Source organism: Plecotus auritus, assembly GCF_963455305.1.
Source record: "Plecotus auritus genome assembly, chromosome: 1".
Classification (NCBI taxonomy): domain Eukaryota; kingdom Metazoa; phylum Chordata; class Mammalia; order Chiroptera; family Vespertilionidae; genus Plecotus; species Plecotus auritus.
In genome coordinates this window covers 83,454,641-83,526,729 of record NC_137770.1, presented here as the reverse complement: position 1 = coordinate 83,526,729, position 72,089 = coordinate 83,454,641, and the positions used below count along the sequence as shown (strand labels likewise).

Sequence of the window (72,089 nt, the reverse complement as noted above, 5' to 3'; positions counted from 1 at the left end):
TTTAATTTTTCTGCCAAATTTTCCTTCAGAGAGAACAAACATTTTCTTTCTCTCTGCAGGTGTTATCAGAATTCCCTCGGGTCTAAACACAGGTGTGAGTCTGGAATCCGCTGCCATTTTTCTCACCCTTTTATACCATCCCGCATTTCAGTTCTCTCTGAAGTGCTTTTTTGCCTTCTGGTCCATTTTCTCTCAGTTGTCCCTCCATTCTCTGCTCCCGTGGCCTGTGCCACAAAGAGCCAGATGTCTCTGGTGAGTGCAGGTGTGAGGGGTAAGCTAGGGGACAGCCATGACTGCAGACATTATTTATCCCCCTCCTCCCAGGGATTTTTAGGCAAGGAAATAAAGACCTGTCATGATGTCAATCATTCTAGTGGTGGATGGGAAGGGCTCTTTGCTATATTCCAGATAAATTTATACTGAGAAGCAGAGAAATAGAGTAGCAGACTTTTGATAATTCTTTCTGGTGTTTACAGGGTTTGCTCAATACAATGGTGATGGAAAATTTTCTTCGACTTACTTGGAATGACTGTCAAACTTGTTCCTCTCCCAAAATAGAGGTTCTGGGTACCAGTGTTACACTGTGATAGAAAGCTCAACAAAAACCAGGCAGAAGAGAGAGCCAGGTGTACACCTGGGGCCCCACCCAACCGACTGCCAGGCAGATGGACTGTCTCTCCCCCTGCAGGCGCAGGAGCAAGGGTGATAATAGAAAGGAACTTGAGGGCCTAGAGCAGCTGTGACCATGTGTGGCTGGAGGTACTGAGTCCCCCTGAGAGGGGATTCAAGGGAGGGCTAATGTGCATCTTGTGCAGCTTGCTGTCTAATGAAAAGTGTGGGCCCATTTGTTTTATTCCTGGGCATTTAAAAATTATTTTAAGACTTAATTTCTCTCCTGATGATCATATGATTCTGAAGTGCATTTTAATTAGATCTCTTTATCACCTCTTTTCACTCTGGGAAGGATTTTATTCATTTGTGAAATTTCTGGAATAATTCATTTTCTCCAGATGAATTGAGTATGAGGCTCTGATCACCTTGATCCTCTCCAACCTGCCTCATTTCCCTAAGACCCCCAGTGTGCAGTTGCCCATTGTCCACTCTGCCTCACACCTTGTGCCCCATGTGCAGTGAGAATTGGTGGGGAGAGCACAAGTTGGTGACTTTGTTTTTCAAATTGCCGCTTTCAAGTCCCAAGCTCTCTATGCTACCTTTTAAGGATTAAACCTACATTCTTTGACCTTCTTTTCTGATCAGAGTTAATATATCTTGATCCCTCAGCTTTATGTCCTCAACCACATGTCACCTACACAGCCACTGGAGCTCCATGCATATGACTATTAAGGCCCCCACATTTCACAGGCAAAATCACAGGGACACTTACTTGGAATGATTGATAAGCTTGTCCCTTGCCCAAATGTCAACTTGTTGGAGAAGGCTGTCACCCAGCCACCCAATCCTTTGCAATAATTGACAGATGACTCTTAGGGAGCTTAGACCCCAGTCTTTCTTGATGCCACTTCAAAAGCACCTCAGAGAGTTATGGGATGGGATCTGTGAGTATGGAGCCACAGCTAGGCCAGATTCTCTCAGGATGATACAAACCTTGCTGGGAGTGTGTACTTTTCTGCCTTGGTGTCATTACAATTTCTGACATGGACAGGTTTTAAAAGCCTCAGTGAGCTCGCTTGTCTCCTCCTCCCTTCTCTATTATCCCCCATCCACAGGACATCCCAATCTGCATCTCATTTCCATCTCCAAGCCTTTGCCTGGTTTCAGCAGGTCCTCAGGCACATTGATCCGCCTTCTCTGAGCCAGCGTCTGTTCACAGGCATGCTGTGATTACAGAACTGGGACTTCCAGGCTCTCAGAGCTGAGATCTGGGCTCCCCGCTCCTTATCACTGGGCAATATGTTGTTCTCATTTGTCTGGCTAATGAAGAGCTGGCCTTTCTTAGTGGATGCGTTTTGCTGAAATGACAACTGCCAGAGAGCACAAACAAAAGCAGAGTTCTCAAGGCAGTTTTGGCCTTTCTGACCCCTTTGGTGGATTTCAGTCAAAGGGATTCCAGGCTCAAAAGTCAACCTCTCAACTTTGGCTCCCACATTATGGGTTTGGAGAAACTCAATGAAATCTGGGCAATGTTGGTCCAACCTGCCCCCTGCTCATTAGAACCAGGCTTTCCTTGGCGACATCTCGCACATTAAAAATGACGGTAACAACCCAACATGCAGCCTTATAGCAGCACCGCACATTCCAGCTCCACACCCACCCGGGTGCTGCCTCTCAGTGGAGCAGGTAGACAGCGATGCCAGACCACCCCCTCCGCACACACAGGCTAGGACTACGCTGCCTGCCTGATCCACTGGGCCTGTACAACAGCCCAGGGGCTGGACTCTCCCCCTTTGGTATGGGGGAAAATACTGCCCTAGAAGGAGAGCCTAGGAAAACAGTGCCTAAGTCACAGTCCGAGCGGTGATGTTCTTCTCTGGACACCCCCTCCCCACCTCTGTCTAATCAAGCTGCAGTGAAAAATATATTACTGCTTTTTAACTTCCCACCTCCTTCCTGCCTCTCATCTCTTTCATTTATCATTTCTGAGCGCCCACGGGCCTCCAGACTCTCCTTGATCTATTTCCATCAGACTCCAATAGAATCCCTGCAAGAAAGAGCCCAAAGGCCTAAAATGCAAAAAGACGTGGGGGACACTGTGAGTTTGAGTCTTTCTGGCTTGCTGGGCTTCACGGTTAACCGCATCCCCTTTCCAAATACCAGCTTCTCAGAGCTGTCACGCTTCTCCCTGCAGCGGGGCATGTTACAGCGACTGACAGGAGGAACTTTATGCATCTTAAAAAAACAGCCAGCGTTTTTCTCTTCCTGGCGGGGTGCAATCACAAACACACCCCAAATCTTTCTATCTGCTCTAATTATTGGCAAGGATACAGCTTTGTGTCTGAAACTCTTTGGAATGAATTGTAACCTCTTGCCTGGTGGCTTCAGAGCTGGAAATGAACACAGTGGATGCATATTTTCCCCTCCCCTCTTTTGTAGTTTTGCATCTATAGACACAATAGGAGACAGGCAAGGAACATAGAGGGATTTGAAATAAGACCTCAGATTCCCATCCAGTTTTCTTGTTCTCCCTCTCCACTTTCATTTAAAACCCTGAATGGAATGCCCCCTACCTATTCCAACTCTGCTTCCAGTTCTCCCTCTCCAACGTGGATACCGGTGCACATGGCCTCAGCTGAGCCAAGAAGAAGTTAAGATTGGTGTAAGGGAAAACTTTCTGATAGAATGATACTAAATGTTAGGAGGGGTTACTCAGGGGAATTGGTTGGAAAGGGTGACCCTCCAACCCCAAAGTTGGGCATCATCTCCAGAGAAGGCTCAGAAAGCAGTAAAGACTCTTTTCTATCTTTCCAGGGTCAAGATCAGCTCTACTTAACAGCAGGAGGATAAACCTAATGGCTCAGGGTCCAAAAGGGAATTATTAATATTGAGACTAAAGGAAGGACAGGACCTTGGAGGCCACTAGTTAACCTCAAGCAAGATCTGGTTCCAAGGCAACATACATTTCTTTCGAATCAGGGGCAAATTTTCAGAATTTCCAGAATGCTGCTGTGTCCTTTTACACTTACTTGGATGGACAGTCAAGATGGTCCCCCGTCCAAACATCAGCTTGCCATAGCCACCACCACCAGAGTTAACACTGTAACAGAGGCCTTTACAAGAACCCCGGGGGACCACAGAGGCTCACAGCCACCTTCCTCTTTAATTCTGGGGAGAAGAAACTCATCCAAAGGGACCTAGATTTGTGAGGCCAGTTTCTTCCTACTGAAGGTCAGAGGACCATTTCCACACCTGGTCCTGGGCCACTGACTGGCTGTGTCCCCCTTGCTTACCATCTCCCTCCTTTTCCTCTGGTTTCCGTCCTGAGGCTTACTGATGTCTCATGTTTAGCATCTCTCTTTCTAAAGGTCTCATTTCCATTTTACAGCATCATTTTCAGGACAATTGCTCTGATCAGTTTTCAAGACATGTCCTCCCCTTCCTTCGAGGTATCACACATTTCTGATGACAACGAAACTGATTAGAAGAAGACAGGAGGAGAGTGTTCAGCTTTCTGGAGGCTGACTAGAATTAGATGAGGTTGAGGCTCCAGCCTCTTGAAACACTCTCTCCAGAGCCTCCCTTCATGCCCCAACATAAGAAACAAAAAGGATGGGCACATTTGACTCAGCCTATTTTCACAGAGTGGCTTTTCTGTCAGTTTTGAACTTGGTGAAATGTTAGTGGCATTTCACAGAAAGTTTATACCTGAGCTTTGTTATGGCGATTAGCTATTCTGGGTTTAGCAAAGAAATACCTTTATCTTGGGTAGCCTCTCAATCTCAGGCAAGCTGGGACATCTGGTCACTCTATGAGAAGTGTCCTGACCTCAGAGTGCAGCCATAGTGGTAGAGTTAAGTGAGGCCCCTGTTAAAGGCAGGCTTCTGCATCTTTACTTGAGGTTGCTGTAAATGTCATCCTTTGACCTAACACAGCTTCCATTGTTGACTGTCACAACCATAGGGAGCTTGGGGGTCTCCTAGGCTGTGTCTGGTGGATGCCCCAAAAGGCAGAAGAAGCAAAATTGAGGCAGTCTCATTATTGGCACAATGGTGATCAAACTGTATCCCCAAAGAATGTGAAAAACAAATACTTAGCTCTTTAATTGCATTCCACTTTTAAACTGAATTGTCTGGACTAAATTTGTGCTGGTCTCTCTAGTCACCTCTTTAAGCAACCACTTAATCAGTAAAGGGTCAAAGCTTTAGCTTGCTTATCAACATGAAAAGGGTGAGAGAAAAAGGCTATTATTTAGCAACGAAGACATGTCTCTCTGCTTTAAGCATAGCAGTCAGGGATTCAAGCGACTCTTCCCATCTCTTCCCTACTCTACACCCTACTCCAGCTGCCATAACATCAGGACATAAACAAACTCAGATGCCTGCCCTCAGCAGAAGCCCTCAAACAAACGACGCCAATGTATTGCCGTGGCAATAACCTCTGTGTTCTGTTGACTGTGGGAAAACAGAATTTAAGCGTGGGTGTCTTGGACTCCAGCCTTGCCTTGTAGTCCTGCATGTAGAGTCCATTGCATGGGAAACCTGGCGTACAATTACTGTTCAGCGCTCTGGAAGGATGCTTGCCCTGCATAGATATTTCCTTTGCGTGGTTAGGCCGTCAAACTCCCTGGCCTCTTGTCCACATTTTAAAGTGTGGAGGTCAACCAAGTGCTGAGAAGGCCTCCCAGCTTCTATATGCATTCTGGTGTGTTTCTACCAAGTCACCAACGATAAAACCTCCTGTATAAGTCCCCAGCATCAACTGCCCACCCTCTGAGAAGGGAGGTCCTTCAGTCTCCAGGATGTTCATAAGAATTCCCTTGAAGGGTTAATTAGATAGACCCTCAGAGATTGCTGAATGCATGGGATTTAACCCTGTCATGTATTATTCATTGTTTTTGTTGTGCTGGTTTTGTCCCCTGCTGAGCAAGGCACTTCTGCGCATGACAACTTCATGGCTAACCACACTATATGTTCTTCAGGGCCTATCCCAGAACATTCCAAGCCAGCTGCTACCAGGGTGCATTAACCCCTTCAGTGCCACCTGCACTGCATCACCCCCTGAGCCACTCTTCAAGAGCTCTGACTGGGCTGTGTTTTGCAACACGCTTTTCCCAGTGCTGCGTGCTCTCCTAATCACGGAAAGCAGATCTAAAAATGCTGCAGCCAGGGCACTCAGCTCATATCAAAGGAGACTGGGGTGCTTCAACAGGTTTTCCTCATCTCCACTTTACCCAAGCTGTATATCAAGCCCGTCTTCCCAGCATTTGTTCATAAGCACCACTCTCAGAAACCCATCAGAAACACAGATTTTCAAGAAGTGCCAATAGCAATTTTATAGCATTTTAAGCTTTTCCAAGTACTTACATACATTATTATTATTATGGAAAGGTGGGTGTATATTTGAGAGTGTATTGCTCTATTCTCACAACCCAGAGGACAAATGAATTTCTCCCCACTCTCTGCAGTTGAACTGAAGGCCCAGTCAATGATTTTGGTAACTGAGGGAAAGAGAGGTTTAATGCTCCACCTGAGTTAACCAGAGAGTTCCACCCATAGAGACCTCTATACTGGACTGGGGATTGAGAACAGTTCCTTTAAGAGAGAAAACATGAAGGGAAAAGAAGGAAAAAATCTGTCTGTAGAATTTCCAGCATTCATTAATAAAATTGCAGGGTCCCATTCTTTTGGAGATAAATTTAGGGGGAGTTTTAGTATCTGCCTCAGGAAGATTTATATTTGGTCTTCTGAATTTGCATAGTCACAATATGCCAATTTCCTCTCTCTCCTTTTGGCAAACATTCCGTGGCTTTAGCTGAATCTCTCAGGATCCTGTATTCAATTTTTCTCCCTGAACCTATAATCTTGTTTAAGATGGATGATAGGAATGTTTTTAGCTGAAGATAATTTAGTCTTTGTACAATGGAGTTCTAAGCTCTCTGATGGGGACCATGTCTTCCCATGTCTTAGATTTAGAAACTAAGCTGGGATGTTTGGGGGGATAATAATTTAAATGAGAAGAAAGAAGTGCTTTGAATTCCCTTTACCCCCACCCTGGTTAGTCCCTTCAAACTTACTTGGATTCACAGTTAAGAGAGTTCCTTTTCCAAATGTCAGTTTATAGCTGCCACTTCCACTATTCTCACAGTCAGGGGGCACTTTACAAAAACAAACAGGAGCTGCTCTTTGCAGAAGGGCCCTGGGGCGGGGGTGGGGGGGGATGGGGGGTGTCAATATGATCTTGACCTGCAACCCAGGACTAACCTGCAAGTCCACAAGGTGGCCGCTGCAGGCAGGAGCTGGGCTTCCAGAAGGCAATGGAGCCCTGATAAATATACACATTATTTATTTTTTAAATTTGTATTCTTTTTCTTCTCTTTATGTCTAAGCTGCCACCTTAGTTTCAGTAATCCACCTATTTTTCTTCCCTCATTGTCTACCCCTGGCTGGCACTCAGAGTTTCTACTTTATTGCACTTCAGGGCTATTTCTTGAAATTGCTCACATCAACTCACTAAATTCTGATTGACTGGAAACTGATTGCAGATGCAGACAGGGAGCAGAGTGAGTGAGCTTTTAAAGGGACAGGTTCAAAGGGAGAAGTTGGAGGGCTTTTTGGCTTTCCTGGTCTGCTTCCCTATGATGGACTAGGCAAAACGAGTCCCGCCTCTCCCGGGGAACTTGCAGGACTAGGCTTAGAAGGAAAGGGCTGGAGGGAGCCCTCGTAGCTTCCCCCTTTCATACTTACTGGGGTTGACGGTCAGCCTGGTTCCTTGCCCAAATACCAGCTTTTGGCTGGCACTCCCTGAGGTACACCACAGCAAACAGCTTTACACAAACCTCACACAAGGCCCCTTTCCCTCTCCCCCTTGAGGAGGAGACCTGATCTGCTCTCCTAGCGCCCCAGCTGCTGTGGACAATGGCCTGAATCTCACAAGCCAGATAGGTACAGGACAGTGTCCCTTTGGAGCTTCCTATTTTCTCCTTGACAAAGTCTCCTTTGTAGACATGTACCAGATATTGAATCTCTTTGCCAGCCAAATACTTAACATCTTTATTCCACTTCATACAATTCTAACCTTTTTAAAAAACCATTCTTTCAGTCTTTTCAGAGCTCCCCCTAAAAACAGCTGAATTAAAAGAACATTTAAAAGCAGAATATGCCAGGTCTCCTGAGTAAAGCTGAGTTGGCTTCATCCTTACAGTTTCTGGGTTGAATCCTAGGACCTGCTGGTCTGCAACCTAATCCACCAGGCTAAAACAGGAAAGGTTAGGTGTCAAGGCAGAAAATCCAGGGGAAATCCTGCCCTGTGAGACCTTCTTGTCCCTGCACACTTAATGGAACTCATTTTTGTGCTAATTCCTCCCCCCCCCCCCCCCGAACCCCGCCCCAGGACATTGACAGCACTTGTCACCAATAGGGAGCCCTCCTCAAGATCACTTCTAGGAGAAACCCATCCATGTGCCCTTTAGTCTGAAAACAGACGTCGTTTCTTTCCTCTGCTCAGGGAAATTTTATTAAAAAACAATTCCCAATTTTGCAAAGTGAAGAAGATTAAGAGAAACCCTGTTTGCCTCTGTTCTCCTCCTCCTTCCTCCCCCTTCTCTCCAATAGTTTTAAACTATTCATAGAAACATTCCCTCTAGGATTAGAAAAATGTGGTCTAATCTTTTCATCTTTTTCCCCCCTTGCTATTTACTGCAGTTGTATACTTACAATCTACATTTACATTTCATTTCCATTTGTAGGAGGTACTAATGCTCTTTTCTATTACTTCCAGAACACTGTGTGTAATGATAAACTCTATTGAAATAAACCAAATCACAAGGCATTTTTAGGGCTAGAGGTTGACATTTCTGTTTTCCCAAGACAGGTTCGGAGTGAACAAGTTATTATTACTCTTCCAGGCAAGTCCAAGATAGGGGCAGTCCAGCCAACCGAGCAACCAGGTTTACAGGATTGACGTGCTTAAGTCTAAATAACTATCTACTGAGCATTGCTCCTTGGGATTAATTTGGATTTCCTTTTTAACCTAGTTCCAAAATGTCAGCTTCCCATCTCTTTCAGTCTTAGACTTTTTATGACAGGCAAAGCTCAAAGTAAATCTCATGGATGTGTTTTGAATCTCTACCAATATTTCATCTCTACACATCACAAATAAAGAAACCAAAAGAAGGATGAATATAACACCTTTGGGAGAAAGTTTGTAACAGTTCTCTGGGAGAGATGAGATTTATAAATAAAAATGGAATGGCATGTGCTTTTCCTGATTATCATTTCTAATATCTGGAGGACTCTAAATATCCACCCCAACCTGGAAAGATAGCAGCTGACCCACCTGCTCTAGCAACTGGACACATAGGTCAGCATGAACATGCTTTTTAAAATCTTATGCTGTTTAGGCAAAAGGACTTCTGGGAGGTCACTTGGAGCTAATATAATACTCATCTGATCCTAGCCTTTTGAATATGAATAATAATTGGACCATGAAAGTAGGCTTACTTTGAGGTACCCATCGGGTAGTTGGTATCTCTTGGGAATTGTAAGCAAAAGGTACACCCCAAACAATTTTCTGGGATGAGCTTCCATTATAGTAAATAGACTCCATCATGGAGCAAAATTTCAGCTGCATTCAAGTTAATGGAAATTAGGTTTGTTTTGAGAATGGTGGGCAGTGCTCAAAATATCCCTCTTGGGTATTGCAAGGTAGAGAGAAGGATTGTCCTTGCAATTGGATTATGGAATCTTCTTACACTTCTAAGCTTAGTTACTACTTTTTCACTGAGGAGAACAGAAATGAGTGGGTATCAAAAGGGCTTCTCTGATGCAGAGCTTAGCTAGGGAAAAGATAAAAATGTCTCAGTTAGAAACACAGAATGTAACAGTGCCATGGGCCTGTTTTCAGAAGTTCACAATTATATATATATATATATATATATATATATATATATATATATATATATGTATATATATATGTTGTTGATTTCAGAGAGGAAGGGAGAGGGAGAGAGAGATGGAAACATCAATGATGAGAGAGAATCACTGATCGGCTGCCTCCTGCATGTCCCCTACTGGGGATCAAGCCCACAATCCAGGCATGTGCCTTGACTGGAATCAAACCTGGGACCCTTCAGTTCGCAGGCCGATGCTCTATCCACTGAGCCAAACTGGCTAGGGTAACGATCTTTCTATTTTGAATATTTGTTTTTAATCTTACTCTTTCCTTAAATATCAGCTTGTTATCAATGTCAGCGCCAGAAAATCTTACATGGCTTTACCCAGCTACCTTGGCTCCAAGATTTTGCGTATAACGGGATTAAACAATTCTTCTTCTCCCCACCCCCCAATTGAACCAACGTGGAGGCCTTGGGAAGACAAGGTAGATAACATGAGCGTGGTTCAGTTGTTTACATCTGGAAGCTAAGTCTCACTGTCTCCTTTTGGATCAGGTTGCATGGCACATCCCCTGCCATTGCTGTGTGCTTTATTCCCATCTGTCCCATGTCGCCCTCCCTTTTCTTTTTAATGCTTTCTTCCCCTAGGCACTGAAACTTCAATTCAGATTCCATTTGTCAGATGTGCATTTCCAACAATAAAAAAAACAAGCTTAACTTTTCCAAGTGCTTAAAGGTGTTGAAGAGATAGTTGTAAAGAGGCTCCAGTCAGAAGTTGTCCTCATAATCATTTTCACCAGAAAGACACATGGCACCAAGCCCCCAAAATGCTAATAACTGGGTGAGTAACCCAGTGATCTTACGCTGAATTTCTAAGAGCAGTGGCTTATGTTTAGAAACAAGTGATCTTTAAAACATACCTGGTCTAACACTCAAAGTCGTTCCTTTTCCGAATGTCAACTTATTATTGGTTCCTGCATCACACATTGATACGAGACTCTACAAAAACTCAGTTGCCTAAACCCTCCTTGCTATATAAATGTTTGTATAAAACCAGTTCTTTATAATGAGGGTCTGGTGGTAGAGTTTATGGACCATGTGGGCCCTCCTTTTCCCTTGCACTATTATCACTCCACTGGAAACGTGATGGCATACCCTCACCGCACACCTGTTTTGGTGAAGCAGGAGTTGGAATTGCCTCCCCTTTTTACAGAGGAAGAAAATAGAGGCTCAGAGAGATTTTCTCTTAGTCCCATGGAAAATCCCTTCAATTGTAATAAGATATTAAGCTTTCTAAGAGTCTGGCTCCTTAGTTCAGTGCTCCACTAGCACTGTCATTCTCATCCGTTATCAGTGGTCGGCAAACGGCGGCTCGCGAGCCACATGCGGCTCTTTGGCCCCTTGAGTGTTCTAACGCCACTTCTTCAAAATAGACTCGCCCAGGCCGAAAACCGACTTCTGCGCATGGGCCACGAAGTTTCAATCGCACTGTATGTGCGCGCCCACACGGGGTATTTTGTGGAAGAGCCACACTCAAGGGGCCAAAGAGCCGCATGTGGCTCGCGAGCCGCGGTTTGCCGACCGCTGCGTTAGATGAAAGAGCATTTGAGGGGAAACAGCAGTGTCCTGCAAGAGGTAGGTACACAATCAGGGGTTGTTTGAATTAGGGTCCATCAATGGGCTGCTGTGGTTTGGACTTGGGTTATAAGACAGAATGGAAAATTTAGGAATCAGGGTTCCAGAGAGAAATTTGGAAGCATTAGTTACCCAAACTTACGTGGTTTTACTGTCAGTTTCGTTCCCTTTCCAAAGGAGACTTTTTCAGATCCACTCTGAGTTACACTCCCACACGCTTCTTTACAAATACCACCCACCAGGTCCTGGGAGCCACAGCTCCTGCCCTTCCAGGGGGGAGCACAAAGCCAGAAACACAATGCTGTGTGGTGATGCAATTGCATTATTCTTGAAAAGTGAGAGGAACTATGGAAAAATGTAATCAATCTTTACCTAACATCCACTTAGGTTGTTGCCTTAAATTAATTAGTTAATTAATTAACCAACCTAGCTGTTTGGCAGTTGCAACTCATTTGAAATAGCTCAGATTTTGGGGTCAGGGCAAGTTCCTTAACTTTTTGGACCTCAGTTTCCCTATCTTCCAAGTGGTAAGAGTGATAACTGCTTGGTGATGCTGTTGTAAGGATTAGGATGACAGAACACTTCTGTAGGAATTATTTTAGCAACTTTAGAGACTAAACCACCAGTGACTCCCCCCATAACATAAACCCTCCACTAATAAACATTTAACTCTGGAATCTGAGTGCCAAGAACTAAATTCCAGGTCCTCTATTTTTTCTGCATCTACTTGAGAAAGCTATTCAACCTCCTTGTGCTTCTATACAAATATTAAAAAGTTCTCTTCTATAAAATGAGGATAACAACAACACCTAATTCACAAAGCTGGTATAAGGGTTGAATGTGATAATGGGTAGAAAACAGGCAGTGCATTGCCTAGCTTAGAGTAAGCAGTTTATAAGTCATTATTTTCCTCCCAAGAATCCAAACACATTGTCCACATTCCTCTTTTCATGATTACCTAAAAATCTCTAAGTCCCTGGGCACTTCTCTTCCTTTAACTGATAAACCAGGAGGGGTTTGAGGGTAAGAGAAGAGCCAGCAAGCAGTCTGATGAGGGGAGTAAGTGATTTTGTGAGCTTTTAGTGAAAACTGCATGCATGGGTGCACCGCCATAATTGGACCATTTTGGTGGAGAGGGCACCTTTCAGACAGACAGGACTTGAATATTAGCAGAGCTAGGCCAAGAAGCCACATTCCCATTAATGGGAGTAAAAAGGATCTCAAATCACATTCAAGAGACGGTTCAATGCTCTCTTCTACTTACCAAGACTCACTGTGAGCTGAGTTCCCTTCCCAAATGTGATCTTAGAACCACCAGTTTGCTGAACACTGTGCCGAGGGGCTTTGCAAAAACCTATGGTGTCAACTTAATGAACCCATCTTTCCAGAGCTTCCCAAGAACTAATGTTTTTCTTCAACCTCCAAGCCCCGAAGTCAAGATAAGTGATGGTGTCTTTCTTTCTTGTAGCCCAGACCTTCAGGGCTGAGATGCATGTCCAGAGATGTGATTGCCACTTTAAGACACCAGCAGGCTCAGCAAGCCAATTCTGTATACATATTCTGTGGTCCAAAGCAATTGCACAGCTGATACAATCTATCATAGAATATGAACTCCCGCTGGGAAAGAAATTAGCTCTGCAGAATTTATAGGTAGTGTTTGATGGTCATAGTCACTGTCTGAAGACAAAATCAGCATTTTCATTTTGCCTTTTTCACTCTCTGCCTCAGTCTGCAGATGGCTGCTCTTCTCTAACATCAAGTTCTGCTCTTGTCTCTATGTCAGCTAGATTGTTGTCCCCAACAGGCATCCAGTAATTTTTTTTTTAAATATATTTAATTGATATTTCACAGAGAGGAAGGGAGAGGGATAGAGAGCTAGAAACATCGATGAGAGAGAAACATCGATCAGCTGCCTCCTGCACGCCTCCTACTGGAGATGTGCCCGCAACCAAGGTACATGCCCTTGACCGGAATCGAACCCGGGACCTTTCAGTCCGCAGGCCGACGCTCTATCCACTGAGCCAAACCGGTTTCAGCCAGGCATCCAGTAATTTTTATCTCCCTTCAGAATCCTGGGGTTCTGTTTCGAGCTTACTAAATTTTGGATAGAGAATATTTGGGGTACAAATGAAGCTGCCATGGCCAAGGACCATGATCTTTTCTCTCCTTTGGGTCTGGCCTAGTCAGAGCCATGAGTGGTCTTGGCTTTGCCCAGGACCAAGCTCAGCTGTGTGATCTTGAGCAAGTTCACAAATCTCTCTGAATTTCACTGCCCTCATTTGCAAACTTAAAGAGGTGAGTTAGGTCATCTTTAAAGACTTTAGGAGCTGACAGTCTTTGATTTGATTCTCTGGATCTAATTTATCTAAAAATGCTGTTGGAATGTTTTCCCCTCCAGGGTGCCTAGTCTTCCTTCCCATTTCCTAAGTAGAATAAAACAAATAAGCACACAAAAGAAAAGCAGATCTCTACATATTACATAGGGAATTAGAGTTTTCCAAGCCAACCACCTGCCTTCATACTTGATCCTTTTAGAAATTTGAAGTCAGAATTTTGGAACCAAATCCTCAGAGAGAAGTGGCTTTTCTTTGGAGCTTCCAGAGAATTAATTAATTAATTAATTAATTAATTAAAAATACCATACCAAGTAAATCGACACCTTTGGTTTAAAGCTAGTACTTACTAAATTTCACTCTCACTTGAGTCCCGGTTCCAAATGTAAATTTCCAGTTTCCTTCCTTCTCACAGGAGCTGATGCCTTTACATAAACCAGACTCTTCCTCACCCACAGGAAAGGTGGTTTGATCTTTACAGCCTTGCCCCATTAAACAAGGGAATTCAACATCTGGCCAAGAATTTCAGCTCCCTGATGGTCAGGTATTAGATATGGAGGGGGTTCTGCTAACATGATGTCTGAATGGAGATACTCACCCAGGCTTACAACTAACTGAGTCCCCTTCCCAAAGATGGGTTTCTCAGTGTTCTTCACACAGTGCTAGGGCCCTTTACCAAAAGTCCCTCTTACGGCTGAGCTGTGACTTCCTCTTCTCAGATCACAGCCTATCTCTAGTGTGGTTAAGGGCACACAGGGGCCAGCTTTGTGAGCAAGGCCATTTAGGGTGGCTATGAGTAGAGAGGACTGACCATGTCAGGGTGGCCCAAAACTCTTCTCTGGCCTCACAGGCAGCTGAGACCCCCAGACCCTGAATACTTGTAGGCCGTTTCTTGCTGCTGACCCTGTAAGAGCCATAATGCCTGGTGGTTCACCACTGGCCTGGCCTATGGCAGGGAAGGAGACCCCTGTGGGCATCAAGTATGCAAAGGATGCCAGGCCCCTCTTTTTCATTTACTGGAAAGACAAAAAAGTGCCACTTCTCTTGTGTTGACAGCTGGGAGCCTAATTTCAGAAATGTATGATTCTTGAAAAGCTGTCCCCCAGCTTTACAGAGCAGCTCAAGAAAACTTAAAATTGGGAAGATAAGCCTGCACTACAAAATAATCAAATACATGTTAAAGCCAGTCACAAAATAACATTTTTGATTATTACCTGGTGTTTTAGATTATCCACGTGTTGTGCACACCTTTTCCCCCTGAAGCTGTGCTTCTTACTCAGGGCCACAATTAACTGTGTCTGAGTCTCAAAGATAAATCTCTTCTTGTGCATCCTGTCTCTGGCCGACTGGCAAACCCCCCTCCTCTCTTAGGACATTGACCATGTCTCATCAGAAACTGGCCAAATGATCCCTGGGGAAAACTGCAGGCACTTCATAAATATTTATTAAACTGAATGTATTAAACATTCACCTTTTGTTCCTATTCCTTAAAAAAACACTTGAATATCTCTGACAATTTTCAGATGAAAAAAATTAATTCTGCCAGATATTACTTGCTGAATTTCATGATTCTTCTAGTCTAGGCTCCGAATGCCAGTTTTGTATTAATTGCATCCCCACAGGAGTGAGTACCTTTACAAAAACCAGAAGCGTCAGCATGGTTGAAAGGGATGTGGCATCAACTCTGTTCTCTTTCCTCCCTAGGCTGAGACACCTCATTGTCCCCCACAGGAGCTCATCTTCCTTGGGAAAGATCTGTCTTTCTTCCCTCTTTCAGAGCAAAAATAGCACAGGGGCAAAGATCATTTCAGGATAAAGATGGTAAATAAAATATCAAATGTTATCACACCATGCAGAACCTTCTTTTTTGGGGAGAGGCGGGTGAGGGTGGTGCCAAATTGATGTTTTCACCAAAGGCTGTTTTCAGCACTTTCTCTCTCCCAGATGCAATAATAACAGATTCCAAGTTGGCATCTGGGCATGAACCTCCAAGCTCTGATGAGTCACACATATTGAATCAAGAAATTATGCTACCCCCAAATGAAGAAGCATGTTTCGCTCCCCCCCACCCCCTGCTAGGCAATGAGGAGTTCGAGCAACACTCACAGGGAGATATAAACTAATAATTCTCTTAGATCATATCTGTAGCTTTAAACTTTATCATCCTAGAATGCAGGACCTGGAAGGGAACTTTGCAACTGCCTGGGCCAACACCTTCATTTTGAAGATGAAAAAGCTGAAGTCGCTGAGGGAAAAATTTGCTCAAGGTCAGGTAGGTGGGTAGACCTGAGTCTCAGTACTGTTTTCTGCCGCTTCCTTCATGTGACTCAGGGAAATAAGGACCTTGCCTGAGTAGTCCCCATCCCTAGAGTGTCTCCTGACCAACCCAAGTATGATTATCCCTGTTAAACAGTGGGTATACCATTCAAGGGAGGTGATTGGTGTTGGTGCATAGTTTGATTTTAGAGAGAGATACAGAGCATCTTAATTAATTTTAAACATCTAATTTTTTAGGCTACAGGCAACAACAATAGATAGTGGGAGAAATGGCTCATTAGATCCCAGGAAAGACAAGGGAAAGATAGAGATTTAAAAATTTGTCCTTTACTAAAAGGATAATCCAACAGAGAGTTGGCTCTGATTATTCTTTCTCTGTGGGACTCATTACAGAAATGACATCCAGGGCAGGGATGGCAAATGCAAAACAGTGTGGTGCTACCTGCTGCTCCTGCTCTCATGGCAGATATTGCTAATAAACACATCATTCTTTTCCTCTGAGTCTAAATATGGCCTCACAATCCTTCTTAACAATGTGCTCTAGAGAGCCACAACCAATTGCTAACTCTTGGTAATTGAGATATAACCTGTTTGTCCTCCCTGCTCTGAGGGATAATTGGAGAGAAAACCCTATAGAAGGCCTGATAAATCTGGTTGGCAAAAGTCAGGCCATGTTCCTCACAACCCCATCGTGAAAAGTATCACTGACCTGGTTGGACCAAGACTTCTTTCCACAGGCTTTGCAGAGGTGGCAACAGCAACACCATGGAGTATCCTATCTTCTTCACAACTTTCCTTTAAACATCAGCTTTGTAGAGGGCATTGGGCAACAAACCATGGTAGGGTTCCTCATTCTTGTTCTTGCCCAAAGGGCCTTCAGCAAGACCTTTCCCCCAAACAGAGGTCCTGGGGATGGAATATGACTGCTGGATGTCAATCCCTCCCAGGCATGCTTTCTTTATCCATCAGCCCAGGCCTCCTGGGGTCTTGGAATGGAATGTAGTGCAGGAAGAAAGTGATGCAGAAACTTTTTCTAGACCACTCACTCCCATACATTCAGACGTATGAAGCTTTTCCATCTCAGTCACATTCCTATTCTCTCATGAAAAAGAGATGCACTTGTCCATATCCAGCCAAAGAGATTTCCCTGTGCCCTTTGCTATTGCATTAAGTATTTTGTTGCCAGACAAATGTCTATCTACCCTTTTAGGGTGCTGTCTCATGTTCTCAAAGACAGTCTTTTTTGAGTGACTGGAGAGAATGAGCCTTTTGGGCCAACCGAGAAGCAGCTGCCAATCTCAGGGTTGAAAGGGGAATGGTAACAGAAGCAGCAGCTTTGTTTGACTTAAGCTGTGAACAAAGAATATTTTCCTCTCCTGACCTATTTTCTGTTGACATCCAGTATGACTTACATAAGGAGATGGGCTAATTAGAGCAGTAGAGGGCGCTACAAGGTCAAAAACAAAGCTGCCCACCTCAGAGGAAATTGGGAGAAAAAGTCCCTTTTATCAGTGAGAATAGTAATCAAGATCCAAGCAGTGGGACCAAAGTAGCCTTGTTTACAAAATCCCTTGGACCCTGCCAGGTTCAAGGGCCCCCTCTTGAGTGGTGGTTTTTGGCTATGAGAGGCAGTCCAGGGCACTCATTGCTTTGGGGAGTTGCTCAGACTTCAGATCTAGTAGGTTTAAAGGAGATGTGGTAGAGAAATTCAAGGGCAGTAAGTCTGTAATAGATCATTCAATCTTGAGAGTCTTTTTTCTCTCTCCCCTTTTATTGAATTTATTGGGTGACACTGGTTAACAAAAGTATACAGATTTTAGGTACACAATTCTACAACACATCATCTGTACACTGTATTGTGTATTCATCACTCCAAGTCAAGTCTCCATCACCATTTATCCCCCCTTATATCCTTCTCCACCTCTCCACCCTCCCTCCCCTCAGTATTGAGAGTCCTTACCCTGAAACTTTGGGGGCCACTCTTTTATACATTGTGGTCTCTCATAAACAAGCCTGTGCAACTTTTGGAAGACATAGGACAGTGGCTACAAGGAGCGTTTCTCTTGCTCCCAATGCTCTTAAGGATTTGGGAAGAGCACAGATGTTTCAGGTCTTTGGGGTAGCACAGAGCGTTATGACATGCTTGCAGCACTGACAGAAAATTAAAGATGTGGTTCACCTTTTTTTTTTTTTTTGCCATTGATCAACATGTCTTTTGTCAGATCTCTCAACTTTACTTTTCAGATTCACTCAGCATCTTTTCTCTGAACATCTTTGATGAGAGTAAAGCTCTCAGGAACTATATTCATCAATCTATTTAATAAAAAACAATAGCAAGGGCAATGCCTAACATTTCTAGATTATTTGCTGTTGAATTGCATGTATTATTTCATTTAATTTTCCAACAGCCCTGTTAGAAAGCTATAATTATTATCTCCATTTTACAGATGGAGAAATTGACACTTGGAAGAATTAGGTCATGTATGTTGTTGCACAGAAAGTAAATGCTAAGGCTGATCTGAACACAGGCAGTCTAGCTTTAGAACTCAACTTTTTTTTCAATTAAAAATTACACTTTTAATTCTTCCAGCTTTATTGAGATGTAATTGACATATTGCAATGTGTAATTTTAATGTGCACCATGCGTTGATCTGATGCACTTATATGTTGAAAAGTGATTACCACCGTGGCATTAGCTGGCACCTCTATCATGTCAGATAATCACCATTTCTTTTTTGTGGTGTGAACATTTAAGATCTCCCCTCTTAGCAACTTTCCAGTATATATACAGTAATATTAACTATAATCATCAGACTATACATTAGATCCCCAGAACTTGTTAATCATGTAACTGGAACTTTGTACTCATTTGACTAAAATCTCCCCATCCTCCTCACATCCCCCAATCACAGTCCTGGCAAACACCAATCTACTCTCTGTTTCTATGACAGAGCCTCACTCTTAGCCATGATTCGGAGCTGCTGTTCTGAGAGGTGCCCTTCCTAAAGGGATGCCTTTCAAGGTGTGTTGGGAGGACACCGTGTGGGGAGAGTCATGCTTCTGCCACCTGAAGGAGGTCTCAGTGTCTGAACCTTCCATGCGGAGCATTAGGGGAGGGTGTGTCCCTCTTTGTAAGGGTATCTGGAGCCCTCTTCTCCGTTCTCAGATGTAGTCAGATGTAATTGAGGTGGGACAGTCAGAAGAGGAATGGAAGTTTAATTTGAAAACTGTTATCACCCAGATTAGGCGGGAACACTTGGTTTTCTTATAAATATCAAGGCTGGGCAACACCTTTAGAACAGGGACAGTCACCAGGAGCCTGGGTGGGGACTGGCAGAGCCCATGGATGTCAGAGACCTGGAAGTTCTAAATGGCCTTTGCCAGCAGAAGGCTGGGTCCCTGTGGAGGGGACCCCTGCCTGTAGGCGGCAGTGCAAGCCTGGGCAGCAGTTGCTCCAGTGGGACAGCCCCTGTGGGAGGCGTTCATGCTGGGACTTCGGACTGCCTGGTGTTCACTTTCGGTATTCTCCATGCCTGAGGCTGCTGGGTAAAATACAACATGCCCAGTGAAATGTGGATTTCAGATAAACAAGGACTACCTTTTGAAAGTACAAATATGTCCCAAATATGACTACTTTTTGTTGTTCATTTGAAATGCAAACTTAACTGGGTGTCTTGCATTTTTATTGCTAAATCTGAAACCTTCTCCATGCCAATGGTGAGTTTTTAAGTAAACAAAGTTGCATTCTGTTGTTCCACAAATATATATTTATTGATTGTCAGTTATGTGGTAGACACAATGCTAGGGACTGGGGATATATCAGTGAAAAGATAAACAAGGTCTTTGCCCTCATGGAGCTAACATTATGGTGTGTGCATGTTGGGGGCTGGTGTGAGATGGGCAAAACAAGTAACAAATGTGAGAGAAAATAAGAAGGAGGTGTAATTGAGGGTGACTCTGGGTCAGTGGGGGTGACTTATTTACTTGGGGTGGGAAGGCCTCTTTGAGCTGAGGTTTGTGAAGAATTCAGACCAGAGTGTCAGGCAGCTAGAAGAGCGAGGCAGATAGAGGACCAGAAGGAAGGCCACAGCAGCTGAGGGGAGTAAGAGAGGGAGGAGAGGACGAGCCGGGAGGCTGGGCAGGAGGCAGGGATCAGACCATTTGCAGGGAATTACAGGCCCAGGAAAGGAGGTCCAGCTGGCATCATGATTTATTCCATAAATCCCTGGAAAAGAGGTTGCCCAGAGACAGAAGCAGAAGCAAAGGGACCAGTCAGTGGTCCTGACAAGGAATGATGGTGTCCAGGAGATGAGAAAAATGGATTGACTGGAGATATATAAGGTATCCCTAAAAATGTATACACACTTTGAATAATTATAAAGGCAGTGTTTACTAAAGTACATTTCATTTTCAAAATTGAACTATCAGCTGTTAAAGTATGTTTACAATTTTTGAGGACACCTTGGCAAAGAGGACAGAACTTACAGAATTGGGGGAAAGGGAGTCAAAGGGATTCCTAGAACCACTCCCAGTACACTCCTAGGTTTGGAGGAATGAATTAGTCAGTCTTCTATCTTTCAGGGCAGTGTTTCCCAACTGTTGTTATGTCCTGGCTTTTGCAGAAAGCAGCATTCGTATGGGATGTGGCTAGGAGAGCTGGCCGCAGGGACTTCAGCCCCCTCACCCCATGGGTCACACAGAGCTCTGTCTCAGCAAGCTTGTACCCACTTACGGCAGTGTGGCCATTGGGAAGCTCTGCTTTGGGGGAGAATTTTTCAGCTGGAGCCAAATGGGTGCTGCAAAGGGCCCAAGGAGAGAACTGCAGCAAGCCCTCCCAGGGTCAGGGCAGTCCTTAAGAAACAGAAGTAAAAGATTTCTAGAATTCAGAGCTGAGACAGATTTACTAGTTGAATTGACTTTGTCCATCCCTTTCAACCCTGTCTTTACATAGAAGAGTAAGGGACTTGTTTAAGGTACTCGTTCATTTATTCCATTTACCAAGTACAAGTGCGCACAGCTGTGTGAGGTGCCCCTCTACAGTGCTGCCATGGCCAGAGTGTGACCACACCCTGGCACCCCAGTCTGTGATCCGAGCATATGGAAATGGAGGGTAGCCCTGGCGGGTTTTGTTCCGTGGTTAGAGTGTTGGTCTGAGGACTGAAGGGTCATGAGCTTAATTCCCAGTCACGGGCAAGGGCAAGTACCTTGGTTGCAAGTACCCTGGAGGGGCGCATGCTAGGGGTTTGTGTGGGAGGCAACCAATCCATGTGACTCTCCCATTGATGGTCGATATTTCTCTCTCTCTCTCTCCCTCCTCCCTTCCTTCCACTCTCTCTAAAATTCAATGGAAAAAAATACCCTCGGATGAAGATTAAAAAGAAAAGAAAAAAACGGAGTGTAGGCCACTTTTATAGTAATTTGATATCTAAGCATGTGATTATTGGGCTTGCAGTTTCTATTTCTGTCTTTTTGAAAAAAGAAATTTCTTCTCTTTTTTTCTTTTCTTTTTTTTTTTTTTAACCAAAGTACTAGCTCAAGATGGATTGAGGACCAAAATAACAACAGCAACGCTTCCTTGGCTGGAAGCATTTGCGTCAGGGAGTAATTCAGTCACGTGACAGCCAGGGCTGCCTGTCTCCTCTCATTTCCTTCTGATCTCCTTCCTGTCAGAAGCCCTAAGATGGTCTCAGAGGTTTCAGGACCCCGTTTCATTCTATACCCTCTGCTCTGACACGAAAAGAAGATGATCTGTATTGTGGCCTTCAGCCTTTTGCTTTTCTGTAAGTACATTCACTTGTTGATGTTCCTCTTGTTCTGCCATCCCATTTCCCTTTCTTTGACTTTCAAAGGCTTGGCGTCTTTCTCTCTTACACTAGTTTTCCAGTTATTCTCTGCCTTTGACCTTTATCTCTGTGTCCTTCTCCTGCCTCTGCCCATTGAGTTCTCTCTGGGTGGGCTTGTGCTGGACCCAGTGGCTGGGGGTGCAGGACTTCACTATTCCTCGGTTCTTCTCTTCACAGACAAGGGCGTGCTGTGTAACCAAGTGACCCAGAACTCCCTGGACCAGACAGTGGCAAGTGGCAGTGAGGTGACACTGCTCTGTACTTATGACACCCAGTTCTTAAATCCATATTTATACTGGTACCGAAGAAGGCCAGATCATTCCTTTCAGTTTATCCTTTACAGGGATAACAATGTGGCCTATGACGCGGATTTTACTCAGGGTCGGTTTTCCGTGCAGCACAGTCACCCCCACCGAACCTTCCACTTGGTGATCTCCTCAGTGAAGACTGAAGACAGAGCCACTTACTACTGTGCCATGGACCCACCACGGTGATGCAGGTGCCCAGGAAGTCTGTGCACAAACCCAGCACAGCCTGCCTTTCGGAGCAGCTCACATTCTTGGACATGGCACTTCTTCCTAGTCACATGTGTCCCAACCTGGCCTTATAGGTGCCCTACCCTGTCTGCTGAATAATAAGATGCCTGTCCCATTCAGGGGAGCACGCTGGCTTCAGATGGAGCAGAGAATCTCCCATTTCTGACTCGGTGTCCCCTTGCTACCTGACCGCCTTCTGTAGGGAAAGGTGAACTGAATGTCTGAGGGATTGTCATCTTTGTGTTCCCAGCACCCAGGTCATGCCTGATAAAGAGTGGGCATGACAAGTATGTGCTGCGTGTGCTGTGAGGGTATCAGCATGATGCAGACGAAGGGCCAGTCTAAGGAGGGCCCATCAGAAGTGTCCTTATTTTAGTCTCCATCACTTATCCATTCTTGTGAACTGCTCTATTTTCTTTTTAAGAATAAAATTGGACTCAAAGTTATCTACTTAAACACATTTCCCCCAATTTACCATTTGTTCTGTGTCTTCTAGTGCAGCCATTTTATTTCTCCTGGATGCCTGTTGACACCTCCAGTTCACTTACTTCATTTGGGGAACATTTTTTTCGTTCACTGAAGAGCATTAAGATATTCCCAGAAACATGTCTGTGAATCCCAGAACTCTAGCTTGAAAGTCCCCGAGTTTGGAGCTCAGTGGTGTCTCCAGGGAAGAGAATGACCTTCGGGGAAACCAACTATGTGATGTCAAAATAGATACACCTTCAGCCTGGGCGTTGGTGTCCCCTTCCTCTACCTCCACTGAATTCTCTGCCATGACAACTATTAGAGTTACTATGTGTACTCTTAGAAATAGTGGAAGTCTCAGACATTGTTTTATAGGAAATACACCGAAGCCAAGAGAGATGAAGGGTGTTCCCAAGGTTGGATCGCTGGTTAACGATAGAGCCAGGGTGCTGTGCTGCCTCTCTAGGGCTCTCTCTTGCAGCTGCAGCCTAGGAGGCTTTACAGCTGATGATTTGGGCAGCAGTTTAGCTGGGCTTTAAAACAGACAAGTGAAGAGCAGTCACTGTAGAGAGGAAGGAAAAGAACAGAGTGAGGGAGCCAAAGGCCTTGGGCAAATGACTCAGCCTCTAGGGCATCTGTTCTGCTGCCTACTGAGTGCATAACAGTCTCCCTCAGGGCTCTCGTGATGCTGCCTGTGAAACTATAATTCACAGTGTGATGGCCCCAGATCTGAAGGCAGCCACAGCCCCATCTGGCTCCTGCCTTCAATCTTTTCTGAAGGCTCCTGTTGGTGGAAGAAATTCATGGTCCTGTGATGTGCTAGGATGCCTTTTTCTGGTGATCAAAGTGGGCCAGAGGGTGGCTCATTCATATGCTAAATAAAGGATAACACTATATTTAGACAATCTGGTCTAGCTGAAACTTCAAATCAACACCTAGCTCTTGCTTGGGGGATGCAGTGTGCTATTGTAGAGGAACTTGGGTGGCACTCTTGATAACTTGGTTCTGCTCCCAGTAATATCCTGCCTCACTGGATGACTTTTTGGAGGGGCATATATATATTTTTTCATTTGAAAAATGAAATGTGATATTTTGTTCTTAGTAACTTCAGAGAAACATTTTAATGTGACTCAAGGTAACAGATGTGATTGTTTTCTAAACAAGCATTCTTTACATATACAAGATGAAGTTGTGTGGAATCTTTTCATGGTTTTTACCTGGATGGAACTGGTTTATCCATTTAGATTGTCCTCACCCCATTGACTCAGAGTGCTACTGCCTCCTTTCTTTGATTTGGGCTATGAGGACATGATGTGGGAGTTTGCTGATGGTGATGGCAAGGGAGTTGCTGGCGAGGGGTGCTTTTTCACTTGTAACCTCATAAGCCACCACTTGACACCCACGTGGATGCTGAGGAAACCACAATACTGGGTTGCTGGGCTCTGCTACTTAAGTGCATGCACCTGGAAACAGCTGTGGCCTTGCTGAGTCAGGAGTAGCAGAGCTCATGGGCTATCCTGGGGACACTGTTGTTGTGAATTGCTGTAGCAGAAGCAGCATCAACAGGAAACCCAGGGCTGGGCCCCTGAGGCAGAAAGCCTGAAGGTTGGGGGCTCAGGAAGCTGGGGTTTGACATATAAGCTTAGCCTGATCAATAGTGAATTCATAGCGCCCTGTGGTAAATTTCTGCCTGTGGTGTCACAATAGGGTAAAGCCAGAGTTGAGGCATACACAATGTGCTTTAATAAATACAAGAGACAGATAAGAGAAGAATGGCAGAAAGCCATCTATTCCAAAGGCCCAGGCCAGAGTCAGTGTCCAGTGACCTCCAACTCTCCATGCAGAGATTGGCAGGCAAGAGATAGTAGATACATGGTTTCTACAGGGAAAATCTAGGGCTCTCATTCCTATCCCTCCCTCCAAAAATACCTACATAGTGAGCTGCTTGAAGGCAAGCCCTGTCTTATTCATCTTTGCACCCTCAGCACAGTGCATGGAATTTTAGAGGGAGTCAATTCATGTTTATTAAATCAATGAATAGAAAGAAGTGCACTTCCTCTGTCTTATTTTGATCTCTGTGAATGGCTTAGAGAGAATTTAGATGATATTAAAATACCTCCATTGTTAGGGAGTCAAATGTAATTTTGTTTGTAAAGTAGTAGAAAGAGCAAAAAGTGCTTTTGTGGACCAGATGCCAGTTTGGGGCTGATCTAGTGCTGGGTTGAGCAGAACCTTTCATGTTAAGGTAAAGGACACCTGCCTCCTTCCCCCCAGAATCTGCTTTCCTCTTGGAGAACAGAGCTGGGGACCTGTTGGCTCCTACTTTCTAGTCCTGAAGGCAAAGAAAGTAAAAGGAACAAGACACCATTTTCAAAGTGTATCAATTGTAGAAATAAAAAATGAGCCCTCTGTCCCTTTTATCTCTATATCCATTTATAAAGCAGCATATAAAGCACTCGGGACCATAACCCTACCCCCCAGGACTTTGTCTTTCCACCAGGCTGGAGGATGAGCTGGGTTTGTTGCCTTCAAAGAGAAACTTGTTTGGGAAGCAGCCATTTAAGCAAGGCTGGGGCGGGTTAACTTCAATCACTGAGAAGTCAGAAGCCTTAGAAGCACTTCTGTAGGCTTTGGTTTCTTTCAGGAAGTGTAGCTGTCTCCTGCCCGTCAGCCTGGAAGTGAAGGAAAGTTGTCAGAGTTGATTTAGAGTCATAGACTGTCAGTGCTGGAAGGAATCATAGTCATACATAGTCTGGGGATGGCCAGTATTGGTTGTGGCTGTACCACTGCAGTCATCACTAATCAATCATGGCTATTTCCCTTCTACACATGGCAATATTCATCTGTCACTATCAGTGTTGGCACAAATCATGAAACCCCATTTGCTCTTAGTCATTCTTAACTCTTAGTTTTACAGATGCAAAAACCCAGGCTGAGAGAAATGAAGCAATCTGGCTAAGGTAACGTAGTGAGCTAGTGACAAAGTCAGGACTAAAACTCATATTTCTGACTCTTAGTGTACTACTCTTTTCATACAGTCATATGGTCTGTGTCCTTGCGGCTGTTGGTAAAACAGTCAGCTATTCAGGAATGACTGGGTATGCTTGCAGGCTGAGTAGGATCAGTCAAACACTCTAAGTCTAGGGTTGTTCCTAGATCAGGAGCTGGGACTGAAGAGTATTTGAGGGTATTGGAGAAGCAGCTTTATAGGAAAACCTAGGCTCTGGTTTGAATTTCATATCTAAGTTTACCTGAAGAGGGAATGCAAGTGATGTCTGGTAAATAATTACTATCTCAGCCTCGACTTAGTATGCATCCTGAGTAGCTAGTAGTGGGCTATTCATGATTAATGGGGGTATAGGCTCACCTCAGTGATGGGCAGGTCTACACATCTGAGTCCTATGATTAAGGATTGGGAGCTGGCATACCCTTTGTCTGGGCAAAGACAGATTCTGCTCCCCCTGAATATTCTTTAGGTAAGGCTTTACTGATGGCTTTGTAAGTCACCAATGGTCCCATGGCCAGATAACAAAAATAGTCAAGTGAAGAAGACCAATTCTCCTTATTCAGCTCCAATTTTTTAGCTCCTGAATTGGAGGTGTGGGTTATTGACTGGTATTACATTATGCTACACAATGGGTTTGAGTCTGGCTTGAAATAAAGGGTAACAGGAAGTGGGGTATTGTTATGCTGAGCATCTGAGGTAACTCCCCTCATTAGTTTGAAATATGTGTCTATGTATTTTTCCCTTTCCAATGCTTCTTGGTCTCTTAACAATTTCTAAACCGCAATTCTCCCCATGTGCAGCATAGTTCGGGTGGAGGTAGGAGTAAGAAGCAGCTAATTCTTACCTTAACAGAAAAATAACTTGGCAGTCAAGAGAAAATTGACAGCAACCATCTTGGCAAACAGCATTCGGAGCCCCAGCACTGTGAGGGACATCATGTTCACCTTCTCGGCATGAACTGTGGTTGAATAAGAGTGAAGATGGCGGCTACCTCGAGAGAATAAATTCCCTTCCAGGAATTGGGCCCACAACATTGACACCAGCCTGCCCCAAATCACCATTATTCTTCCTGGTCTGCAAGCTCAGCTTGGTGCCTCAGTGACCACAGGCTGCTGCTTACACCCAGCTCGGCAAGCTTTGGAAACCCAACCTCTGCCGGGAGAGTCAGAGGGAACCAACTGGGCTCAAGTATGGTTTTTTAATTCTTTTGAAATCTTGTGATTTTTGGCCCCAGAGTTTGCTTTACCCCTCAGTTGTGAAGCTGGTCCTTTGATTTCAACGAACCTTTGGGTTTATTGCAGATCTCTGAAGTTTGCTGTATGTTTTCAGTTTCCATTGGTTTTAGATTATCTGGAACAAACAGAAGTGGTCAGCCTTACATTGGCAACCAAGAGGTTCAAAGGATTTTAGGTTTTAAAACTGGAGAAGATTTTAAGGAAGTTAACTGAGGACCAGAGGTGAGTCTTGGTTAAGGTCATACAGCTATTTGCACAGCCAACATACCTACCAGTTAGTGCTTGCTATCATTACACCATGAGGCCAATATCCAGGCATGCCTCTAATTTGTAGGAAGAACTAGGATTCTTAACCCATGAGAGGCTGGGCTGCCTTTTGTCTTGGCCTTCACACTAGATTAGACTTCACTTGGATTTTTAACTCCAGAGTCTAGTAGTAGGATAATCATTAGTATAAAGGAGACAGTTGTTGGTGAAGAAGAGAGATGGGGATGAAACAGATGAATTTTATCTTAGATTCCAACTCAGAAATGGAGAAAGTTCAATTTCCCAGCCAATGACAAGGTATAGTTGGGCCTATGTCTTGTTTCTAACATGACACCATGTTGCGAGCCATCTGTCAAGAGTTTACATTTCCAACTTCCCTTCCCCCAACTTTTCTTCTCCACAATCCTAGTCCCCAAGGCCAGATATGACATACCTGAAGAATTTGCCATCTTTTCAAATTCAGTGGAGTACCAGGTTTCATTGTTGTGTTGAACTGAACATGTCACTGAATTAGAATCTTCATACTGACCAAGCTTGACAGCACTGTACTTCCCACTGGGAGAGACGACGATAGCAGGGTCAAATTCTATTATTTTCTTGGATGACTGGAGATTTATATTTACATTCTTGGGGTAGAAATCCTTCACCAGACAAGCAACATTGGTCCCATTTTTCATGATGAAAACAGATGGTTTGGCAGGAGGCTGACTTTCTGCAAATATAATCAATTTATTTCATGAGATGATTATCCACAATGTTTTAGAGTTTGCCTCAATATCCCTGGTGCCAAACACTACAACCCACACTTCCCTTCATCCTGTTAGTAACCTGGGCTTGTTAACACTTCCATGAAAGAATGGCCAAGGGGAGTAGAAATGAAAGTCAGTCAGTTTAAATTCAAGTTAGGAGCTGCTAAGAGATATGGCTAACTATGAAATAAAGCATTGTGAGGGACATCATGGTTGAATAAGAGTGAAGGTGGCGGCTTGATGGTGAACATGATGTCCCTCACAGATATGGAGCAGAGATGGAAAATAACAACTACAAAAAATTTCTGGATTTTCTGAGTTTCAATTATCTATCCTTAGTTAATCAATCCGCTGGACAATCAAGGTCAGGTTGACTACCTGTCCACATCAATTGGTTTATTGTAAATGCATGGGCCTTTGGAGGGAAATCAGGGCAGGTGCTCATGCTTTGCATTATGTCAATTAAAGAATCAAGGGTATGAGAAGGATTACATAACTGGTTCAAACACTCTGAGGATGGTAGTGTTGGGATCACTTCAGGGTATCACCTCCATTTTATGGACTGGAAGGAATCTGCTGAAGTTAAATGATACATCTCTCTGTCTTTAGGTGAATACTTATTCTTTTGTAAGAGTCTACCCTATAATTTCCTTTTAGTCTTTAATAAAAGAATAACAACTATCATTGTCAGGAAGTTCTCATAGATATAAAATCAGTTGAAGTCCATTGTTCTTGTTTTATTCTAAGTGGAGCTCTGGAATGTTGGTCCCAATAATTTTTCTCCTGTCATGCCTCACCTTGATTTACCATCTGTCTGCTACTTCGTATTTGCATCTTTTATCCCCCTTAAAACCAAAAGTCTTGAAGCTTTGAGGGTGGTAGTGAAGATTCTTTTGCATTGTGCCTTACTGAAGTTTCTGAATTGTGATACATTTTGTGTCTATTGAGACTTAAGCTCTTAGGCTATCTTAAAGTAAATGCTAAGGAAAGAGCTCTGCAAACGCTTGAAATAAAAAAAGACATCCAACCTCTGAATGGTGATCTGGATAGATGTACCAGTAATAATGTGGATTTTTCTTCAATAGATGGAGTTACATATATGTTGATATATATGCGATTTGATATGTTGCTATTTTGTTGTATTGACAACAAGTTTCAAAACTTCATATGTCAAATTTTCTGAATGTGTTAACATCATAGATATTTTTATGCTTAAAAATGTCAAATTTTGTGTCAAGAAAAGAGCATTTGCAGGATGTTTTAATTCATTACTTTATTTTGAAGAAAAGTGCTGCCGAAAGTTATCGTATACTTTGGGAAGCTTATGGTGAACATGCTCCATCTCAAGATACTTGTGAACACTGGTTTAAATGCTTTAAAAGTGATGATTTCAATGTGAAAGACAAAGAACATCCAGGTCAACCAAAAAAATTTGAAGACCAACAATTACAAACATTATTGGATGAAAATGCATGTCAAACTCAAAAACAACTTGCCAAAAGATTAAACGTTGCCCAGCAAACAATTTCTGATCATTTACAAACAATAGGAAAGATTTTAAAGGAAAGAAAATGGATGCCACATCAACTGAACAAAAGACAAATGGAAAACTGAAAAGTCATCAGTAAAATGTTGCTTCAACGGCACCAAAGAAAGTATTTTTTGCATCAAATTGTGATTGGCAATGGAAAGTGGATTTATTTTGAGAATCCCAAATGCACAAAATCATGGGTTGATCCAGGTCAACCATCAACATCGACTGCAAAGCCAAATCACTTGGGAAAGAAGACAAAATGCTCTGTGTTTGGTGGGATCAGGAAGATGTGGTGTATTATGAGCTTCTAAAACCAGGTGAAACCATTAATACTGATCGCTACCGACAACAAATAATCAATCTGAACCACACTTTGAAACGACCAGAATGTGCCAGAAGAAACGGCAAAGTAATTTTGCTTCATGATGACACACCATCACACACTTCAAAACCACTTAAAGACACGTTAAAAGATCTTGCCTGGGAAGTATTAACACCCACTTATTCACCAGACCTTGCTCCTTCAGATTACCACTTGTTTGATTGATGGCACACGCACTTTCTGAGCAGCACTTCAAAACGTACCAAGAAGTGGAAAAGTGGGTCTCTGAATGGTTTGTCTCAAAACAAGAAAAGTTCTATTGGGATGGTATCCTCAAATTACCTGAAAGATGGGGGAAATGTGTAGCTAGCAATGGACATTACTTTGAATAAAACACTTTTGATGTTTCTCTTGAATTTATTGTGTTTTCTTTGATTACAAAATCCACATTATTAACTGGTACACCTAAGCTTAACTGCTGATTTTCAATGTTACTAGCTTGTGTGAATATGGACCTTAGTATTCAAAACTTAGTTGAGTTTGGCTTCTTAGTATCAAACTAAATAATGTTGAATTCAGTGTACTTTTATTTACTATGGTCTATAATCAAGACATAAGGTATTGCTAAACAAAAATCTTGGTAATGAGTGTGTATATGGAATAATTTTTCTAGTGTTCTTATCTATCCTGACTCTGGATTTGGGTTTCAGCTGTGAAGCTCACGGTAGCAGAGCTATAACCGAATCAATCAGTTATATCTGGTTTAGATGGAGTGGTTGCTTGTCAGGAAGTTCCTGCTGATCACCATTTTATAAATGGATCATGGCTGATCAGGGTTTCCCTAGACTAGAGAATCAGCTATTCAGAGAATTCTCCCTCCCCCCACCTCTTCTGCTGGAAAGCTCAGCTAAAAGACTGGATTCTATTACAGTCACACTCAGGGCAGGAAACTCATTCCTAAGAATCTAGTTTCTTATATTTTTTGGCATTAACTCTAGACAAGAGAGGGATTGGGGATTTTTCAAAGGGCTCTCCTGGAAAATGCTTTCAACCTACGTGAGAACCCAAGCCACTGATAACAGACACTGATAACCCGAGCAGTAACGGCTTAGAAACCACATGCTCTGCTTATTCTCCTCCCTTCAGAACTGTGACATTTCTTGCTCACTTATACTGACTTTGGTTTGAGATATATTCTAGTTGATTTTCAAGGGAGTTATGAGTTACAGAAAAAGGAAACCCGTCTATTAAAAAACAGAAACAAAAAAACTCTATCTCCTTGGCCACTTAAATTTATCATCTGATCCTAGTCTGGTTTAGTTGGCTAATTAAGGTTTGCTTGGGATTTAAAAATCTATGTTCAAAGGCAGTTGTCAATGATCACTTTGGGTTAGAGAGACCTGGTATGAATAATTGGAGCAATGTAATATAGCTGGCAACACAGGTGTCTGAAGAAGTTCATCCACTTTTAATATTGAGCTCTGAATCTGTTAGTCAGCATTTCAGATAGAGCACAGTATATTGATTTGGTAAAACAGTTCTCAGATGCATACTCAGTCAGGGTCTATTAAAAAAATTGTTTGAAAGTGTTTTATCTAACCCATTCCTTGGTATCATGGTAACCAAAGAAAAGGCTATTTGATTGGGTTGAACTTTTTAAAAAAATAGAACGCATTAAATATAGTTGCCATATGTGACCTGGTCTATTCTTATATTTAAACCAAAATCTTGAAATTGTTTAAAATTTGTCTAAAACTTATAGACTTAATTAATTGTTTATCTTTTGAGAATATCCAGTTTTTCCTCTTGGTTCACAAATACTATTACATTTCAACATGTGTTTCAAAGTGTTATTTGTTTGGGTAATTGTTATCTTATTTTCAGACTTTCTCTTTTTATGAGTTCTAGTCCAATGCTAAGGTTATGTGCTGGTAAACAATATGAAAAGAAGTGTATACTGTTCCTAAAACAGTCTTTCTAAATTTTGAACTTAGAAATCATTTAGGATTTATATTCACATAGAAAGTCCTACTGGCTCCCTAAAAATTGCAACATCTATAACAATGTCACAATTTCAAGGCTCTCTGCCAGCATGAGAGTGAACTTGAGCACTAGAATATCAGTTTGCTTTAACTGATTATTCTCACCAGGTTCAACACATTTGTCCTACATCTTCCAAGATGCAGGACATTTGTTTTCAGGTTGTAATGAGGCAGGCACACGAGTCAGATTAACCAAAGGGATGTGTGTAAGGATAAACTTCCTGGAGAATTTGGGCCCACGTTCTGCCTCTCCTACACCCAGCTGCTCCAACTGTTAGTATAATTCTTCTAGATTTCTTTGTGCTTTCTGAGCTGCTCTGAAGATTTTAGAAATAAGTGGGAGCTATGGTTTTAACATATGTTTCTAAAGAATAAAAGCAGTTATAGAGTGACTCAGCCTAATGTCTCCATTCTGGCCCATTTCACATGTCCTAGGTATACTTTCTCAAGTAATGCAAATTGCTTGGCAGCCCCAGTCCCTCAATTTATCCCCAGAAATACAAGGGGAAAATCAACTCACGGGGTTCCACGAAGAGTTGGGTGCCAGCTCCAAAAAACATCTGTCGGGTGTCCCAGGAGCACATTGCGATGCTGCCTCACAGGTAACCAGCCCGGGGCTGGCCCTGGGGCCTGGGCTAGAACATCTGCATCCTGCCTTCCCAGCCTGCACCCAGCCAAGAGACCCCCACAGCTCAGAGAACTACAAAGCTGCCCTTGATGAGCCCAGGGGGCCATGTGCACAGAGTCTCAGTTTTCTTTGAGGCTAATAATAGTTGAACTGCTGGATAAGGATGTGAACATGAAATCCCACCTGAGAAACACTGGGATAGGAGAATGCTGAAAGAGAGCAAGACAAGGGGGTGACAGGTGACCGATAGCTGCCTTCAAGATGGAAATGTACTCCTGGTTTATGGGGAGCTCTGTCTAAGAAAAACACAATAGCTTGGGAGTATGGATGGGGCATTGAATGTTGACATTTCTTATAATGAATGTTAGAACGTGGAATGTTAGACACAAGTCTTGTTCTCATATTCTGGCTCCCTTCTCTTGGGTCACAAATGCTGCCTTTTTTATTAGAAACCTAATTTCTCCCCTATCACTCACACTGAGTCTCACAATAAGAACAGATTTGCTTTCTAATTCCCTGAACCCAGGGAAAGGCTTTCGAAGGACCTGAGGGTTGAACAAGAAATTGGCAGCTGCCAGAGGAGGCCAGTGGTACTGCCTGTTATGAATGCAGGTCGAAGAAACCTGTGCTTGCTCTGCATTGCCTGTTTTTGTTTTATAATGTCTCCTGACCCTGGGTCCAGATACAAGCTTCAGGAGGATATAGTAAGCATGTGAAAATGAACTTAAACACCCTATGGATTTCTCCATCTCATCACCAAAAATCAAGCGTCTCAGGCTAGAGCCAAAGGGGCTAACAGTTGTATAGGTCCATTATTTGCTGTCAAAATTTTAAGGATTGGGGATTTGATTTGAAATTCCTACTCTCCCCACCTGAGCTTCACATCTCATGTTACACTCCATCACTGCTACAAGGGAAAACCAGAGAAGTAAATAGAGTATCATTAGAGAGCATGGTCAGCGTCTTGGCAGAGGGGTTAAGTATCAGTTTCATCTCTTATTTTCTAAAACTCCCAAAGGTGCAGCCTCAGATATTTGATTTGAACAGTGCAGGTAATTCTGAATTTCAAATGGAAATGATTTTTCCCCCCAATTTTCACCCAAGTATATTTTCCCATTGATTTTTAGAGAGAGTGGAAGGGAGGGGGAGGGATACACACACACAAACACACACACACACACACACACACACACACACACACACAGAGAGAGAGAGAGAGAGAGAGAGAGAGAGAGAGAGAGAGAGAGAGAGAGAGAGACATCAATGTGAGAGAGACATTTGCCTCCCACATGAGCCCTGACCAGAGTCAGGGATTAAGCCTACAATTGAGGCATGTGCCCTTGGCCAGAATCGAAACTGGGACCCTTCAGTCCACAGGCTGATGCTTATTCACAGAGCCAAACCTGCTAGGGCTCAAGTGGAAATGATTTAAAGGGAAAATTAAACATAATACTTTTTACTCAGATGCAATTGACCAACATCAATCAGACTGCAATCAGCTACAACATAATTCTGTATCTGTCCTTTTCATTCCTCTAGAAGACTCTCTCCCCTCAAAGGTAAGACAATTCAGCAAATTCCACTATTTCCCTGGAAGCAACAGGCAATCAAGAACCCCTGGAATTTATATTACCCTCTGAAAGGCACAGATGTTGTCGACACTACCAGTTGCTTTCTGGACTGTCAGCCTCGCCACATTCATGTGCCTTTTCCCACTTCTTTACTTTCTCTGAAATGAAAAATAAAACCTAACAACATCTAACCATGTAAGGGGTAACATCATCCCTATTGGACTTGGCATTTTGTGAAACTTTTGAAAGACCATTGTTTTCTGGACTGGTCCCAGTGTCTGACTGTTGGGCAGCTGCCCCAACAACCTCTATTGTCTTGAAGTTGTTGGCTGTGTTTCTATATTGGATGTAGGCTCCTGAACCCTGTGCAGAGTCCTCAGATTCAGGGCTAACAGGGAGGTGAGCACATTAATGCTCTCAGCAGACCCAGGCTCATATAGGACCTTGTAGATCATTCAGTTTGAAACAGCCATGTTGATTAAATGTAAATTCTCAGCAAAAAGAGACAAAGGCAAGATTGGCTTTTGTCCTTTGAGGGAGAGAAAACTCTCCTGATTTAACTCCTTTGATAATCTTTTTCTAATTCTCCCTTTTCTTACACCATGGCCTTTTCCTCATGAACATTGAAGAGACTCTCCTCATCTAGGGCTTGCCTTTTCTCTGGTCCCAGTCCTTAATCAGGGGGCCAGACTAAGGGCTTTTGTTGGGCAGCTGTAGAGGACTATGAACACTAACCCTTAGAACAGTTCCTAAGCATACGTAAAATATTTTCATGAGAAAAACCTAGTGAATTTGTCTTCAAATTTTACCCCAACTGTTTGCAACAACAACAATAAACCTCAATTTAGAACCTCCTAACATCCCAAGAAGCACCATTCATTTGTGACTATGCCACAACTCCAAGGAATAAATAGACTGAAATAAAATGTGTAACTTACTTGTTTCCACGATGAGTTGAGTGCCCCTTCCAAAGATGAGTTGTGCTGTGGAAGCACTACTTCAGGTGTCATTACAAAAAACCTTGCTACCTATTTGCCCCCGTCTAGTCCATCTGTTAGGAAGGGGTGGGTGGAGCAGAACAAGTGTAGCTGGAGACACAGAACTTTGCAAGGGTTTCTGAGATCTAAGCATTGCATTTTGGCAGCTTGTTTGATGTGAGTTGTCTTCTGAGTGTTAACATTTAGGGAAATCTCTAAGTTTTCTATTATTATCTTCTCAACATGTCATCTCTTACTTTCAGATCTTGCTTAGAAGTCTGGCAGTGATGCAAAGTAAACTAAAAAGGATCACCTTTTCACAGGGAGAAAGTAATTATTTAGGTTTTTCTGAGAATTGCCAAATGGCTATTTTCAGCTGAAACATAACTTTAAGGCGTAAGTAAATCACAAAAAACTATGCCTCAGTTAGAAATGGGAGGACATGCTGGTGGGATCAAAAGCCATTGATGTAAAAGACTTGGAGTCTGTCAAAAGGATCATCATAATAATAGATGATTAGCATTTGTCTAAGTATTTACTACTTATAAACAGCTTGTGCTTACACTACCTCCACAAACATTATTGTCATCGACTCCATGAGGTGATATTATTAGGCCCATCTTAGAGTGAAGTCACTGAAGCTAAAAGCGGTTAAGATAGTCAGTGGCTGAGCTGGTCCTCACTTTCAGGTCTCCAGAGTTCAGTTTCCAGCCATTGAACCAGAGTAATCAATAATAGGATTGAAAGGAGCCCCAGTGATTATTTATCAAAACCTCTGTGGTCACATAAGGGCTAATTAATGGATGCATAGGGCGAGTTTTGACTCCTTTTCCAGTGCCTTTAAAAAATTATAGCACAGAATTCCCACTGGAATTTATACCATTGGACTTCCTTGTTTTTCCTCTAAATTGTCCCTAAGAATTGGTCTGGATGATAATCAGGATCATAGTGTGCTAAAGCTGGAAGACACCTTGGAAATTATTTGGTCTAGCTAGAGGGAAACTAGAGTTCAGTGAAGTTAAGTCACAGAGCTTGTCAGCCAAAGAGAAGGATTAGCAGTTTGTCTTAGAATTCTTGTTCTAACATGCTCATCACTACGCCTCACATTTACTAGATGTACTGTAGTACAGGTCTGGTTATGTTCTAGATCTGTAAATGGCAAAGGTTTGAGTATTAAGTAAGTTGGTTCTCTAAAGTTAGTTAAGTAGAGGGAAGACAAAGATTCCCCAGGAAGGATAGTGGATGAAGAAGATCCACTGTGGCACACACCCCCATCCTGGATTTTATCAGAAACACATCCCTTGCTAAATTACATGCTGGAAGGATTTCTCAACATCCTAAAAAGTATTTCCCAAGCTGGTAACATGGGAAAATATCTAACAAAGATAATTACCAAATATAGTGGTCATAGTAAGGAAAAAAAGTCAGTCACTTACGTGGTTGTACTTTCAAATAGGTTCCTTTGCCAAAGATCAGTTCTCACAGCTGATAAACCTAAGCTAAAAACTGCCTCACTTTCCCATATGTCAACTCTGGCCCCACTTGCCAAGTCATGTGGTAGACACTGGGTGGGATTTTCTATCTCTTCTGGCTTAACTTTTTTTAAAAAAAATATTCTTATTGAAATTATTCTTATTGGCTTAACTTCTTTTCTCCTATGTCTTGGAGGCTGTCCTTCAGGACAAAACAGAAGGTGATTATTGTGTCAAATAGAAATCTAAGCTTTTGCCATGTTTCATTGCAAATCTGTGCTCTGAAGGGGAGAGACTAGAAAGGAGTTTTTTAGTTTGATCAGGAGGAAAGAAAGGTGGCACATTGGCCATAGAGTTGTGGTTCTCAATCTTTGGGCTATACTTAGGTGGGGCCAACATCTAGTGAGTTATGCACCCCATTCATTTCTACCTTTTAGGGGAATTCCATTTTGTATTCAGCCAGAGCTTTGCATCACTGCCAAGCATTGTGCAGCAGCCAGACTTCTTAGCATAAAGTAGAATTAGAGTTTTCAGTAAATTTTAATAACATATTCATGAATATAAAATTTCAGCAAGCTTTAATAACATACTCACACTTAAAAGTGACAGTTAAATTAACCTCTGTCATATATAAGTGAGTCTATGAGATTGCCTGTATGTCCCTCTAAAACCAGGGAAAGAATATGCATTTTGAGATCAGTTTACAGCCCATAAAGGACTGCAGATCATACTTTGAGAATCACCACAATGGAGAGTGGTTCTCAGCTGTGGTGAAAAAGAAAGATGTCAGAAAACCTGAAATCTAGTTAGACTCTGTCCCTTACTTAGTGTAATTTGGCCAAGTTCCTTAAGTTCACTGAGCTTCATTTGCCTTCTTTATAAAACAAGGGTGATATCTTCTGTATTGGGAGGCTGTAAGATTAAGTGAAAGGGTGTATAGAAAGCATTCGCTAAACTAGAAAGCCTAGGTGTAATTAGAATGTGTATTAGGGTTAGATGCAGAGAATACGTTTTACCTGAAGGATGTGATTTCACTAAGCACAGAGCTCTCCAGGGGCAGTACTGTAGGGCAAGGTTCCTGAGAGAGGACAGAATCCTCATTTTTGGTGTTTGAGATGAGAGTGTCCATTTCTTAGGGCTGTGGGTGAGGACTGGAATCCAGGTTTCTGTCTCCCTTGGTCTTCCTCTAGGTCAGGTGTGACCTCTATTCCATTCTCTAATCCAAAAGCCAAACTCCTTACGGTAGTCTACAAGCCACCCTCTCCCTACTTCCATTACCAACTTGACCTCCTTTCAAATCCTCTCCCTGTTACTCACTTTCCTCCAGTCACACAGGCCTCCTTGCTATCCTTCACACACTCCGGCTGCACTTGCGTTCCCTCTGCCTGGAGTTGCTCTTCTTCCAGAAATCTGCATGGCTCACTCTGTCACCTACTCAGGTCTCTGCTCAAATGTCACCTTTCCAAAGAGGCCTCTGTGATTCCTTTGTTAAAAATTGCACACTGCTCCCGCCCACTCTTTATTCCTCTTCCTTGCTTTATTTTCCTTTACAGGGCTTATTACCACCTAAAATACTATATATTTTATTCATTTATTTAGTTTACCATCTGCCCTTTACCATTAGAATAATAGCTCCTATCACGCACAAATTTCTGTCTGTTCTGTTCACGTGGATTCCCCCAGCACCTAGAAGAGTGCCCAGCATATAGTGACAGTGACTGGTCACAGGTTGTAGAGCTGGAGCTCAGGCTTGGCTCTGCAGGCTCTTAGCTTGCTTTCATTTCTATTTCCTTTGCCTTACACTTGTCCTCTCATTCATTCATTCATTCATTCATTCATTCATTCATTCAACAAACATTTATTTAGTGCCTTCAGTGTGTTTGTGGGTACAGTAAAGAACAAGTCACAGTCCTTGCCCTCATGGAACAAGGAAAACAGAAGATAAATGATCATAAAAACTTTTAGGTGGAGATGAGCACTATAAAAAGTGTAGCAGGATAAGGGGACTGCAGAATGATAGGGGATGCTTGAGAAAGACCTCGCTTGAGGTGACATTTGAATACAGACCTGGAGAAGGAGAAGGAGAAAGCTGTGTGAATCTCTGGGAGAAAATGCCTCCAGGCAGAGGCTCCATCCTGGGAGACCCAATCGTGTGTGAGAGGGAATGCCAAAGATGGGAACGGGAATTTTAGAAATGAATTGATGAGCCAAAGAAAACAATGAGCTGGTGCATCCCACCATCCTTTGAAAGGAAAAGATGAGGGCCATTCAGAGAGGGCAGGATCCAGAATATCTTTGAATGGAATCAGATGGGTGATGCCAATTTTGACTTTGCAAAGCTATGTGATCTTGGGGGACCCCTCCTGATCAGTAAAAGTGCAGGTAATAGTACCTAGTTCTGCATTATTATTGTGAGAATTGAATAAAATGCCATTCATTCAGTGGCTAGAGACAGTTGGCACTCAAAAGTAGTAGTTGAGCCCTGACTGGTTTGGCTCAGTGGGTAGAGCGTCGGCCTGCGGACTGAAAGGTCCCAGGTTCAATTCCAGTCAAGGGCATGTACCTTGGTTGCAGGCACATCCCCAGTAGGGGGTGTGCAGGAGGCAGCTGATTGATGTTTCTCTCTCATCGATGGTTCTAACTCTCTATCTCTCTCCCTTCCTCTCTCTGTAAAATCAATAAAATATATTAAAAAAGTGGTAGTTGATATGATGATAACATATAATAACCCATACTAATTTAAGTCCATCTAATGGCCCACTTCATGAAGATGTTCCTGACAACTAAGGCCCTTTTCTAAGCTCCTGACTTTGTCATGGTCCTTAGCACACATTTATATTGTGGTATTTATTCCATGGTGTTTTGCCCTGTTCCCTGGTTCTGTTTTATGAAGTTAAATGGTATCCTCACGTTTTCTCTATCCAGAGGGCTAAAAGGGTGCGGTGGATTTGGGGCTGTGAGTTTGTGTAGACCTGTTCTGTTAGTGTTGTGCTCCCTGGCAGAATGCAAGTAAAAACTTGAAAGAAGCATCAAAAGGAGGTAAGCTTCTGCGAAGATAAAGGCCCTGGGTTTGCAATGATGCCTCTTTAATCCAATATTAGTTGGCTAAAAAGGAAGGCACCATTTAAATATATTCTGGATCCTGCCCTGTCTGGATGCCCCTCATCTTCATTTCAAAGGATGGTGGGATGCACCAGTTCAGTGTTTCCCACACTTCAATTAACCACATCTCCTTTTTTTTTTTGTCACACCCATCTGTTGTATAATTTAATAATTTTCTTTTAATTTACTCACTTTTTAACATCAAATATAATTAAAAGGAAACTATATCCTATGGGTTTAATAGCTTAGTTGCACTATTTTGATATCCATTAAAAGACAGTGCAATTAAAATGAAAAGAAAGTCTATCTATGTACCATCTGAAACCATGTGACATACATGCACACTTAGGAAACACTGGATCAAGTAAGTCAGTAAACAGAAGAACGTAAATTCATTCAGAAGGTCTTGATGAAAAAGGGGGATGAGGGAAATTAGTCACTAACTTTGCTGAGAGTGTGGATTACATTATTATTTCAGTGACTTCACATTATTAAAGTCAATGAGATCTAAAAGCAAGGGCCTGAATTAGTTGAATTTTCAAAATATTTTTTAAAAACCTGAATTTCTGTGCTCTGATTCTGCTAGCTCAGCTTTGGATTTCTTTCTCTTTTTGGATATAAAGCTCCTGTCCCATAGTGTGTGACGTCTGGGAACATGTAGCCTGAACTCCCTCTTTTTCCTTCCTCTGCCCTCAATTCTATGTCTTCTTCACTTCATACACCCAGGACTGTCCTGTCTGAGAGGAGCCCGCCCCATTACACTCTTCCACCTCTCTAGAGCCTTCTCTTACCTTTGAAAACATAGTTGAATGCCAAGGCATCAGGCCAGGACATGCTGTTACTTTTCCCGTAGCCAGTGTAGCAGATTTGGGACCACTGACCCCATTGCTAGACTTCCCAAGAATCTTTGAATTTGCTTATTACATTTTCTAGCTTAATACTAATGTCTACTATCTACTGGAAGCTGCTGCCAAATGGATATTGCTGTCTTTTTTTTTTAAGTGACATTTAAGTGGCTGTTGAATTCAAATGTTACTTAAGTGACACAAAAAGATGCCTTCTCTGTTGAATACAATCCTCTGACAAGTACATTCCTCTGACAAGTTTAGCACTGATTACTTTATAACAGTTAAGTAGTGAGTGGAACCAAAACCTCTTTGTGAGAGAGATGAACACCATGAGCCCTTAGGGAACTACTCCTGGTTGTGTCCTATGGATGTTAAAGCATTTCTTAGTTGGAAACATTACACATTCACTTTTTTTTTTTTCTGAGTGGAATCTGGTCTCACTGGGAGCCAGAATGTTCCAGCTTCCTCACTAGTAACTTAGCTTCCATTTTCAGCCTTAACAATTGGAAATGGATGTCTGGTTCCTTTCTCCTGAAGAAAAACGGCAACATCAGTGACCACTTACTGGACTTGCCCTTTATTCTCAGGAAGCTGACTCAGTTCTGAGCTCTCCCAAGAGCATATGTTTGGCCTAAGGGATTGTTTATATCTGTAGCCACGTTGATAAAATTTTCTAGACTCAACCTTGTTTCTGATCAGTTCAGACTAGACTCAGGAACTTGAAACAATGACTTGTGGTCTCTATAGCCATGGATTGAGCAGAATTTTCTGTTTCCCCTGAGCTATGTGGGGATCTTCCACAGCCCCAAAGTTTATTTTTTTTTAACAGACAACCCCCATCTCAGTTCCTATGCAGCGGATTAACCATTTCCCCATTCCCCGCCCCCAACCCTCCTTTACCTTATATTGGTAGCTATTGCTACCCACTTCACATTTTCTAACATTTTTGCCTCCTTAGATGGAGGATGCCTTAACCTCAAAGAGCAGACAAATGAGTTACTTAGTAGTACTTGGTTCCACGGTTCCACGGATTCCTTTTCCAAAGGAGAGTTTGTCTGACACAGCACTTGAGGGCTTTCCCAATACCTCGGCAGTGCTCACACCACTCTTCTTCCTATTAACTGTAGCACTGGGGGAACTTTTGGGGCTTGGCTCTTAGAAAGATGGCACCTGTCTATCGTCCAACTGATTCGTGATGATTTAATCAATTGCCAATAGGGGTGAGTTTCTTTTGGGAGGTTTTTGTCTGAGGAGTAGGTAGGAGCACATATTCCTAGGCTAAGATTTCCAGGGCAGTACATGAAGTTATCTGAATGTTGCTTTCAATTGTTTTAAATTGTTCTCATTTCCTAGACCCTCACTTAACTCTCAGTCTTGGAAAACTAGCATCACCAAGTGGATGGGTCTCGGATCCATGACTGTTCCAGAGTCAAGGCCTCCATAGTCACCAGTGTGGCATCACTAGAGGAGACAGGTTGTGTGAAGCACTGATCAGGTACCAGTGATTCAGTGTAGTCACTGTTAGCATGAGCAGTTACGGCTGGTGATTGCCTAAAAACAAATCAATCTCTGCTGAAATTCATCTTCTCAAACTGCAAAGTAAAGCACTGGGCAAATCTCTCTAGGGATTTGGATTCAGAAATTCCCTATGAGATGGCTCATGTAATTCTCTTTTGCAATAGAATCAACACAAAACCAAGACAAGGATATATTTTAAAGAAATACCTTTTTGTATTTCTAAACGTGGCTGTAAGAACATATTGAAAAGCCAGTTTCATCTCAGCGAGAACAGCAGCGAGTGAGAGGCCAGGTGCAGTGGGTCATTTCTCTTGGCCTGGTCAACTTCCTGGCATCCCTCTGAGTCACTGAGCAAGGAGGGACGGCTACTTGCTGTGTTCATCCTCTGGGGCAAGGTAGCCAGGCTGAGGATTTCCCAGGGAAGTGCCACCTTTGCCCCTGCAGTTTTTGTACAGGTCTCTGTGGGTTTTGTAGCACTGTGCGTATCCCCCCAATCACAATGTTACAGAGCTTTACAAAAACCTCCCTGGGTTTCACCCCCGCGTGAACTCTGAGAACCCCTGGGGCCGGATGTTTTCTCCAAGTCAAGCTCCAGCAAGATCAAAGGGTTTGGCAGTTGGCTCAGGGCAGGCTTGCCCAGGTGCTTCTGTCTGAGGGTCTTCTGCCCCACTGGCTACATCTGCCCTGGAGTTTGCAACTGGAATGGACTTTCATAAAACATCACGTCCACTTCCATCTGTGCTTTCTGGCCAGTTTTCTTTCAAATGGTTTCCCACAGAAGACCTTGTCAGCTATCTGCATGTCTCAAGTGGATTCTACCTGCTGTGGGTGAGGCAGAAAATGTTTGTGATCAATGTAATTTCTCCTGTCACCTGCTAGGCTCTGGATTACCTCTGCTTGCCCCTGCTTTACACCTGAATAGTGTTAAATAGTTTACAAAGGGTTTTCACATAAGTTTAAAATTTTATGCTCTCCATTGACTCTCTGGTTGCTAAATTCATGGCCAGTAGCCCATATGGTGCTTTGTACGATTTAGAAAAGGCAACCCCACTGGTCACATGCAGAGACAGCAGCTTGGGAAGCAGATGGCACCTTTGTGTGCTTTATCCAAGGTTTCCCTTTCTGCAGCTCATGCAGCTCCACAACCAGGGCCTTTAGCCCCAGTTGTCCCCTGGGCCAAGTGCCCTTGTACAAGGCATAGCTGTGTAACTAGCAGCGGCTCTGTCCAAATTAAATTGATATTTTTAATTTATATTCTTGTTTAACCTTTGCTTATTGACACAGTTGCTCCCCATTTGAAAACTCTTCTCTGGGGCTCTCAAGACATTGGTCTTGGTTCACCTTTGATCTCTGTGTCTATCAGTATGAAAATAAAGTGATACAGTAGGCTTATCAAAAGTGACCTTATTAAAAGTGAACCATTAAAGGAGAGTGTGAATTTTGTTGTTGCTATCAAAAGGGAGCAGGATTACGAAAGGTTGATCTTCAGACTTTCCCTGGAGGATCTTATCCAAATCCATGGCTTAATCACAATTTTACTTATAATCTTTGTGACAGCTCCTTCTTGCCCTGCATATAACTGCATGCCTGCCCCATATACAGAGCCAAACACTTTTCTGTTGTGTGAAAACACCAAAAAACTAATAGGAAATGAGGAAATGAAATGTTATGGCTTCAGCAACAAAGTAACAGGGGATGGCTTAGGGCAGAGAGCAGGAAAATGTGAGTGTTGTGGGGAGGGCCAGATGAGAATAAAGAATAGTAATTTCTTGAGGATAGCTATTTTAAGGTGCTAGTCTTTGATCTGACAAAAGGTTGGTGGTCACTGTGTTGAATAATAGATTAAGCTTTTGAGTAACCCTTGTGAGACTCATTGACCTCCTCGTGCTGCTGTGAAGACTTTCCCAAGCAGCCATCAGAAATTGGTTTAAATAGAACTAGTTACAGGAAACAAAATGTTGAGAATAAAAAGGCAATTAAAATTTCAAGTTATATCAAAATTTAAACTATGCAACCTTGTGAGTCTGGGGCAGTGACTTTTACAATCCTGTGGCCATGGCAGAGAGTTTGAGGTGATGAGTCCTGATGAGAATGCAGTTGCTGCGGTTCCCAATATTCCACTCACTCTCTGCAACAGAAGTGTACATCCATGTACCACATGACTTTGCAGGGCCTCCTAGGCCCAGTGCACATCTGACTCTATTGACTTTGGGGCTTGGCCATGCTTTGGTCCATAGAATATGAATAGAAGTCACAGTGTGCCAGTTCCAAGCTGAGGCTCTAAGAGGCATCACGTCATGGATTTCCTCTAGCACTCTTGAACCTCCACCTTCTGAGAGGAGAAGAGTATGCTCCAGGGAGTCCACTGCTGCTTCAGCCTAGTTCTTAGAATGTAGGGAAGACCTGAATCTAACCCACATCTTGAAGCCAAGTCAAGCTGGCCTGCAGACCAGTGAGCAAACAACAGCAGCAACAACAACAACAACAACAACAACAACAACAAACCATGTTTGTTGTTCTAAGCAACTGATATTTTGGGATTGTTTGTTATAGATCATAATCAGAGCAGAAATAGCTGATTAATACAGAGGCTAAGCTAAGCCTTGGTGGGATCCCAACTATGAAGTTAACATGCTTAAAATTGTTGGTGGCTCCCATCATCTTCAGGATAAAATGATATGGAACATAGGCTTTTGCTTACCCTCCCCAGGCCTGAATTTGTACCTTTCTACTTGCTCCCTTAAACTCAGCTGCATTGAACTACTTGCTTCCTGAAACCTCCATGTTCTTTCATACCTCTTTGCCTTTCTCATGTGATTGCTTTTACCTTAGATGCTCTTTCCTTGTTCTATTCCCAAATTTGGTCCCTAAGCCATCTCCTTAGATCCTATTCCCTTTCTGGTCTTAGATTAGCTATTGATTTCTTGGGAAGTCCTAAATGAAGGCTGAAGACTGGATTGGGTTAAATACTCACGTCTTCCCTGAATTTTCATGACATTCAGTGCTTATCTCCATCATCACACTCAAAGCTCGTTTTTTCTTCCTCATAAGTTAGACACCCTTGAGGAAGGGGTTTTTCTTGTTCATTTCTGTATACCTTGTGCCAGCACAGTGCCTGGCTTGATAAATACTCAGAAAGTATCTTAAAAAGGATGTATCCCATGTTCAGAGAGGATAAGCGAGGAAGTGACAGAGTAATGGCCAGAACCCACACAAAACCAACTCCTAGTTCTCAGCTCTCTTTTTGGCACCAGGCTGCCTTATGGAATACTACCTTTCATATGTTTAGCTGAGCATAGCAACATTAGTGGTAAACAAATTGATTTTTAACATTAGCCTGACTTAGGTATCATTAGGACAATGAATTTGTTGTGATTTGCTTCACACAATGAAAGACATTCTAAAACCAAATAGAAATGAGTTTCATATTGTCTTCATATTTGGAGTATTCAGATCACATTCTTTTCCACCAACGTGAGTAATCAAGGATCAGTTGTTCCTCTGGAAAGGACTCCTAGAATGTCACAGCTGGGAGAGACTTCAAGGATCATATATTCACTCCCTTGGGTGTTCATATGAAAGAGTGTAGAAAGGTCCAGAGAAGTTTCACAACTTGGCCAAGGCAACAAATTTCAAAGGAACATATAAGAAATCAAATATTCCAATTCCTAGTTCAGTTATATTTTTTAGTATATTGGGTAAATACCCAGTCTTCTTTGGTCTTTTATTATGGCATTTATTATCTGAAAGTGTTTCTGGGTATCCTCTTAGTCCCTCAGCTGATCTCCATCCCTGAAGTGGCCATAGAAAGGCCCCAGGAGACCTGGCATTTTCTTTGTCTCTGTGACTTCTCAATGTTGTATGAGATACTCTTCTGTGTGAAAGGGGTGTGGTTGGCAGGCACAGGGTGGGTATAACCTGATGTTCAGCTCTTCCTGGAAGGAGCCAGGCTATGTTCTCAGTGCCTGGCAAGCTTATCCTCAATGGAGAACAGAGGAAAGGGACAGTGTATGGGGACTAGGTTTACCATGGTAATTGTCCATCTTGGCTGGGACCAGGCCTCTTCCTCAGAGACTCAAAACATTTTGAGAAAATTTATGGGATACCAACCTAAGAAATAAAATAAATATTAGAGAGGGATGTTCCCCAGGGATATAGACTTTGAACTAGCTTTATTCACCTCCACCACCTGCTCCCAGTGTTGACATGTACTCTTTGAGGGTTATAGACAAATTGCAGTATATTCAAAAGAGAATACCACCCCTCGCCCCCCGACTGTGTCCATTGGTTATGCTCATATGCATGCATACAAATCCTTTGGTTGATCTCTTACCCCCTCACCCCCCACCCCCCTGCCTTCCCTCATAGGTTGGTCAATAACATTTTAAAGTAAAACTGACTCTTCCCCAACATGTACTCAACTCCACCAACAAATACATGTCAGTGAAGGATATAATGGTTGCTAGTACATTATGAAGAGATTTCAAACCATGTACAAGGAAGAACAGCTAAAAAACATGGGGGAAGTAGACCAAAGGAAAGGGTATCTCTAAGAGAGTTTAATCATTTTCTTTGGATATCTGTAGGGGAAGAGCTGGCTTATTAAATCATGTCTGTTAATGCATTCTATCTATTGTAATGTGTTGGTTTTGTTGAAATACTGTATATGCAGATATATAGTTTGAAAAGAAAGGTTAGTTGCAATGTGGAATCTGAAACCATGTTAATGAACTTTCCATATTCTGTTAGATTAAAATCCATTGGTCTATCTTGCATTTTGGATGGAACTTTCATCCATATATGGTTTTGTAACATTATCCTTTGGTCAATTGGAAAATATTGGCTCATGAGTTAAACAACTTCCACATGTTGACACATTTCATTATACAATATCAAAATATCACAGTAGCTAATATCACCACTGATAACTTTAAATCAGAAAAGTATTTAAATGTTGGGGACCTATCCAGCTCATGGTAACTCATACAAGTTTTCCTAAACTCTAATTTTTGCCTAAAGCTTAGATTTTTTATCATTAGTAATAATTATCAGTTATTTTTCTTGATGTGACAAGCTCAGTTTGTTCATTTTCAAGAAGATGCCTGCCAAATATCCAAGTCTGAATAACTATAGTTTGTCTGTCAGTCATTCTTTCAAACAAAAATGTTGTTTCATGAAAAGAGCGGCTCGTTCAGCTTGCAACTCAAACAATTGCACAAATGTTTTCTCCTGAGATAACTATCATAATTAGCAGAAATGTACATCTTCTTTTGCCACACAGAATGTTAAGAAGACATGTACTCAAAAGTTGAGATTTAATAAATTAAGTTTTTGCTACTTTGTGTATGTTATGGACTGAATTTTGTTCTCCCAACATTCATATGTTGAAGCTCTCCCTCCCAGTATCTCAGAATGTGGCTATATTTGAAGATATGACCTTTAAAGAAATGATTAAGTTAAAAATGAGGCAATGAGGGTTGGGTACAATCCAATTTGACTGGTGTTCTTATAAAAAGAGAAAATTTGAACTCACAAATAAATGAGACATTCAGGCACAGAGGAAAGACCATGTGAGGACATAGTGAGAAGGTGGCCCATAGCAAGCCTAGGAAAGAAACTTCAGGAGAAACCAACTCTGTAGGCATCTTGATCTTGGATTTCCAATCTCAGAACTGTGAGAAAATACATTTTTCTGTTTAAGCAACCCAAACTGTGGTATTTTGTTATGGCATCCCTAGCAAACTAATATAGTCAATAACATTTAAAAAAAATTAAATTCTTTACTGTTTAAAGTATTACATAAGTCTCCTTTTTTCCCCCCATTGACCTCTCCCTGGTTGCCCTCCACCCCCCAGCACATGCCCTCACCCCTTGCCCCCCGACTGTGTCATTGGTTATGCTCATATGCATGCATACAAGTCTTTGGTTGATCTCTTACTGCGCGCCCACCCTCCCCGCCCCCCGCCTTCCCTATCATAGGTTGGTCAATAACATTTTAAAGTAAAACTGACTCTTCTCCAACATGTACTCAACTCCACCAACATATACATGGCAGTGAAGGATATAATGGTTGCTAGTACAGAATTGATGCCACTGCCTTGATTCATGCTAAGGGACTAGAAGTTGTATTCACCATGGTTTTTGCACCATCAGTGAAAATGTAAACACAATGAAAAAAGGAAAATAATACTTTGGTATTATTATAAAAATAGTTCTGACTTAATGGACTCCTACAAAGGTGTTGGGGTCCCTGGAGGTTCATGGACCATACTTAGAGAACCACTATCTTAATTTTTTGTTGTTTGTGCTACCGAAGTTGCAACGGTAGCAGAGCAGTCAATTCCAGGTTTCCTCTGCTGCCTCATCTCTCTCTACTTGTTTGCTAGTAATTAGCAGAGCAACTTTATCATATGCTTTGATTGATCAATGAGTAAGTGGTCAGAAGCCACACCTAAAGAAACTAGAAAAAGAACAACAGGTATAGGTATAGTTTTCTTTCCCCATGCAGTGCTTTTGCTTTTCTGGACTTAAAAGAGCAATTGGACTTGCTGTGCTAAGTGGTGGTTGTCATCCCAGGATGAAGGGATTAATTCCTGTGTTCTTGGATCAAATACATGCAGGGTTCAGAGAAGAGTGAAGGAAAGCCCAGGCTTCATAAGCTCTCAAATCTATGGAATTAACCATTGACTGATCCTCTGAAGTGAACAGAAATATTGCTTAGTTCCCAGGAAACATCTTTCAAAAACACATCATTTAAGTCTGTAGGCATAAATGTGTCGTTGCTCTGGGATCAGGTGACTGCTCAGTGGCATTAGGTCAGAGAGGGAGATGCCTTGATTCTGAAATAAAATCTCAGTCCTTCTAGGTCTTCCACTATCTTCAAGGACCAGCTTAAGATTGATCTTCTAAAGATATTCCCAGCTAACTCTACCCAACAAAAATTTCCATTCTCACCATCTGTTTACTTACTTGTGATTTTCTGATAGCTCAGGTTTTATTTAAGAAGAATCTGTACTCCTCGTTTTATCACTGGGCCATTTGTCCTGTGTTACTTAATAATGACTATCTTGCCATCTCTACTCCCTCATTTGACAGTTTTCTAATGAGAACAAGGCACATGAACTGCTAGGGTTAGGGGATTCGGGGTTAGAGATTCACCTAGCGGATCTGCTTTCAGTATGGCCTTTACAAATACATTATTTCAAAATAAGTTGAACTCTGCCAGCATGTCATATTGCAATGAGATGGAATTCAATTCACAGCAACCAGTGTCTAAGCATTTTTGTACATTTTTAGTAAACGTTTTGGCATTTAGTAATGCTTTTACTAGGCATTGAGTTCTTTGAAGGGAGGAGTTATGTACATTGGGCAGATGTGGGTTCATCTTCTTGGTTCATCATATGCAAGTGTGTGACCTAGGATACAGGCTCACAGTCATAAATGGTCCCATTCCTTTTACTTCTTCCTTGATATTCTCTTTTACATTGTTCCGAGTATAGTTAGTAAATGTTAAAATGTGTGGTTGAAATTATTTATTACTGATGACTTAGGTAATACTTGTTCATTCTGAAACCATTGCAGTAGACAATGAGTAAACCCCTAAAGATAGGAGTCTGGAGGCAAGGGGCAATAAAACTCATTTTATTTTCCCACAACACTCAGAGGACTCCTCCTGAGGCGAGACACACATCATGGATCATAGTTGGGTGTTTTTCAACAAAGGCTCAATACATTTCAGTCTCTGTGGTAAGTAGTCACAGTGAAACACAGCAGTACAAAAACCCTCTTCTTCCTTTTTTTCTGTCCTTGGCATTTTGCCATTACCACCTTCTTGCCATCCAGAACCTCAGAAATCTCCTTTCACCGATGTTGTTATTGTGGTTAAATGCTATAAAATTCAGAGGCACAAACTTATGATAATCACACAAATCAATAAGTAAAACAATAAGAATCTAAAAAATAAATGGGTGAAGAACAAATGAAGACAGTCACTCATTGGTTAACAAACTCGGAAAAAATGTTTCGACCTTCTAGTAGTAAAAAAACGTAAAATGTAACTAAAGCATTAACAAACTATTTTTTCAGATATTTAAGCAATGTTTTTGGTAGAAAAGGTGAAGTTCCCCATGCTGCAATGATCTTAAAACAATATAAATTGTTACATTTTTTATTGGAAGCCTATTAATGAATATAAAGAGGGTGAAAACATCCATACTAGTCACAGCAAGTATTTCCATTTTGAGGAATTTGCTGTGAGAAAATACTATGCATGTTTGAATATAAACTGAGGTTTATTATCCTCAGAGAAGAGAGAGTCCCCTTATATTTGATTTCCTACAAATGACAAAAAGCAATATTATACTGCTTTCATGCAGTTATTTTATTTTGCACAGTTAAGTACAGCTTAATGAAGACACATTATCCTGGAATGATCTCAATCAATGCTAGTCCATGGATGCTTCTGGAAGTCCCCAAATGAGATTAGTGAAAATGATAACTACATAATTGAACAAAAAATTAGTAACTATTCTTAGGAGTATGCCTTTGAAATTACAAGTGTTCAATATTGTTTAAACAAATCTTTTAAAGTAAATGTTTTGCTGTGGAGATAAAGAATTTCACAGGATAAACAGCAAAGCAACTGTTCTAATGTTATCTGAATAGATATTGTGGTTCAAAAATGTTTTTAGTGATAGCTTCATGTATGAATTTATAATGTGCTATGATTCAAACAATTGAGACATAAGTGAGTTTGATGTGCTTTGGAAAAATGTTTGAAGATTAAAAAAGCAGCTCTAGTGATGAAAATTACATTGATTTGAGATGCCTGTGAAGCATTTGAATAAAATTTGTGAACTCTGAGAATTTAAAAAAAGCAGTAATTCAAAATCAATATCCATTTATATAATATGTGATTTTAAATATGCATGTGTAACTAAGTTGATAAATAAACAATTTTTGAAGTAGAATTTGACAATTTCATCTACAACCCTAAGTGATTATATATTCAAGTTGGCCAAAAACCTAATTTTGAATCTTCTATTTTAGGAAATTAAGGCTTATTTTAGATTTTATATGCATATATTTTAATATATAAAGTTTATATGTATAGTTTCCTCATATAATTTAAAAAATAAAAAAATGTTATAAGTACATATATGTTCATCACAGCAATTTTTATAACAGGAAAAATGTTAAAGTTGCCTAAATTCTCAGTCATAAGAGAACTGATTAACTAGACTATAGTATATTCCTAGATACAGTATTAATATGGGTTATTAAAAATACTGATTAGTCCAACTGTGGTGGCTCAGCATCAACCTATAAACCAGGAGGTCACGGTTTGATTCCTGGTCAGGGCACATGCCCAGGTTTCAGGCTTGATCCCCAGTGGAGGCATGTAAGAGGCAGCTGATCAATGATTCTCTCTCATCATTGATGTTTCTCTTTCTCTCTCCTCCTTCCTCTTTGAAATCAATAAAAAATATGTTTAAAAAATTCTGATTAGGAAAAGTATCTAATAGCATAGAGAATTAATTGTACAATGTTAAAAAAGATGCAAATGATGCTAAGCGAAATAAGCCAGTCAGAGAAAGATAAATATCACATGATCTCACTCATTTATAAAATATAATGAACAACATAAACTGATGAGCAAAAACAGATTCAGAGGCAGAGAAGCATCGATCAGGCTGTCAAACCTCAGAGGGAAGGTAGGGGAGGGTGGGGGTAAGGGGGAGAGATCAACCAAGGACTTGTGTGCATGCATATAAGCCTAATAAAGACACAGACACCAAGGGGGTGAGGGCATGAGCGGGGCTGGGGGGGTGGTGAGGGGGGCAATGGGGCAATAAGGACACATATGTAAAACTTAATCAATAAAAAAAAAAGAGATGCAAATGTGTGTAAAGAAAACTAAGAATGTAAAGGCTTCATCTTCTTTCAACATAGACTTTTATAATGAACTAGAGGCCTGGTGCATGAAATTCGTGCACAGGCAGGATGTGTCCCTCAGCCCAGCCTGCACCTTCTCCAATCTGGGACCTCTCGAGGGATGTCCGACAGCCTGTTTAGGCCCAATCCTACCAGGCCCGATCCAATCCAGGACTGCTGGCTCCCAACTTCTTGCCTGTCTGCCTTCCTGATTTCCCCTAACTGCTTCTGCCTGCCAGCCTGATCACCCCCTAACCCAGCCTGGGCAAACTACGGCCCGCGGGCCGGATCCGGCTGTTCTATCCGGTTCTCTTGCTGTCCCCTCTGCTCTTTTACTTTGAATTTATATTAGTTCACACAAACACTCCATCCATGCTTTTGTTCTGGCCCTGCGGTCCAGTTTAAGAACCCATTGTGGCCCTCGAGTCAAAAAGTTTGCCCACCCCTGCCCTAACCACTCCTCTGCCAGCCTGATTGATGCCTAACTGCTCCCCTGCCAGCCTGTTTGCCCCTAACTGCTCTCCCCTGCAGGCCTGGGTCCCTCCCAACTGCCCTCCCCTGCTGGCCTGATCACCCACAACTGCCCTCCCATGCAGGCTGGTCCCTCCCAACTGCCCTCCCCTGCTGGCCATCTTGTGGTGGCCATCTTGTGTCCATATGAGGGCAGCCATCTTTCACCACATGGGGGCAGCCATCTTGTGTGTTGGAGTGATGGTCAATTTGCATATTACTCTTTTATTAGATAGGATAGAGGCCTGGTGCATGGGTGGGGGCCAGCTGGTTTGCCCTGAAGGGTGTCCTGAATCAGGGTGGGGGTTCCCTTGGGGTGTGGGGCGGCCTGGGCAAGGGGCCTGTGGTGGTTTGCAGGCCGGCCACGCCCCCCGGTGACCCAAGCAGAGGCCCTGGTATCTGGGATTTATTTATCTTCTATAATTGAAACTTTGTAGCCTTTAGCAGAGCCAAGCCTCCTGCTTGCTCCGTGGCCACAGCCATTTTTATTGGGATTTCTTTATCTCCTATAATTGAAACTTTGTAGCCTTGAGCGGAGGCCAAGGCAGGCCAGGGCTGTGGAAGCTTGGCTTCCTCCTTCGCCGGGGGCAACTCAAGCCTCCTGCTCTCTCCAGCTCCGTGGCTGCTGCCATTTTTGTTGGGATATTTATCTTCTATAATTGAAACTTTGTAGCCTTGAGTGGAGGCCTGGGCCAGCCAGGGTGTGCGGAAAGCTTGGCTTCCTCCATTACTAGGGAAACCCAAGCCTCCTGCTTGCTCCATAGCCGCAGCCATCTTGGTTGGGTTAATTTGCATACTCGCTCCTGATTGGCTGGTCGGTGTGGCTTGTGGGTGTAGCAGAGTGATCGTTAATTTGCATATTACTCTTTTATTAGATAGGATTCTAGGGAGGAAAAGACTCAGGTGATTGAGTTCTAGCTCCCAGCCAATGTAGGCAACCCTCTCAGTGCAGCCATCCACCTGAACTCACTTTCTGACAAGGATGCTTGTTTCACTGCTGAATGGCTTTCAACTGATACAAAGGTATTCCTGCTATCAAAATGAAATCTTTTTCCAGGTATCCTCCCTCCTCTTCCCAGCCCCCACCCCATTAGCCCTAATTCTGCTCTCTGCTGCAATGGATGGGTTGATGCTCTTTGGCTATAGTCTTCACTGGGCCTTTTCCTGGACATAGGAAGATAGGTGCCTGCTTTGGGAGACTCCAGACTCTCCTTGTATGATCACACTGAACCTCCAGACAAGGCAGAACAAAGTTTCATTTGGACAGTGTTCCTCAAGCTTTGAAAATTCTGCTATGGTTGCTTCAGTCTTTAGCTTATGGCTATTATTTCTATTAGAATACAATGCTCCCTTCCTCCCACTCCAACCTTAAAAAGCTAAAGCCTCCATTATTTTCATCACTCACAAATTATAGTTGACTCTTGCACAACACAGATTTGAACTGCATGGGTTCACTGGTTTCAGATTATTTCCTGATACCAGTTTTTGATGGGAATAGAATGAAAACCAGAGGGATGTGATGGGGAGGAGGGTCTGAGGAAAGGGCACAGAAAGATGAGAATGGTGACATACTTTACAGTTTGTAGAGGGTTGGCAGCTGGCAACCTCCCTTAGCTTTTGCCAAGACTTTGGATTTTTCCAGCCACACCTATGCATTTTTTTTTGGTGGGGGGTTGGATTTTGTAGGATTCAAGGATTCTGCACTGTTTGAATTTTCATATTTTCTTTCAGAGACCTTAATAAAATACATATCCTAATATTGACCTTTATCTTTTCTGGGGAGGTCAGGTTAATATCAATTCAAATGATAAATACTCTGAGTCCACAACAGTATTTTTCCTGGTACTAATGTCTTTGTTTCTCTCCTTGCACTTTGTCCCTGTCCTTCCTATCTTTCTTAGCTTTACTAAGTAGGTAGTACACAGTAGGGAACATTTTCTTGGAGAAAAAAAAAAAAGTAAAATAAATCTACAGACTTAGGAACAGCCAGGGTACAATCTCTTATAGACAGCTGCAGTACAAGGACATCCTTGTAAGGCCTGACAAACTGGCAATGATTTCTGATTAGCAGAGTCCCCATTGCCATGTCATACATTCGAAGAGAAGAAAGGTCCTACTGCTGATGCCTTTTAATGCCTGTTCAGTGTATGATCAACATGTCGGATTCAGAGTGGAAGATGGGCAAGGCCCACGATGTAGGAAAGCATTATGTCAAAGTTCTGGATAGATTTTTAGATTTTCCTAAAGTACATGCTGAGTTGTAATACCTACTTTCCAATAATTCCCTTAACTATCAGTCTTAGTAGTAAACTCAGTCTTCTTAATTCTCAACGGGAAGCATTAAAACCATGAAGATGCTCAGGAGAAAGTCTCCCAGTCTCTGTCTTCGAGCAGGTGTTATATGATTGATGGGATTGCAGTATGGGAATGCCTAAGAAGCTGATTCTCATGCCCTGCCCTGGAGGATGCTTCCTGGGTAGTTGGCAGTTGAGACCCACATCTGTTGTGAACTGGCCCAAAGCCAGCAGCTTTTGTTCTCTGAATTGGAAAGGAACTCAAATGTGGGGTGTTAGGGGTACAGGGAACCACAGGATGTGGATATTCTGGGTCCCTGGTGCCTCATAAGGAAGATGCATCTGTTGGATTAGGCAGCTGGTGAGAAAACTGAGTCAGCAGGGGACAAGAGCAGTTTCCCAGCACTCAGGGCCATCCGTCCACTGCTTTCTACCTCTCTTAGAACATGGGCTTTTCCTGGGTTATTAGCCAATCTGCATAGTCAGGTATGACTACGGAGATCAGTGTGATGGCGTAAACAATGTTGAACAAGGAGATCCTTCCTCCAGATGTGTCGGAGACCGGATGGCTTGTAGTGTGGAAGCCAAAAGGCTATGGCAAAACCATCCTAATCCTTTCTGGCAAGCAATCTGTCTGTACTGATAGTTGACTTGATGAGTGTATGTAGGATGAAGTCTCAGTTTTCACCACTGAACTCTCTATATGCAGAAACAATGTACGGGAACTGGTAGAAATATATCCAAATGGAAATGCAGTGTGATTAGATATGTGTTTAATTATAGCTCTTGGAGTCTGCATTAGAGATAGAAAAAGATTTTCCTCTGGAGTCAGAGTCACTTACTTTACCTTGAGCCTCCAGACTAACCCAAGATTATGCTGACTTGTTCCAGGTTATTTTTGAGTAGACCACGTCTGCCGTAAATACATGGTAGAATGAGGTGAGGTGTTAGAACAAAAGTAGACCAGAAAGTTGGAGTTGTCTAAGGTGAGAATGCTTCTTTCTTCCATTGAAGGGATATGATCTGGACATCTCCCATTACAGTCCACAGAACTGGCACACTCAAACCTATGCCCAGGTGCATTCAAATCTTTGCCCAGGAGCCATGTATTCCTTAGAATCTAAGATTCAGTCCTGAGCTTTTACAGGAGTGATATGTAGATAGCCCAACCTTTTCCAATGGCAAATATAGTGATGAAGTAGCTGGAGCTGGATTTAGGTAGAAACTTCCAAGTCTTTCTGAGTCAGGCACCTTCACGAGTCATAATATCAGTGGAGTTCAGGTGCAGTTCTAAAATGCTGCTCTGGGAACAGATCTCTGAGAAAAATGACTCAAATGCATAAGGTGGTGTTATCTTTCAGACCCACATGGGTTGGGGTAAGAGTGAGAAGCAAAAACAGAAGTAGGAAGGGACTTGTTTTGCATCATTTCCCTGCTGAGATTCAAATGGTTTGGGAATGAACATTGTTGGAAGATGTAGGGCACAGGTCAGGGAGGCTGGGAAAAGAACTGAATTAAAAAAGTTATAGAGTATCAACACTCTGTGAGCAAATGTTATAATTTTATAAAGTGGAGGTTGAAGGATCAAGATTAGAGAAAGATATTTAGAAATAAATGCTGCAGGAGACACTAAGTGAATGATTGGGTATAGAACAATAACATTGAGAGCATTTTTACTGATGTTGTACTATGCCAATGTAGCCCAAGCTTGAGCTCTTTGCTCCTCATAGCTGCCTGGGATAACAGAGAAATGGAAGAGGAAATCTCTACATAAGGTATCTGAAGAAATAAAAAAATATTTAATTTGTACGTTGATCTTGTAATGGAAATAAGAATGCCCAAAGGCTTTTGGGAGTTAGCTTCAAAGGGAAATAATGGAAAACACAAATAAACCAGAGCATTTACGGAAAAAGAGGACAATCCCTGTTTAATGAATGGTCAGATTTAACATAGCTTGGAACATGTAATTTTCTATCAGAGTACTGATAACATTTCAGTGAACTTGGGTCTGGATGCCTGTGTTGAGCAACAATGGCAGCTGCTGTTTTGTGTGAATTCAATCAGGAGACACAGGGAATAATTAGTCTGATTCCTGACACTGTTGTTTATCAGAGCCTTTGGCTCAAAAACACTTTGAGATGTCTTGTGGTTTTCTTTCTTTAAAAAAATTTATTTTTATTATTTATCTGTTTGTTTTTCAATATATATATTTTTAATCCTCACCCGAGGATATTTTCCATTGATTTTTAGAGAGAGTGGAAGAGAGAGGGAAAGACAGAGAGAAACATGGATGTGAGAGAAACATCAATTGGTTGCCTCCTGCACTCGCCCTGGAGGCACATGCCCTTGACCGGAATCGAACCCAGGACCCTTCAGACCACAGGCTGACACTCTCCACTGAGCCAAACCGGCTAGGGCTTGTGTTTTTCATATTTTGCTTTTGTTTTGTGAATGTTGTACAGAGCTACTCTTATACCTGAGGACCTTGCCTTTTCACACTGTGTATGTATGATGTGTATATATGACACTCTGTATTGGTGACACCAATGACTTATTTGTAAGCCTTTCGTAAGGCCTAATTAATATCAGCACTTCAGGTAGCTTACAACACTGGATTCTGAGGCCACAATTTAGGAATACTAGAGGCCCAGTGCATGGTGGTGGGGGGGGCGTCCCTCAGCCTGGCCTGCGCTCCCCAGGGCAGTGGTCGGCAAACCGTGGCTCGTGAGCCACATGTGGCTTGCGAGCTGCGGTTTGCCGCTCTGTTGACTAATGAGTTTGCCGACCACTGGAGGGGGAGCAGGCCTAAGCCATCAGTCGGACATCCTTAGGGCTGCCTCTGAGGCTGGCCGTTGCGCTCACCAGCTGTTTGTGCTGCTTGTGGCTAAGCAGTGCTCCCCCTGGGGGAGCGCACTGACCACCAGGGGGCAGCTCCCGCATTGAGCATCTGCCCCCTGGTGGTCAGTGCGTGTCATAGTGACCAGCTGTTCCGCAGTTCATTCAATTTGCATATTACCCTCTTATTATATAGGATAGACTTCCTGGTCTTTTTCTTACTGTCCCCAAATGTAACCAGATAATCCTCTGTCTGGTACTTGTGAGCCAAGTTACTTTTTGTGTGAAAATGTTCTAAAGAGTTGCTTTAGAAAACCTAGGAAAGTGTAAGACTAAAGACAAGCCACAGCCTGAAGCCCAGACTGCTGACTTGAGCACAGATGGGAGAATGTTAACAGCCAAGAAATATGAGGTCTTTGGCTCCTTTCCCAGAACTGCCAGGCTAAGACCTTGGCAGAGACTCAACAGGAAACTGAACTCTATTTGCATATCCTTTTATACATGGGAGATTAAAAGCTTCAACCTTGAGTGATCACAGTTTTTGAGAATCACGATGAGGCATTAAAGAGGAGGAGTGTCCCAAGGGAGATGAGCTGGAGGCGAAGCAAGGTAGGTGTGAGGTTAGCAATGACTTTCAATTCCCTTTGATTAATCATGAGTGTATTTCATTTAGTTCTTTTTACTTTATTTTATCCTTTTTGGGTCAGAGCTAGGCAGGAACCTATGCTTCCCAAGCTTGGGAATCTGTCAAATTTGATTTCCTTTGTCCCACAACTGCTTTCTTCTCTTTATTGCTGGGCAGAGACCCATAGCTTATTAGTGCTGAAAGAACCTTACAGATCATCCAATATAAACTCTCTATTAAACAGATGAGAATCAGAGATTCAAAGAGGTTAACTTATTTATCTAAATTATAAAAAAAGAAATAAGAGTTTGACTTCCAAACAATTTTTCCCCTCAATAGGCTGCTAGCTCTGGTTAGCAGGTGAAAGTTTTCTCAGATCTCAAATTGCTCCTTTCCATCCAGCATTTGGTTTACCATAGATATTCTCATAATCTTTATTTCATCAGAACATGCATTTCTGGCATAGAACAGCTCTGATTCCCTGGCTTTTCTTCCTAGCTTCACTGAATAAGGTCCCTATAGTTCTTATCTATCATCTATCTATCATCTATCTATCTATCTATCTATCTATCTATCTATCTATCTATTATTTTATTGTTTTCAGAGAGAGAAATGGTGTGTGTGGGGGGGAGAGAGATAGAAACATCAATGATGAGAGAGAATCATCGATTGCCTGCCTCTTGTATGCCCCCTACTGGGGCTCAAGCCCAAAACCTAGGTATGCACCCTGACTGGGAATTGAACTATGACCAGGTCCTGGTTCATAGGTCAGCGCTCAATTACTGAGCCACACCAGCCAGGCCTCTATAGTTCTTTAATGGAAGAAGCTAGAGGACTGAAATGAGGCTATTTATCCGGGGGATTCATTTAGGAATTCATTTATTTGATTTTCTTGGTCAAGTAGCATAGGGAAAACCCCATGTAGACAGCATGGGCAGAATGAGGATGGACAAATGCCACCCTTAATGGGTTAGTAACTACATTTTATAGTTTCCTTTTTAAGGATGAGAAAAGATCTCTATTAATAAAAGGGTACATTAATTAAAAGTACTGGGAGACCTAGCTGGTTTGGCTCAGTGGATAGAGTGTCGGCCTACAGACTGAGGTGTCCCGGGTTCAATTCCAATCAAGGGCACATGCCTGGGTTGCAGGCTCGATCCCCAGTACGGGGAATGCAGGGGCAGCTGATCAATGATTCTCTCTCATCATTGATGTTTCTATCTCTTCCTCTCATTTCCTCTCTAAAATCAATAAAAACAAAAATATAAAAAAACAAAACACTGGTGAGGTCCTGAAGGAGAGCATCCTCAAAGCTGGATAAGGGCAAGCTTCTGAAAACTGAGATCCCCTTGTCCAGCTATTGTTTTAGACATCTGAACCAAATCTATTGGGAAAAGATTTGGCATAAAAATCCATTTTCCTTGTTACTTCTGATAAAGCTGGGACTGGCCAGAGCCACTTTCATCTGGAATAGACAAAGGGCAATGAAGACACAGAATGTTATTGGGGAGCCAGACAATCACAATAATGAACTTGCCTTTGAGGCTTTCACTATCATTAGTGCAGGGAAATAATTTAGAGAGGTTGTCTGGAAAGAACATCCCTGATGAGGTATTTTTATGAAAATAATACTGGCAGCAATTTGGATTTTTTGTTTTGGAAAAGTGGTGGTAGTCATTGTCAGTGTTCCCTCTCATTCTATATCTTTTTTTTTTTTTTTTCAGGGCAAAAACCACTGCCCTTCAGACCATTAATAACTAAGGTGAATTAAGTATTAGCATTATTGAGCACCTTTGGTGTACTTGTCACCCCAGTGTGCCAGGTGCCTTCTAGCAATGATTTCATTTAATCCTCATAATAACTCTATGAAATAGGTAGTATTATTATCTCTATTTCATGAATGAGGAAATAGAGGTTTAGAGAAGGTAAGCAGCCTTGTTCAGGTCCCACATGAGTAAATGAGGAGCTGTGGGATTACCCATTTTTGTTGGATTCCACAGCTCATGCTCTTTTTTACTACTAAAAGAACTCACATATAAAATCATATTTAGTTTATAGATCAAAATATATTTTTTGAACAAATTTTTAAGCTTGTTCATTTTAAGATCAGTGACAGGACCTTGCCAAAGTTAGGGACCATTTTCAGATTATTTTTTTTAAGTTCAACATATACTAATATTTTTTTGTGAATGATTAAACATATTTATTTTTGTGTGTTATTTTACCTACTAGAGGCCCGATGCATGAAATTTGTGCATGAGTAGGCCTTCCTTCCCCCGGCTGCTGGCACCAGCTTCCCTCCGGCACTGGGGACCTGGGCTACCCTCCGGCTGATGGCAGGCACCTGGGACCCTTGCTTCCCTCTGGCTGCTGGCAGGCACCCAGGACTCGAGCTTCCCTCAAAGCCCCGGCTTCTTCCGGAAGGACGTCTGGTCTAATTAGCATATTATGCTTTTATTATTATAGATTATTATAGATATTCACTATATTGCCACCTATTTAAGAGAGGAAAATATACCTATTTAAATTGTGCCATAAAACTTATTGTTAACAGCACAATAAAGATGTTTTCATGGATATGCAAATGTGGGAATGATTATAGAAGTTAGGTATCTGGAACCCAGACAAAACCCCACTCTTACCTTTCTTTCAGTACATGATTACATATTTTGCTCTTTCTCACTTTCCTCCAATGTCCTAGAAGTCAAGGACTAAGGAAAACAACCATAATGGGCGGCCAGCCTCACCTGAGGGGCAGGTGTGAGTTAGACTTTTTGACCACCCAATCATTATTCAGAACAATCCTTCTGCCAACAGAACTTCTGGAAAAATCACTCAGGACTGATTCCTTACCTCCTCACCTTTTGGCCCAACCAGCTCTGGATGCAGTAAGTTGGAAGCTGAAAAAACTGAGAAGTTCAAAGGAGCAGAACGAAGAGGTTGTGTTTCACATGTGACTAAGAGGGTAGTCCCAGCTCTGATCAGAGAGGAAGTGCAGGCCTGGGATGGGGAGACCCAGCTGGAGAAAGATCACTGATTGTTTCTGCAGATTATCCTTTTGTTCTGCCTACCAGAGAGCTTTATCTTTTATTTTCTCTATGGTTCACTGTGGTGAAAGCACAATAATACTGGGCTGAGTCGTCCTATTATAATCTGTTGGTTTGTAAACACAACTGATTTTTGGTGTTATTCCTGGTGATAACAAACCTCTCCAGAAAAGATGTGTAATGCTTAACATTCCTCAAAGGATTAATTTTGGAAACATGTTCACATGGTCTTTCTAGAGCTTGGCTGTACCAATTCATCCAGAGGAATCCAAAGTTAAAACCAGAGGTGTTGTAGGTGATCATCAGGGAGTCTGTGGTCCCTCTTCCTCCAAATCCACTAGCTGATTCAGTGAATGAACCTCTGGAAAAGAGAAAGAACTGATAAAACTTGTAAGAGACAGACAATATAGTACCTCCAAACTGATGTCTCCAGCATGACCATAGAGAAACAGCACAAGGAAGGTCAGCCCTGGCAGACAGTACATGGCAGCCGTGGGCAAACTACAGCCCGCGGGCCGGATCCGGCTGTTCTATCCAGTTCTCTTGCTCTCCCCTCTGCTCCTTTACTTTGAATTTATATTAGTTCACACAAACACTCCATCCATGCTTTTGTTCCGGCCCTCCGGTCCAGTTTAAGAACCCATTGTGGCCCTCGAGTCAAAAAGTTTGCCCACCCCTGTTAGAGACTGAGGGTGGAAAAGTGCCCACAAACACTTTTTGGATGCAAACTGTAAGGATAGTACCATGAGTACCCAATAGGAAATAGTTCTGCCCTCCTTGCACAGCCTCCTTATATAGACCAGAGCTACTGCAGTCAGAAAGGATTCTGGGAAGGTACTGGATCCATTCATGCCCACAGACATGATTTTTTAAAAGCTTTCAATAAGCACCAGAAAAAGAAGCTCTCGAGTTGTGTGGCACAGCACTTTTGGAGCAGGCTGCCTGAGCTTATGTCCAGGCTCAGCTGCTCACCAGCACTAAGACCTTGGGCAACGCCTTAATCTCTCTTTGCTTTGGTTTCTTCATCTGTACAATAGGGATAATTTTGTAATGGGTTATCATGAAGATGAAACAAATCAAAATATGTAAACTAATTTGAACAGTGACTTGCATGTAAAGTACCACATGACTGTAGGCCTTCAGTTATATTATTAGCAGTACCTCTTTATAGTTGTTGATAATTTTCATTTTCAATATTTCATTTTTAACTTCTTTTTGCTGAAATTTCAGAATGTTTTCTCTTTTTCTCCGCTCATCTGTAATGGGGACGACTGATCACAATTATCGAGGGTGAGAACTGGAAGGGCCCTCAGGCTGTCTCAGTTCCAGCTTCTTCACTTTATAAATGAATCTGGAGAGGTGAAGCGATGGGCTCTTCTCGCAGTGCAGAACTGGGTTTTGAACACAGGTTCCACTGGGTTTCTTTTCTATTGTGGAATAACTCTTTACATGCCACAACTCAACATTGTCTACTTTCTCCTGACTCAGGGTACCTTGGAAACATACTGAGCCTGTGACCCTGTGGGAGAGGCTGACCAGTGCTGAGTATAATAATATTGCCATTCTTATGACCTTATAGCACCTGATTGGCTTTATTTTTCTTAACAGCATTGTCATATTGTTGACTTGTACTTATTTTGGAAAAGAAAGGAAAGGAGATTTTGTCTCTAAATGGAAGACAGGCTCTGGCCATTGATCCATCTATTACTCCACAGAGAGGATCAAAGGTACTGCCATGGGGATAAAGGTCAGAGAGTGAGGAGCAGTGTCCCTAAAGAGTGGAATTTATTTAAGTTGAGATGAGAGGGGAGGACTGGTCTTTGTTCTTTCACTCTGAAGTATATACTCTAAGTGTGGAGCTAAGCACCCATTGGAATGCAAAAGGACCCAGGCAGGGTTGAGATTTCAAGGAGTTTCTTCCTTCCTTCCTTCCTTCCTTCCTTCCTTCCTTCCTTCCTTCCTTCCTTCCTTTCTTTTTTCTTTCTTTCTTTCTTTCTCTCACCCAAGGATAGAGAATATTTTTTTCCATTGATTTCTAGAGAGAGTGGAATGGAGGGAGAGAATGGGAAGAGAGGGGAAGAGAGAGAAACAACATGAGAGAGACATATTGATTGGTTGCCTCCTGCATGCATCCCTACTGGGTACATACTAGTGACCCTTTTGTCTGCAGGCCAACATTCTAACCACTGAGCAACCTGTGCAGGGCTCAAGGAGTTTCTTTAGAAAAAGTTGGAGAACAAAGACAAACTCTCTGGAGTTCTTTAGGGCTTTGTACTCCCACAACACAGAGGAGACTTCCTACTCTTCAAACTGCAAAGTCATTTACTATAAGGGGCTCAGCTTGGCTGGGAGGAGAAAGATTATCCAGCTGATTGGAGGGGAAGAACTACATAGCAGGGATGTGGGCTGGAAATACACTGCAATAGAATGGTTCCCATGGCAACCAGACGTCAGGGTGTAGTGGAAAGAGTTCTTGACCAGGAGTTTGGGAACCTGTGCTCTTTGGCTTTGCCATTAGCTGGTTGTGTGATGATGGGAGTGTCACTTAATATCTCCATTCCAAAGTTTTTACATCTTCAATTGAAAAGGTTGAACCAGGAGGTGATTAAAGTTTCTCACCGTTCTGACACTGTGCGTGTGTTTATGTGTGTAAGGAGTAGGGCTATAGGGCTGAGGAGGATGTCCTTCATATGGAAAACATACTAATGATTTGGATGCTGATAAATGGATTAGCTGTGAACTCATTTTTAAGCTGATTTTTGCTACAGAGGAGGGTTATTGCACCTGTGCCACATCTCCGATTTAACATAGTATCTGTTATACTGATCCCTTTGTGGTTCTTTGTGTCCTTATTTGTAAACTTGGTGCATGAAATTCTTCTCTTCTTTAGATGACTGGGGCAGTTAATCGCCTTTCAATCACTCATCGTTATAACATGTGCTCTGCAAACACAGTTTAGGTCTTTATGAAACAGAGGCCTTTGACATGGCAAAGCTTCTGACAACACAGGCCCTTTCTCCTTGGTGTTATCCTGTGGATGTCGACTTTCCTTCTCACTGTCTCTGAGTAATACTGCTCACTTCTGCCAGGTGGTGGGTGAAGATGGAAACTGCCTCTGGGGCCCACCCTAGGTACACCCAGAAGTCTTGGAGGACGAATCTCTAAAGCTTTGGTAGGAATTGTGAAGACACTCCAGCTTTCTCCACAGGTACTCCCCCCCCGCCCCACCCAAGGTTTATCTGTGACTGGCTTCCTGGGGGTGAGGAAAAAGCAAGAACCTTACTGAGGTGAACACGTTTTATTTCAGGGTCCCAGTCTATTGGGCCCTTTTCCAGAAGACACATCGGTCTGCAAAGGTAGATGAGGCTGCAGATTTGTCTCCTGGGGCTGCCAGAGCAGCTGGATCTTAAGGATCAGTGTGAGAACGGAGTCATTCAATTTGTATACTCTCATTTTATGTTTGGGAAGCAACACGCATCAGTTCATGGAAGGTGGTCACATAAGTGGGGAAAGAAGGTAAAGGGCTCAGTGTTGTATATTCCATTTGTCAGTAATCCAATTCTACCATCTTCCATTTCACCTTAAGTTTAGACGTTTTTAGGACTGCTCCTCCCCATTTCGTGCTAATTAATGGAATTCTATTACTTAGTCTTGAAAAATGAAAATCTGAACTATTTTGGGAAAGAGCTCTCAGCAAGATAAGAAGACAAAACTATTGCTTATTCCCCCAGGTTACAGAAAAGCTGGTACTATTAAATGTCACAAAGTGGGACATGAAAATATTTCTAAAAGAAAAGTCTGGCAAATACCCAACCTTCAAATATTACCATCCTGACCACCTTCAGGCTTTTGTCGAGATATGATCACACTGTAGCCTTTCTTGACCACCTGATTTAAAATAGTTATTTCCCATAGCCCCATGATAACATATTCTATCTCCCTGTAGGGTCTTACATGGCAATTATCACCATCTAACAAATATTTTACTTTGTATTTATTTTCACTAAAATAAAGTCTTGGGCTTCTGAGTACTGTATTCCCAGTGTATCTAGAAAGGTATGTGGCAATAGTAGGTGTTTACAGTAGGTGCTTAATAAACTGTTATTGAATAAATAAATCAATGTTATATTCTAGGAAAGCAATTTTAACCTCCCAAGGTTCATACTTTGCATTAGTTTTCTTTCTTAATAATTTGTTGCCATAACAATATATTTGTACTGACATTTCTTTTTCTTGAAGTTATAAGTATTTATGAGGTTTTGTCCTTAAACCAGAAAATAATAATTTAAACTCTCCTATTTTCCCACATGTGTGCATGTAAACCGAAAACTTAAGGCTATTAGATTTCTTATTTAAACACAGTTTGAGAACCTGCCTTATTTAAAAAGCAATTGCTTTTTGGTTTGGTTTCCTTTGTCACCAGGCATGCTGCTCCTTGGGAGCTCTTGAGAATCCGGGATATGCATTCAGAGAATTCCTTCAGTGTTTGATACACACTACTGTATGCTGTTACCATCCATAATGCATTTGTGTATGTGTGAACTGCTAAAAAAAGAAAATAAAACAAAACCCAACCCCCCAAAAAAAAACAAGAACCCAGAGAGTCTGCATTCTTGAAGAATGCCAAAATCATTTGGAGGTGGTGAATGGGGGAACGAGGGGGAATTAGGAATTACTCTTTGTTTAGGAAAGATGTTATTGTGGCTTAATTTACCCAGCAGGTCTGTTTGGAGAAAAAGTTTGCAAAATCCCTTAAAAAATAAAGTAGAAATGTTCTCTGATAGTCCAAGCCTCAGGGCCTGGGGCCTTGGGATTAAAAGGAGAGAAAAGGTAGTGAAAGGAGAAAGCCTGCTATCTTCCCCATTTTACTCCTGCCACGGGGATGTGCAAGGAACACAGGCGCATTGATGTCTGCTTGCCAAGAGTAAGTAACTTGGTGTTCTAGAGTACTCTGTTAGTTACCCTTCAGACATTCTTGTTACAGTCAATAGCATTTTGTTAGTGGCTAGACGAGGCTTAGAGAAAGCATCTCAGAGGGCAATGCTAGCACCAGAGTTGTGCACTACTGCATCCCCAGCATCCAGCACAGGGCAGGGAATATAATACTCATTAAATACTTCACTCACTTGCTCATTCCACACATTTGTTGATTGCCCATTTTGTGCCAGATTGAGTCTCAGCGCTGGAGGTAAGACAATAAACAAAACAGACAAAAATCCCTGCCTCGTGGAGCTGTATTCTAGTGGAGAGCTAAATAACAGATAAATAAGGAAGTAAAATATATAGCACATCAAACAGTGATAAATGCTATGGAGGACAATTAAGCAGAGAGGAGGGATGGTATTTGCTAGAGGGATGAATAAAGTGCCTTGCAAAAAAAAAAAAAAATCAGAGATGCATAATCCTCTCATTTCAAGCAACATTTGGGGGCAATAGACTGTATTAGGAAGAGGAGGAAAGAAGCCTGGATTCTGAAGAGTCTTCACCTTGTCAGTGCGGACAGCTTATCAGGCAGCACTCCTGTCTGAGACACTGCAGCAGGCTCAGACTCCCCCTAAAGCAGACAAAGTTTGGTTTGAACTCAACTCCCTTTCACATGGTGGCTCCTGCACCTTAATTCACTGCCACGCTTTCTGGCATCAGTTTGCTCATTATGAATGCAGAGAACTGTGGACAAGAGATCTTGAGGCCTTTGCTGCCTTGGTATACCAGTAAGTAATAATAAAACAGAGAGAATGGAATAGACCAACTCAGACACTCTGCCTCACTGTACTGTGGATGGTAAAGTTAGCAATTTTGTGGACCTGCCAGAGACCCATGGAGTTTCTCCAGCTCTCATCCCACGGGCCACAGACCCCTGGACTGCCATTCTAGGCAGGGCCCTGAGAAGGAAAAGAGAAGGCAGTCAATGCATTAGTGACTCAGAGATTCTAGGGAGTCTGACAAGGTATTGCCTTCCATAAGCACCAGGAAGGAGGGATATGTGGGTCATTTCCCATGCCGCGAGTAGCTGCTGTCCTCCTTCAGCCAAGGGAATGAGGCATCTCAGGAGAGCAGCCTGGAAGCTGAAATTGCAACTGGTGTTTGAAAGCAGGGGAGGGAGAGTTGGGAGGTGGGAGGAGTTAGTTATTTCCACCCCCAAACCCCTTGTGGGGACTGGCCAAGGAGTCAAAGGCACCCCCTGCATCACACAGATGACTGGACTTTACACACTTGTTCCCAGCTGTTCTTTCATTCTGATACTGTTACAGGTGATGCATTTTTATAGTATATCCCACAGCCCCTAGCCCAGTGCCAGGATAGGCAGCCTTTGACTCAGACCCAGTTCTCGGCTTTGCTTCTGTAACCTTCAGGAAGCTACCTAGTCCCCCTGAGTGTATTCCCATCTGTAAGATGGAGCTGAGAATAACAACCTCATGGGGTTGTCATAAAAACTGAGTGAGTCCACCTGAAAAGTGGTTGCATCTTTAGTGTGGTGATTGTGGGGAGAAAGGAGGGGGAGAAGTGGGGGGGATAAATGGTGATGGAAGGAGACTTGACTTGGGATGGGGAACACACAATACAGTATACAGATGATGTATTGTGGAATTGTGCATCCGAAACCTGTATAATTTTATTAACTAGTGTCACCACACTAAGATGGGGGAAAAGATGAAAAACAAGTGGTTGCATCTTGTCAGCATCAGTATTTTAGTTCACTTTTCCCTCAATTATTTCATTGTTTAGTTTCCTCTTTTTTATATGTAGCATTTATTGATTAGCGCTATATGTACCACCCAATCTACTTACTTTCTGTCATTAGCTTTTTACAACAACACTGTGAAGTTGGAACTCTTTTATCAACACTAAGCAGAACCTTAGTTCAGGCTTTAACATTAACCTTAAACCTAACTGTAATCATAGCCCTAGGCTTAATCCTAGCCTTAGCCCTCACCCTAGATGGTTTTAAAAGACAGTGTAAAGTTTATGTCAGCATCACAAAATCTCCGAGTTAGAAAACATTTGACAGATCATCTGGATCACTGTTCCATTATCCCAATTTCTTGACAGATGGTCATGAGCATCAGTTTGAACATGGTGGTGAGGGCACAGCTCTGTTGATCTCTGTTTCTAACATTTTGGAGATGGCCTTGTCATCTTAGGACACTAGGACAGAGTGAGTGGACACTAGGACACCAGGACAGAGTGAGTGGGTTCCCCCATCATGCTGTTCCTCTAGCATATGCTCCAGAGTCTGAAACCTGTTGCCTTCCCTTGCTAGCTGTGGAAACTTGGGCAAGTATTTTATTTTATTTTATTTTTTTAAATATATTTTATTGATTTTTTACAGAAAGGAAGAGAGAGGGATAGAAAGTTAGAAACATCGATGAGAGAGACATCGATCAGGCTGCCTCCTGCACGCCCCCTACTGGGGATGTGCCCGCAACCCAGGTACATGCCCTTGACCGGAATCGAACCTGGGACCCTTCAGTCCGCAGGCCGACGCTCTATCCACTGAGCCAAACCGGTTAGGGCTTGGGCAAGTATTTTAGCTTTTCTGTGCCTTCATGTCCTCATTTATAAAATGGGGATAATAAATAAAAAGTGTATTATATGGTTGTTGGGAGGATTAAAAAATAGAACACATGTAAAGTGCTCAGAAGAGTGCCTGGACTATACCAAGCACTCAATAGATGCTAATTGTTATCACAGTTAACATACAGTTTTACGGATTTGCCCAGATATTTTCCTCTTCTTCCTCAAACACCTTTTTCCAAATTTCTGTCAGAGGATCCATTGGGTCTCCTCCTAAGAATCCATCTTGCAAACCTTATAACAGCATGGTACCAAAACTTTGACAGCATTTGCACAATCAGCTTCCAAATGTCATTCCTTTTCCAAAGTCATGATTTCAAACAGGGAGAAAATTGTACGCTTTCAGTCTTGGAAGTGCTCTTCACCTTTAAACCTAGCATAGATTTAAAGAAGAACAACAGGATATGAATAGCAGGTAGTGGGCTAGATGAGTATGATAGGGCCTGTGTGGTAACTTGGATACATCCCAGGAAAGTTGGGTCCAAATTCCCTTCCAAGAATGTAGGGCTCAGGGTGCTCAATCTGGATGGGGATCTGAGAACCTGATTTTATCCAAGGGCAGAGTCAATATTCAGAGCCTTGAGACAGTTTTATCAGAGAAACCATCCAACAGAGTGGGGCAGTGATGTAGAGGCCAGGTACAGGCCTATGTTGGAATTAGGACACTAGGACAGAGTGAGTGGGTTTGAGATAGAGAGTTGAAAAGAGAGATTCTTGGAAATCTACCTGTTTGGGGAGATAAATGAGAAGAGCTCATGAGGTCATGGCTAAAATGCACAGAATAATGACACATTATAACTATATACATTATGTATATATGTGCATATATCTATCTATCTATCTATCTATCTATCTATCTATCTATCTATCATCTATCTATGAATGAAAGGCCAGGCAGAATCATGAGAGGTAGGAGGTTTGGGAATACTCTTGGTGAAACAATAAGGAGCCCTGACTGGAACTGACTGTGTGTGTCTGCAAACTTGTTAGCGTTTTTGTACTTCTGTGGAAAGCAGAATCTTTGATAAGAAGGGTTAGTTGGAGAAAGTATTCCCTAGACATTGCTTGAAGTAGTCTAATGAGGCTTTGACAGTTATTTTTATTTTAAATTAAAAAATATTTTTTCAACTTTACTGATGTGCAATAAAATGCACATATTCACAGTGCACAGTCTGATAAATTTTATATACCTGTACATCCATGAAACCATCACCATAATCAAGTTACTGAACATATCCATCACCACTGAAAGTTCCAATGAGGTATTTTATAAGGTTAGTGATAGATAATTCTAGATGAGGCCAGAAGGACAGCCACAGGTTCAGCCTCAGAATAGTCTGTCTCATCTAAGTCTGGGAAAGTACATTGTTTAAGATAAAAGTGGAGTTTAAATTGAGCTGTCCACAGAAGGATAAGAAAGAAATTCTCCAGGCTTTATTTCTAGCGTATATAGAAGTAAAGAGGCAGAGAAGGAAGGGAGGTCAAAAGGCTATATTCAGTCAGTAATCATCAAAACAATACAGAATGCCAGAGATTGAATCTTGCCTTCCATGTTGGGCAAGATGGCATGCAGTGCATACTGTTGATGCTGAAGAAAGGGAGTCTCTCCACTTTCCCAACCCCTCTCTTCCAGAACGCTATATTCATGGTGTATGTGATTGGGGAGAAACTGGACATCCATTACCTGTAGTCACATTTTGGAAAGTGCCCCTTTAATCTAATGCCCTAAGCACTTCGGGTGTGTGGCCAAATCTTTTATGAAGCTTCAAGAAAACTATTATAAGTGTACAGTGAATGCTACAACTCCTGACTTTGGCTCTGTCTCTCCTCCTGTCCCACACTGGGCCACACCCCACTGGAGGTTGCCTCTCTGAGTAACATGGGAGCTCATGAGGGACCAAAGGTGAAGGAAAATCAGCCTTTTCTGGCCCCCATTTCTTAAACTATTTATTAAAGAGGAAATCATGATCTTGTTGGAATTGCTGTTCTACATAGATCTCTATGGTTTTTGAGCTGCTCAGAAGTGGGCCAGCAGCAGGGTGGTAGTCGCTGGCACAGTAGTAAATTCCTTCATCTCTTTCTGATGCTTTAAGGATCTCAAGCTCAGCCTCGTTGCTTGAACTGTCAATGCTAGCCCGGAACTTGCCGAAGAAACCATGGCCATACATGCCCCCTTCTCGGTGTATGTAAGTCATTGTGTTACCCTGGGTCTGCCTGTACCAGCTGATATAGTAGTTACTGACTGTTTCTCCCTCCAAGGAGCACCTGAGGGTGGCAGACATCCCCAAGGACACAGTCACTACTTGGTCTTGAGATACCAACACGATAGCTGACATGACTCCTGAAAGCAAAGACATGACAGGGACTCAGTGAGGACTGGGGCTACAATCATCAAGGGGCACTGTCCATGAGCTCCAGGCCCTGGCATTCTTGATGCCTCATTGTTGCTAGTCTTACTTGATTGAGTTTCCAGGATCTACCTTACCTGTCCAGAAGAGGGTGAGATAGATGAGCGAGCAATTCCTCTGCATGGCTCCACTCAGGGATAGCTCTGCCTCTGAACTCACTCTCTGCCTGGTCCCTCCTCCGAGTCAACACCTTCTCTGTGACACATTTGTGACTGAGGAAATCAGCCCTTGTCGGCAGCTGTTTTGTTTCCCATGAGGGGTTTTTGCCAAATCACAGGAGTGTCACAGAGCTTATAGCCTGTTACTGGGATGATAATACCACCTTCAAGATTGATAATGTGGTCCAGATAAGGAAGGACACTTGAAAAAAGGTTAAGACAGCTTATTTGATTGATAACAAGGTTCTGCTTCCCGCCCTAGAAATTACGTTTGATATTATGCTCCATTTTCATGTTAGATGTACTTGTTATATGCTCTGTGGTGATGTCACACTTAATCCAAGAAGAATTATTGATATTTACAGCTGTAATCAAAAGAACCATCAAATAAGGAGATCAATGGACTACGGGTGTTGTAATGATTTTGTGTTTACTGCAAACTCCCTCCAGGCAAAGTTGGATAGCTGCATAAGGGTGATTCACCCAAGTGTAAAAGAGCAAGCCAATGAAATATTGTCTCCAAATTTGAGCCAGTTTCCTGATCTTTATTGAGCTCATCTGTCTTTTCTGAAGATAGGTCACCTAAGTTGAATTACATAGAGCCAAATATTGTTAAAAAACTTAGAAACCACCACTACCTTCCAGTTTATGTGAGCCTAAATTTATATGTTTTTAAAACAGAGGCATGCTTGAACTTTTGGGAACTACACTTTTGAATTTTAAGAACAATAATCTATGCAATTTTGAAATAAACAGGTAAATTAATAATGAAAACTAGAGGGTACAACAGAAGCTGGGAGGAAAATCCTTTGATATGCAAAGAAGCAGGAACAAA

The 72,089-nt window shown here is 42.3% G+C and overlaps 2 gene segments (V, D, J or C); both read right to left on the bottom strand.

The window, feature by feature from the left end:
* Positions 1–26,449: 26,449 nt before the first annotated feature.
* LOC308238188 (T cell receptor delta constant-like) lies at positions 26,450–32,337 on the bottom strand. The segment is given in 4 exons: positions 32,274–32,337; positions 27,540–27,818; positions 26,889–26,954; positions 26,450–26,562 (listed from the first exon to the last, which is right to left on the bottom strand).
* Positions 32,338–70,631: 38,294 nt separating this feature from the next.
* On the bottom strand, positions 70,632–71,219 carry LOC308238119 (T cell receptor delta variable 2-like). The segment is given in 2 exons: positions 71,174–71,219; positions 70,632–71,029 (listed from the first exon to the last, which is right to left on the bottom strand).
* Between the last annotated feature and the right edge of the window lie 870 nt (positions 71,220–72,089).